This window comes from the organism of the source record quoted next, unplaced genomic scaffold, assembly GCF_019419815.1.
Source record: "Pyrus x bretschneideri cultivar Hongxiangsu unplaced genomic scaffold, Pyrus_bretschneideri_v1 Contig57, whole genome shotgun sequence".
Classification (NCBI taxonomy): domain Eukaryota; kingdom Viridiplantae; phylum Streptophyta; class Magnoliopsida; order Rosales; family Rosaceae; genus Pyrus; species Pyrus x bretschneideri.
Window position 1 is genome coordinate 36,834 of NW_025999795.1, and position 59,831 is coordinate 96,664.

General features: G+C 35.9%; 7 protein-coding genes, 1 long non-coding RNA gene and 1 pseudogene across 11 annotated transcripts; 3 read left to right on the forward strand and 6 right to left on the reverse strand.

Moving 5' to 3' along the window:
- Positions 1 to 1,489: 1,489 nt before the first annotated feature.
- Positions 1,490 to 6,729, reverse strand: LOC103939526 (annotated as a pseudogene).
- Positions 6,730 to 12,656: 5,927 nt separating this feature from the next.
- Positions 12,657 to 17,880, reverse strand: LOC103939527 (MADS-box protein AGL42). 3 transcript variants are annotated; one of them, XM_048571059.1, is made up of 8 exons: positions 17,629 to 17,880; positions 17,031 to 17,225; positions 16,006 to 16,090; positions 13,988 to 14,049; positions 13,797 to 13,896; positions 13,639 to 13,680; positions 13,286 to 13,327; positions 12,657 to 13,109 (listed from the first exon to the last, which is right to left on the reverse strand). In XM_048571059.1, exons 2-8 carry the CDS (start codon positions 17,210 to 17,212, stop codon positions 12,903 to 12,905), a joined length of 720 nt encoding a protein of 239 aa, XP_048427016.1. In that variant the 5' UTR covers positions 17,213 to 17,225; positions 17,629 to 17,880; the 3' UTR covers positions 12,657 to 12,902. The 3 variants fall into 3 exon arrangements, with proteins under 3 accessions (XP_048427016.1, XP_048427014.1, XP_048427015.1); XM_048571057.1 differs by having other exon boundaries at positions 17,387 to 17,879; XM_048571058.1 differs by lacking the exon at positions 17,629 to 17,880 and having other exon boundaries at positions 17,031 to 17,282.
- Positions 17,881 to 19,508: 1,628 nt separating this feature from the next.
- Positions 19,509 to 20,924, reverse strand: LOC125471125. Its single transcript, XR_007253391.1, has 2 exons — positions 20,684 to 20,924; positions 19,509 to 19,790 (listed from the first exon to the last, which is right to left on the reverse strand). It is a non-coding gene; the product is annotated as an uncharacterized LOC125471125 (long non-coding RNA).
- A 7,525-nt stretch (positions 20,925 to 28,449) lies between these two features.
- LOC103933327 lies at positions 28,450 to 29,984 on the forward strand. 2 transcript variants are annotated; one of them, XM_009343019.3, is made up of 4 exons: positions 28,450 to 28,618; positions 28,856 to 29,097; positions 29,378 to 29,594; positions 29,758 to 29,984. In XM_009343019.3, exons 1-4 carry the CDS (start codon positions 28,475 to 28,477, stop codon positions 29,878 to 29,880), a joined length of 726 nt encoding a protein of 241 aa, XP_009341294.1. In that variant the 5' UTR covers positions 28,450 to 28,474; the 3' UTR covers positions 29,881 to 29,984. The 2 variants fall into 2 exon arrangements, with proteins under 2 accessions (XP_009341294.1, XP_009341293.1); XM_009343018.3 differs by having other exon boundaries at positions 28,453 to 28,618; positions 28,850 to 29,097.
- Positions 29,985 to 31,322: 1,338 nt separating this feature from the next.
- On the reverse strand, positions 31,323 to 32,831 carry LOC103933328 (peroxidase 66). The gene is made up of 3 exons (XM_009343020.3): positions 32,535 to 32,831; positions 32,089 to 32,277; positions 31,323 to 32,005 (listed from the first exon to the last, which is right to left on the reverse strand). Exons 1-3 carry the CDS (start codon positions 32,763 to 32,765, stop codon positions 31,442 to 31,444), a joined length of 984 nt encoding a protein of 327 aa, XP_009341295.2. The 5' UTR covers positions 32,766 to 32,831; the 3' UTR covers positions 31,323 to 31,441.
- Positions 32,832 to 34,324: 1,493 nt separating this feature from the next.
- LOC103933326 (transcription factor TCP19-like) lies at positions 34,325 to 36,027 on the forward strand. The gene is made up of 2 exons (XM_048570966.1): positions 34,325 to 34,374; positions 34,700 to 36,027. The coding sequence occupies exon 2, from the start codon at positions 34,729 to 34,731 to the stop codon at positions 35,824 to 35,826; it is 1,098 nt and encodes a 365-aa protein (XP_048426923.1). The 5' UTR covers positions 34,325 to 34,374; positions 34,700 to 34,728; the 3' UTR covers positions 35,827 to 36,027.
- Positions 36,028 to 38,255: 2,228 nt separating this feature from the next.
- Positions 38,256 to 40,986, forward strand: LOC103933324 (pentatricopeptide repeat-containing protein At4g38010-like). Its single transcript, XM_018644013.2, has 2 exons — positions 38,256 to 40,429; positions 40,850 to 40,986. The coding sequence occupies exon 1, from the start codon at positions 38,646 to 38,648 to the stop codon at positions 40,419 to 40,421; it is 1,776 nt and encodes a 591-aa protein (XP_018499529.2). The 5' UTR covers positions 38,256 to 38,645; the 3' UTR covers positions 40,422 to 40,429; positions 40,850 to 40,986.
- Positions 40,594 to 42,806, reverse strand: LOC103933325. Its single transcript, XM_009343014.3, has one exon. It carries the CDS (start codon positions 42,709 to 42,711, stop codon positions 40,789 to 40,791), a length of 1,923 nt encoding a protein of 640 aa, XP_009341289.2. The 5' UTR covers positions 42,712 to 42,806; the 3' UTR covers positions 40,594 to 40,788.
- An 8,945-nt stretch (positions 42,807 to 51,751) lies between these two features.
- Positions 51,752 to 55,199, reverse strand: LOC103933322 (protein HOTHEAD-like). Its single transcript, XM_009343012.3, has 5 exons — positions 54,773 to 55,199; positions 54,036 to 54,680; positions 53,519 to 53,919; positions 52,044 to 52,597; positions 51,752 to 51,942 (listed from the first exon to the last, which is right to left on the reverse strand). The coding sequence occupies exons 1-5, from the start codon at positions 54,846 to 54,848 to the stop codon at positions 51,882 to 51,884; spliced, it is 1,737 nt and encodes a 578-aa protein (XP_009341287.2). The 5' UTR covers positions 54,849 to 55,199; the 3' UTR covers positions 51,752 to 51,881.
- Positions 55,200 to 59,831: the final 4,632 nt, after the last annotated feature.

A 59,831-nucleotide genomic window follows, 5' to 3' on the forward strand; every position in this document is an offset into this window, starting at 1 on the left:
TTTGTTGCCCTGTGCAAATTGAGTTAGTAGCTTTAGGAGACCAGCTTGAGTGAGCAGCTTTCACGATGGCTGCTGGTCTGGCTACCTGTGGGGAAGACATTGAGGTTCCAGAGTGTACATGGTATTGACATTCCTTGTGTCTTTGTTGTGAACTGAAGCTCTATTAACGGGTGATTAGGTACTGGTTTGGTACTGATATGTTTTTGTAAAAGGTTGGTATAAAAAAAAAAGTTGAGCTCAAAAATGTGTTTAGTAAACACTTAAAAACAACTTATTTTCACAGTTTTGGATGAAAAAGAAGCTGAAAATGTGAAGTAGCAAAAATGAGCTTATTCTCACAGCACATCAAAAATAATTTTTTTTTTCAAAGTATAGCAATACCAAACCAACCCTAGGCCTCAAGGATGTTGACACCTAGCGCAATCAGATCAGGCTATTAATTTTATTCAAGAGCTCAAAAATGTGAGAGTAGATAGCAGAAAGATGTCCCTTAGTATTATGGTCTAGTGGTATTCTTCTTCACTGGTAAATGAGAGGTTTTAGGTTTGATTCTCGTCAAAGGTGAATTTGAACCACATTATTGCTAACTCATTGTGAGGCCAACCCCATCCTCTCTCCCTAAGTGTAGATAATATCGTTTTGTTCAAAATAAAAAGATATGTACAAAGAGAAGTTTATAGGGCAAACGAAGCAATCAAGTCGTACAAATTGCAATCTACCGTCAGAATATCAGGCACCATTAGATTAAAGGTCCTTTTTATATATGATCATCAAATTGGATAAGTCTAAGAGACAGAACAAACATCATTAAACATGAATATGTAGGAAAAGAAAATAGGCGTTTGATTATCATTTTCTTACGTATAAATGTTTGTGCAGAAACCAACCGTATAAGAAAAATAAAATCTATTTAATTCTCAAGATAAGATCAAAGTAAATTGGCGATTTAAATTGGGAATAAATTGTAAAAATAAAAATCTTTGGGTAATCGCCCTCTCACTCTGATTATAGTTTACCACACGGTAATTCTGTCTCACTTCACCATCCTCAATCACCCCAAGATTTCCGAGTTTTACGATAGAAGCTGCAAACTCCTTAAAGAATGCACTTTGGCTTTTGACATTTGTTTCTTACCTTCTGAGCAAACACTTTGTTCATGGTTGGGTCGACACCATGAAGCGAACTAAAATTCCGAAGTCAGGATTCGAAGGAAGAACAATGTGAAAACCCTAGAGTGTGACCACCGGATAAAGCAACCAAATCTTCGTGGAAAGTTGGAGGTGGCAAGTTGATGGTCTCATTAGCTCTTGACACTCTTCCGTCTTTCCTCCCTTTTAGCACATTCCACTACGGACATCCGGACTGTCAAAAGTTGTTAAGAATGAATCTCACATTAATAAGAGAAGGAACTTTGCATGAGTTTATAATTAGTTAGGTTACTCCTTGAAAGCAGTAATAGTAATGCATGTAAGGCGAAGATTGTTTTCGGTGGAAATTAACACAACCATTACTCATACATTGAAAGCAAATAATATGGTGCTACAACCTGACGCTTTAAGCATATACATAAAATTATACAACTGGCTCAAAAATCATAGGAAATTATAAATTTCCTTCTGATCTTTTATTGTTTGACCTTATTAATATTATTAATCTAAGAGCACGGCCTACCAAAGACCGGTATCCATTGCATTTCTTGTTTATTTTAATTTTTATGGGATTGTCTTTAGAGATGATTGACAAGCATTATTATTTATCTGATGTATGTTGCTATAGACTGCGATGCGATCAACAGAGCGCATTATTGGCGGTCCAATGAACAATTCGGTCTCCACCTCAGAACTCATGATACTTTGTTTCCAGTAGTTTACAGAAGCAGAAGCTCCTGCTTTTTCACAGCTTACAGAAGCAGAACCTCTTTTTTCTTGAGCTGAATGCTCCATCAACAGCTTCGCACCACTCTGATCATATCATCATAGTGCAGATAGATAAATAAACAAGAAAAGAAAGAAAGACTAGAGAAATTCACAATGATAAGATTCTTATCATGATATAACATCACCTCAAACGTCATTCACAGTACGTAGTTGCTGGTAATTAAATAATGGCAAAAGAGTTCAACAGGACTTAACAAAGTTTACCTCTTCGCGTAATTTTGCGTTCTCTTGTAAGAGGAGCGTCTCCTGATTTTAGAGAGAAAGATGGTGTTAGAACTTGAAACTAGTGGAGCAGTTGATCTATATCTGTAAAAATTACAATTAATAGGTTTTGTAGCACTAAAATTTAAGGAGAAATCAGCCGCAATTGATCGTTTTACAAATCTCAATTGCTAAAATGGTTAATTTCAAGTATGCCATTGACATCTGACCATTATGTCGTAATTATTTTACCATTGTGTTGTCGATATTCGATTGATGTTGTCAATATTTGATTATGATCTATTTAGCAATTGAGATTTGATTTTATGATATTTTAGCAAAAAATAAAATAAATACCTTTGCCTTTAGATTTTCCATCTGCTCCATGAGTAATTGAGCCTGGAATCACTTCAAGTTAGTTAAATTCCAAGTAAAAGAAAAATCCATTTAACAGATACGTGTTGGAGGAAAATGGACTTGTGACCATCAGCTGAAATACATGTACTTATGTACCTCTCTCTCTCTTATGCTGCGTAAACTTCGTTCCAGCTGGCTACTGATCTCCTGGAGTTCTTCAACAACGCAAGAATCCAAATCATTTCCCAAAAGCTTCCTAAACACACAAATTTCAGAGTTTAGGAAAACCTGAAATATCAGTTGAGTGAAAAAGGGCAGGAGAAGATAATCGAACTAAGCCATAAACCGTTGAGAAGCTTCTAGGATCTCTATCTTCTTGGTCATAATAGCTGCTTCATGCTTCAAGTGCTGCATGCATGCAGATTAATTAGCTTTTGACAATTAAAAGTTGTCTCATATGGGGGTTAGGTTAACAAAAGATGAGTGCAGAAAGTTAAAAAGGAGTGCAGATATCACATCTCTGATAAAATTGTCGAAAAACAAACATCATATCATCAGCGGTTCTAACACATGATAACATAAAGAAGTCCCAACGAAAGAGTACAATCATTGCGAGATGTGATCTTTAATCTCTTTAGGTGTGAAAGGAGTTGCTAGAAGTTAACCTAGTCAACGAGTTGAAGCCCCCTACCTCTCCCCCACTTCTCTTTTCTTTCACCCATTTTCATTTGATGAGCATGTATCAAGTGTCAATGTAGTAAAATAGTGATTATAGACAAATTGGAGTAGGATTCTCTCCCCTTCAAACTCCCCTCCCCTCGAGTCGCATCTTATTTGTACGGTCACGATTTAGCCATGTCAACTTCTGGTGTTGACTTCTTTATAAAAAGTGAAAGAGAAAGAGGAAAATGGGAGAGGATTAGAGGGGAGTGTAATGAATTTGGAAGGGAGAGAATCCTACTCCGGAAAAATTCCAAAAAACTTGCCTGCAATTAATATCTTATATAATATATAGACACAATTGTATGCGTACGGTAATGATTTTCACATGGATAGAAGATAACTATAAAGCAAAGTTGGGTTTTTCAAATTTAGTTTAGATGAGTTTGATTCCTATGGTTTGGACAATGTAACATTATTTTTGGATTGGTGTGAGTTTGATAAATTTGAGTCCAATCTATTAATTATGAAACTCAAATGCGTTTTCTTTTCCCTCACTTCATTATTGGTTGTTCTTCTTTCTCTCTCTCAAAACGGTTGGCCCGCTATTAATATGAATCAAACTCATCAAAGCTATACAAGACACTTAACAATAGGACTCATCCTTGTTGAACTCACTTCCTATGCTTGTTTGCTTTTCATCTATTAGAATCCAACTCAAATTTGCTAGTTCACTGTAGAAGTGTGGAAGTCCTGACAATTAGTTCTTGATTTTATTCTATATATACATTGATAAGAAAGGTGCATAACAAAACCAAGTAGGAAGAACAAGAACCATCCCAGCAAGTGATCTCAAAAACACTTCCCAGGAATGTTATAGTGATTAGGCTACTAGACCCCTCACATAAAACACAATAATCCTCTTTCCTTTTCCATAAAGCACCGAGAAATGCCTCCCAGATCAAGTTATGTATGGTGAAAACGAGTTCACCATATAAAATGCAACTATGCAGGGAGTGGTGCTTATTAACCACCATGTACCTCTAGCACAACAGTAAAAACGAAACTTCAATGTCCGCTGATATGAAGAAAATCTAACAAAAACTTCGCAATTAATTTTTTACGTGCACACACATATATGCATATGTATATATCCCAAAAAGTAACAACTATACCTCCAGAAAGGCATGGAAGTTATCCAATCTCTCAACCCTTTACTTCCCTGGTGGAAGGCCCCGTTGCAAACTCCCACCAACCCACCGGAAGCAACTAAAATACTTGCAATTTGTTCAACATATGCCTAAATTTAACAGATTAATTTTACATTTTGTAACGAAAAAGAAATGTAATCTTTTCATATATACTTAACCAGATCACTTGAAAAGAAAGGATTGAGAGTAAAATGCCACAGTTCTCGTTCTTTATTAAATCATGTATAAACTGATCTTCTTTCCACCGAGATTTGATGTAAATTACTACCTTCTTCTCAATATATTAAAGGACGCTGAAACATTTTTTGTGATATAAAAGGCCAAGCACGACTCAAAACTTTAGGTTCGTAACTATAATTAAGCTTCTATCCTGAAATAAATCAAATCAGCTAAAAGAGGTCATAGCCATAAAGAGAAAGCTAAAAGCTGTTTCTTTCCCTAATATAGTTAATCAATAAGTCTACTCTCAATGCACTTGCATACTATCTTCCATCATTTTGAAGATTATGGCCGAAGACTAAATTCATCACACCAAGATTTTTAAAGTTTCATAACAAAATCTGAAATCTAAAAGATTGGATTTTCAAAATCCAAGATAGATCGCCTAACCTGCACCTGTTGTTCCACTTCAACCTTGTTGGTTTGCTCCTCTTTTGCATATTTATGGTATCGTGTTAGAGTCTCTTGCATGCTGAAGCATCCAGAAAAATAAAGGTCAAAAATTCAAATATGATGAAATCATAGAGTACTCCATATTAGTCCCAGTATCTCTTAACAATATGATACTGATGATGTTTTGCAGTGGTTCAAGTTTTCTGAAATCTCATTCAGTTTAGTGGACAAAATCTACATAAATTGTTGCAGAGGACAGAGAATGCACTATAGTTAACAAAAAAGCAAGTTAGCATTTAGACCTACACCTTGTAAATTGTAAAAGGAGTAAGCTACTATCAATGAAATTGTGTTGATCATATCACTGCAATCATTCACAAATTATAATTAAAATACAACTCCATTGTATGTGGATGAATTTTTAATGTTCGAATTGATTTCAGGTAAGTTTAATACAGCTTGGTTCCTCCCGTTTCAAACTCAAACCGGCTGCTGATGTCGCGTTTACGTTAAATATATGCTAATCGAAAGGAAACAGCTAGGATGGATGATAATCGGAGCTGGTGTGTTTAAGTAAAATTGGTCAGTGGAGTATAGGATATGTCTAGTGAACTTCATCTAAGTCAAAAAAGGAAAACAAAAGGCCACAAATATTTTCTAAAAGTTAAAACTTTGAGTACACAAATCTGTCTGTGAGGTAACTGAACAAATACATATTGTATTAATTACAAAGACATATCTGAATGTGCTTTGATTATAATCATAAATTTATAAGGGTAAACATCATGCGTAAGATGTATGGTACAAATTAAACATAAATATATATAGGTTGTCAAGTACTGATTATGACTAGAACTGATAGAAAGCTAGAAATCTGTATTGTATTTTTACATCATATATAGTACACCCTAGCATTAGCACCAGGCACCAAGCATCACAAGTACCCCATACCTTGTTGTTTCATCTAATGAAATTAAGCATATAGAACAAAAGAAGGATGGGGTTTCAAGAATTTATAGAAATTAAAGAATACGTACTCAGAGCTGCAGAACTCATAGAGCTTGTCTTTCTGGGAGAAGATGATGACTGCAACTTCTGCATCGCAAAGAACCGAAAGTTCATAAGCTTTCTTTAACAAGCCGTTTCGACGTTTGGAGAAGGTCACTTGCCGGCTTGTGGCATTCTCAATTCTTTTCATCTCAATCTTCCCTCTCACCATGTCTTAGCTTTGCCTAATTCATCGGTCACCACCATCGTTAATTGCAAAAAAACAGGGAAAAATGTTATAAAATTGGTAAAGATATGCAACATATATAGCTCAAAAGGCTAGCTGTAGAAGGGTTATTTAGAAGCACTATTGAGAAAAAGATTTACAACCTGCACCCAGGAAGGTTTGGAGAAGTACTCCAACACTAGAAAAAAATGTCAGATTTGGGAAGAACGTCCAGTGACAATGAAGGAAACCCAGGAGATAGTCAACTTGAAAAACCCCAAAGAAGTTCTTAAAGAAGCAAATTAGAGATGAACCCAAAAGGATATATAGAAAAAAAAAATTCCGAAAAGCATGTTAAATTAAGTTACTAAAAATAGAACCCAGAGAACAAGTTTTAATTACCAAAAGGACACAGAAAAACACCCCCAACGGTATTGGATTTGGATACAATTATGGAAAATAGAACAGAAACCCTAAAATAATGTTCACAGTGCCGGAAAACTCAGAGAAGGAATATCTGATTGTGAATGTCCAATCTTTTTTTTCTTTTTTTCTTTTTTTAAAGCAGAATTTGAAGGAAAAATTACAGATAAAGTATACTTTTAATACTTAATTTTATATTAAAATAATTTTTTTTTTTTAACATTTTAATGAAAGACAAAAATTAATATATGTGAAATATGACATTATTTACTTTGTTTTCCCTCTAGAATGTAAGTTACAAAAGTACCTTTTATCTTTTGCATTTTTTCACACTTTTTCTCCTGCCCTCTTATCTCTCTTTTTTTTTTCTTTCTCATGCTCCCATCTCTCTCTCTTTCTCCCTCTCCCTCCCTTTATCCTATTTCATCAATAAACAAACAACAAATATTGATCCATCTACCAATAAAATCACAATTTATGCATGTGCATGATCAAGAAAACACGGTATGGTGAAGCACAAGCCATTCTTGACGATTTGTCGCAAGGTCATCTTCAAGAATTTAACAAGCCCAAGTAGAAAAATTTGAACTGAGGAACTATTGCAGAAGCTGGCTAGAGTAATGTTAACCTGTGAGTTTATCTACCAACTCTTTATATTTGAATATAGAAAAAATGCTTTTCTCGAGGAGCTTGACCACTTGGTGAAGCATTGAAATCCTCTAAGGTAAAGGAGACTTCCCATATTTGAAGAGATTTCTTCATTTAGAAATGAGTTAGTTTGCTAATTTTGTAGAGATTTATAGATGTTGAAGTGGATCTTAATTTGTATTCTAGAACAACAGCATTGAAATTCATTTTTCTTTACTTCGATTAAATTATGGGAACAAAAATAGGGTGACATGTTTGTAGTTCTGAACTAACATATATAGTTTTATTTCATTAATTTGTACAAAAGCATGCTTATTTTCTAGTTACTGAGCGTAAAGTGATCACTATAATTTATGTTTTGTTTCTTCTGTTTATTTGCTTTTAGGTTCAATATCTACTAATGAAAGAAATAAAGATTCGTATGTGAGGATTAGTGAAATAGAGCTTACGGTGTGTTGTAATTTTGTTGTATTTTCATTGGGTTGTATAGAGAGATGGGTTAGTAAATGAATCTATTAAATGTGTTTCTTTTGGCCAAAAGAAATAGTCGAAGACGAGTTCAACTGATTCAGCAAAAATGATCGATGACGGGTTGAACTGATTCTACAGACAGGTTGAACTGATTTTGCAAGTGAGTTGAACTAATTTTGCAAAACGAAGACCGGTTGAACTAATTCTGTAAAAATGAGTTCAACAAAAATGGTCAATGACAGGTTGAACTAATTATGGAAAATGGTCGATGATGAGTTGAACTGATTTTGCAAAATAGTCAAGGACGGGTTGAATTGATTATTCAAAAATAGTCGATGACAAGTTGAACTGATTCTGCAATAATGATCGAGAACGGGTTGAACTGATTCTACAAAATAGTCGATGACAAGTTGAACTAATTTGGCATATAGTTTTAAAACTGATTCTGCAAAAATAGTCGATGATGAGCTAAGCTTATAACATATATTAATTTTGTTGGAGTTGCGAGGGCTGAGTTCTATTAACAGCCCTAAAGACTTATGGGTATGACTGGTATTCTAAATCATTGTTTTCATGTTTTTGGGCTAGGCTTTAGTTGTTTTCATGTTTTCGTCTCTTCTTGACATGTTTAAAACTAGTGGAGTTACTTGAAATATAGTGGAACTTTTTTCTCTATATATAAAGCTTCTGAATTTGAACCACATTATTGCTAACTTATTTTGAGGCTTAATCTTTTTTAAAAAAAAAAAATTTAATATTATCGTTTATTTAAAATAAAATAAAAAATCTCTTTATTCTCTTTATTCTCAGGCCACACAACCCTTTTCTTTCCATTTTGATCGACAGCTACTTCCATTATTCCCTTCGTCTTTCTCTCCAAACTTCCTACACACAAAAAAAAAAGAAGGCATAGTTTTAATTAGGACTAACTGTCGATTTAGTTCATAAATTATTACCTCAATGAAAATTAGATCTTTGAATTATTTATTCGGTAAAAAAATCCCTAAAATCATCAAAGACTGCTGATTTTATCCCTAATATTATTTTCAAAATTATTTTATCTGATTTTTCATCAACTTAAGTCATATGACTCATTTTAGAGGGTAATGTCATCATTTTATTGCCTACAAACCCTTAACGGTGTATATTAGTTGCGAATCTAACGTCTTATTTACTTTTTAAAGTTAACTTCATACATTAAAGTTAACGTTTTATTTAGAAGGAATACAAATATGGAAACTAGATCAGAAACCCTAGAAATAGTATTCACATAGAAGGGAAACACAGAGAAGGATCTTTTTATCTGATTGTGGACGCCCACTCCCTTTATCCTCAGGCCACACAATCCTTTTTTCTTTTCATTTTTTTTTTCCCATATTGATCGATAGCTCTACTTATATTATTCCCTTTGTATTTCTCTCAAAACTTCCTAACCCAATAAAAAAAGTATAATTAACTATAAAACTCTCAGTCATAACAAATACATGAATATAAAATAAACAGACATAAGTTTAGTAAATTTAAATATAAGTACCTCGTTGCTTTTCTTAATTGGAAAATATAGAATAATGTTAGGTACACTAATTTTTTTAGACTAATTTGTAAACCATGTGATATTTCACTAATAGAAAATAAGCATATTAATCAACATTTAAATAATAATTCAATCATCAACAATCACATCATAGATTTACTAAGTTTGAATAACTAGTCTCTCCAGTATTACCCGCAAAAATAAGAAACAAAGATGAAAAAGAGAGAGGACGAGCTATATATAAGCAATGGTGTCTTGTAAAAGTGCTTGAGAATCAACTGAAAGAATTTTCATAATGCTAGGTGGACTACATTTTTAAATTAAATTTGTAAACTATATGGTGTGTTATAATAAAAAATAAAACATTAGTTTTTACCAAAGAAATAAAATTAAACATTAGTCAACACTTCTACACCACCTCATATTTTTTTATAATATTTTATAATTTTAACACCAAAATTAATATTAAATTACGAAGTATCAAAGAGTTCATGCTGCGTCTGCTGTCAGCGGCCCATCGTCATTTTCTCGAAGATACGACTGTGTCACGTAGCTAGCCTTGACTGCCGAATCCAAATTATCTTTATATTTTCTTATATTTTTAGAAATAAAGTAAAAATAGTTTGGGTTTAGCAGCGAGACGGGGACGTATTTGTGGGATCCAGAAAGAACCATCAGCCAAAAGCATGGAAATATGATGTTTTGGATCTAGCAAGGTCAGTCACGTCCTTAGATCTCTTAAATAAAGAAGAATACCTAAACATTAAAAATCACAATGATAAAATAAAGATACATCCCAAAATTTAAACTTATCCAATAATAATAGTAAGATAATAAGCATACTCCACTTCTTTTTTTTTTTAACTATTTATACTTCTGCAAGTTAAATAAGTCTAAAAACGGCATAACATGTTAGCCGGGGTAAAATACTAAGTGAGCTTTTACTTGATACATATTACAATCGAAATCTTTAATTTATTTTATTTTTATTTTACCTTTTTTTTGTTTTGTTTGAAGTCAAAGACTGTTTTGAATCCTCTACATTAAATTCATTTAAACTACAAGAAGGTGAAGATTTTGAATCTTGGGCAATAGACACTTGGAGGGATGCATTCGATTGGGATTTTGATGGATTTGAATGGATTTATACATTTATGGATTTGGATAGAGTGTAATTAATTTCTAGAGATTCTATGTAAAATTTTGAGTAATTCCATAGGATGTGAGATTTGTGAATGCTTAAAATAAAGGAACTTTTAGATCCAGGTCCAAAAACATAGATGGTTTTTAGGAGTGAGTCCAATTACCTAATTATATGTATTTATTTTTTTAATGCTCATTTTATATTTTCTAAAAATATTAAAAATCAATTAAAATCTTCTAATATTATGAAATTTCAACCCCAAAAAATATAATTAATATCTTATAACAAAAAAATATATATATTGACATAAATCTATCTACAAATCATTCTACCCTAACTCAAGTAACAAATATAAGAATGTATATCATACCTATAAGTAACATATGAAACTTAACTAAAAGGTAGAAAAAACATAATATATCTATAAGAAAGACACATGAATCTTACTTGATTATAAAAAAGAATTTATCATATAGGTAGATAAATATAATTAACCTGTGATATAGGTTGATTATAAAAATAAAAAATAAAATCTATAAATGGGGTTTAAAACGGGATAAAGAACAAGAAAGAACAAAAAAAAAATAATAATAATCAAAGAGATAATTAGGAAGAAATTTGATTTTTATAATAAATCTTATCATTTAAGAGATAATTATTGATAATAAAATAATAAGATTTAAGGAATTGGACTTATTTTAATAAATTGGACTATTCCTACTATTGGCTCAAAAAATTGGATCTATATCAAGTTTCCCTTTTAATAAATTGGACTATTCCTACTATTGGCTCAAAAAATTGGATCTATATCAAGTTTCCCTTAAAATAACTATCAAATTTCTCAAATTCTCTCAGACTCCCCAACTTTTTAAAATTCTTTAAAATTAATTTATGCTTGAATACATCAAGAATGTTATAACTCTTTTAAAATCTTGATTGAATACGCTAAACTTTCAAATAATCATTTAAAATCATAATTGAATACTCCTAAATTTATAAAGAGAAAGAAATTAAATATCTCAAAATCCCAATCTACCACACTCCCTAAGTTGAAGTAGAATGTCAATTCTACTCCAATAGTCTGAGTAAATGGGCCAGAAACCCTAAAACAGAGCAAGGGAGAAAAACGAAGGCCGAGTCCTCCTGCGCGTATGGCTGAAACGAGAAAAAACAAGCGGAAAATGGGAATCCGTAGAGGAAAGCAGATTCCAAGAAAACAGCATCCAAGTGGCCTCCAATCAAAACCAAACCAAAGCTTCAGATAGCTCCTCTCAAAGATACCATTCTCTTTACTTTAAGAATCCCATTTCACTATCTAAAAAATTTGGTGCATTTGATTGGATTGTGTAGAATTATCTGATTAGATTCGTTAAGAGACGCCGGTATCACTTGCTCTTGGAGAAATGCTTCTATGATTATCGAAAACAAAGGTTTTTGTTGCCCTGCGCAACTTTAGTTAGTAGCTTTAGGAGACCAGCATGAGTGAGCAGCCTTCACGATGGCTGCTGGTCCGGCTACGTGTGAGAAAGACATCGAGGTTCCAGAGTCTACGGGTAACATGAGCGCATTGAGATCAGGCTATTAATTTATCCAAGAGCTCAAAATTGTGAGAGTAGACAGGTAGAAAGAGAAGTTTATAGGGCGAAACGAAGCATTCGAGTCGTACAAATTGCATTATTAGTCTACCTTCAGAATATCAGGCACCATTAGCTTAAGGTCCTTTTTATATATAGCAGTCATCAAATTGAATAAATCTATCAGATGAAATAAACATGATTAAACATGAATGTGTTGAGAAATAAAAAATGCATGTGATTATCAGTTTCGTGCATATAAATGTTTATGCAGAAACCAACTGTATAAGGAAAATAGAATTTATTTAATTCTCAAGACAAGATCAAAGATACATTGGCAATTTAAATCGGGGCAAAAATTGTAAAAAATGAAAACCTTTGGGTAATTGCTCTCTCAGACAGGAATTAGGGTATAGCTATTTAATCTGAAGAAAACGCCATGTCATAGAGATGAGTTCGATTACCGGTCACTCTTCATAATGCGAATTATGGGCTCAAATCGAATACCAAATCCCTTAACTTCAGATGTTTTCCCCACAAACACCAAAAAGAAAAAAAAAAAGAAAAAAAAAATTCCCTTAACTTCGGATTTCCCTAAACCAATTCGTTGACTTACACCCTCGAGTTGCTCCATAATATGTTCCGCTAGTTCTCCTACATCACACACTTACTCTCCTCAACCATTACTCATACATTGATAGCAAATAAAGTGGGGCTAACATATACATAAAATTATACAACAGGCTCAAAAGTCAGGAAATTATAACTTCTTTGATCTTTTATTGTTTGACCTTATTAGTATTATTAATCTGAGAGCACGGCCCACAACAGATGGGTATCCATCGCCTTTTTTTTTTTTTTTGTTTATTTTAATTGTTATGGCATTTTCTTTAGAGATGAGTGACAAACATTGTTATTTATCTGATATATGTTGACCTAGGCTGTGATGCACCAACAGCACGCATTATTGGCGGTCCAATGAACAATTCGGTCTCCACCTCAGAACTCATGCTACCTTGGCTCCTGTAGTTTACAGAAGCAGAAACTCCTGCTTTTTCATAGCTTAAAGAAGTAGAAGCTCCTTTTTCTTGAGCTGAATGCTCCATCCACAGCTTTGCACCACTCTGAGCATATCATCATAGTGCAGATAAATAAACAAGGGAAGAAAGAAAGACTAGAAAAATTCACAATGATCGGTTTAAGATTCTTGTCATGATATAACATCACCTCAAACCTCATTCACAGCACGTAGTTGTTGGTAAACAAATAATGGCAAAAGAGTTCAACCGGACTAGTTTACCTGTTGACGTAATTTTGCATTCTCTTGTAAGAGGAGAGTCTCCTGATTTTAGAAGAGAGAAAGGTGTTAGAACTTGTAACTAGTGAAGCAGTTGGACATATATCTGTAAAAATTCCAATGAATAGGTTTTGTAGCACTAAAATTTAAAGATAAATTGGCCGCAATTGATCATTTTTCAAATCTCAATTGGTGAAATGATCAATTTCAAGCTTGCCATTGATATTTGACCATTACGTCATCAATATTTGACCATTGTGTTGTCGATATTCGATTATATGCTGTCAATATTTGATTATGATCAATTTAGCAATTACAATTTGATTTTATGATCATTTTAGCAAATAAATAAATACCTTTGCCTTTAGTTGTTCCATCTGCTCCATGAATAATTGTGCCTGGAGTCACTTCAAGTTAGTTAAATTCCAATAGAAAAAAAAAATCCATTTAACTGATACGAGTTGGGAGGAAAATGGACTTGTGACCATCAGCTGAAATACATGTACATAAGTACCTTTCTCTCTCTTATGCTACGTAAACTTCGTTCAAGCTGGCTACTCATCTCTTGGAGTTCTTCAACAAGGCAAGAATCCAAATCATTTCCCAAAAGCTTCCTAAGACATACAAATTTCAGAGTTTAGGAAAACCTGAAATGTCAGTTGAGTGAAAAAATGCGGGAGAAGACGATCAAACTAAGCCATAAACCTTTGAGTAGCTTCTAGGATCTCAATCTTCTTGGCCATAATAGCTGATTCATACTTCAAGTGCTGCATGCATGCAGAATAATTAGTTTTCTCAGTTAAAAGTTGTCTCATATGAGGTTAGATTTAACAAAAGATGAAAGCAGAAAGTTAAAAGGGCGTGCGGAAATCACATCTCTAACAAAATTGTCCAAAAAACAAACATCATACCATCAGCGGCCCTCTCCCTAACTTCTCTTTTCTTTCACCCATTTTCATTTGACGATCATGTGTCAATGTAGTAAATTAGAGATGATGAACATATTGGAGAAGGATTATCTCCCCTTCAAATTTCCTTCATCTCCAGTCCCCTCTTATTTAAACGGTCACGATTAAACCATGCCAACATCTTGTGTTGACTTCTTTATAAAGAGAGAAAGACAACGTGGAAAGTGAGAGTGGAGAGAAAAGGAGGGGAATGAATTTGGATGTTAGAGAATCCTACTCCGAACAAATTCAAAAAATCTTGCCAGCAATTAAAATCTTATGGTACTTAACATACAGACACAATTGCGTGTGCATCGTAATGATTTTCACATAGCTAGAAGATAACTATAAAGCAAAGTTGGGGTTTTCATAGTAGTTTAGATAAGTTAGATCCCTGTAGTTCGAACTATGTAACATTATTTTTGGATTGATGTGAGTTTGATGAATGTGAGTCCCATCTATTAATCGTGAAACTCAAATGCATTTTCTTTTCCTTCACTTCATTATTGGTTGTTCTCCTTTCTCTCTCAAAATGGTTAGCCCACTATTATATGAATCAAACTCATGAGAGCTATACATGACACTTAACAATTGGACTCACTCTTGTTAAACTAAAAATTTCCGACTTACTATGCTTGTTTGATTTTTATTTATTAGAATGAAACTCAAATTTGCTGGTTCACTGTAGAGGTGTGGAGTTCCTAACAACTAGTTCTTGATTATCTTCTATATATATTGTTAAGAAAGGTGCATAGCAAAACCAAGTAGGACGAACAAGAACCATCCCAGCAAGTGATCTCAAAAACACTTCCCAGGAATGTTAACTGATTAGGCTAGTAGATCCCTCAAAGGCTTGGTGCTTCTGTCCCCACATAAACCACAATAACCCTCTTTCCCATGCCCACCTTTGGCATTACAAGAGATTCCCAGAGAACCATAAAGCACCCAGAAATGCCTCCTAGGCTCCTACTCAAGTTATGTATGGCAAAAACGAGTTCGCCATTTGAGCATGCAACTAAGCAAGGAGTGGTGCTTATTACTCACCATGTACCTCCAGCACACCAGTAAAAACGAATTTTCAATCTCAGCTGATATGAAGAAAATCTATCAAAAACTTCCCACTTAATTTTTCGCGTGCACACACATATACATATGTATGTATATCCCAAAAAGTTAACAACTATACCTCCAGAAGGCATGTAATTTATCCAATTTCTGAACCCTTTACTTCCCTGGTGGAAGGCGTTGTTGCATACTCCCACCAAGCCACCGGAAGCAACTAAAATACTTGCAATTTGTTCAACAGGCCTAAATTTAACAGATTAATTTTACATTTAGTAATGAAAAAGAAATAAATCTTGTTCATATATACTCAACCAGTTCACTTCAAAAGAAATGATTGAGTAAAATGCTATAGTTCTCGTTCTTTATTAAGTCATGTATAAATTGATCTTCTTTCCACCAAGATTTGATGTAAAGTACTACCTTCTTCTCTATAAATTAAAGGATGCTAAAACAAATAAGCTAAAAGAGGTCATAGCCTTAAAGAGAAAGCTAAAAGTTGTTTTTTTCTTCCCTAATATAGTTATATCAGTAAGACTACTCTAAATGCAATGAAGTCTATACTTTGGACAACATGCACTTGCATACTATCTTCCATCATTTTGAAGATTATGGCCAAAGACTAAATTCATCACATCAAGATTTTTTAAGTTTCCTTACAAAATCTGAAATCTAAAAGATTGGATTTTCAAAATCCAAGATAGAGCTTCTAACCTGCACATGTTGCTCCACTTCAACCTTGTTGGTTTGCTCATGATCTTTTGCATATTTACGGTATCGTGTTAGAGTCTCTCGCATGCTGAAGCATCCAGAAAAATAAAGTCCAAAATATCAGATAATGATGAAATCATTGTACTCTATTCATCCTAGTATCTCTTAACAATATGATATAGATGACATTTTGCAATGATTCAAGTTTTCTGAAATCTCATTCAATTTAGTGGACAAAATCTACATAAATTGTTGCAAAGTACAGAATGCACCATAGTTAACAAAAAAGCCAGCCAGCATTTAGACCTACACACCTGTAAATTGCAAAAGGAGTAGGCTAATATCAATGAACTTGTGTTGATCATATAACTGTAATTCACAAATTATAATTAAAGTACAACTCGATCCATTGTATGCGGATGTGTTTTTAATGTTAGAATTCATTTCAGGTCAGCTTAATACAGCTTGGTTGCTCCCGTTTCAAACTCAAAACGGCTGCTGATGTCCCGTTCACGTTAAATATATGCTAATCGCAAGGAAATAGATACGACGGATGATAACTAGAGCTGGTGAGTTGAAGTAAAATTGGTCAGTGGGGTATAGGATACGTCTAGTGAACTTCATTTAAGTAGAAAAAGCAAAACAAGAGGCCAAAATTATTTTGTAAAAGTTAAAACTTTGAGTACACAAATCTGGCTGGGATGTAGTTGAACAAATACACAGTGTACTAAATATATATCTGAATTGATATGATTATAATTACAAGGGTAAACATCATGTGTAAGATGTATGGTACAAATTAAACATAAATATATATAGGTTGTCAAGTACTGATTATGACTAGAACTAATAGAAAGCTCGAAATCTGTATTGTATTTTTACATCATATATAGTACACCCTAGCATTAGCACCAGGCACCAAGCATCACAAGTACCCCATACCTTGTTGTTTCATTTAATGAAATTAAGCATATAGAACAAAAGAAAGATGGGGTTTCAAGAATTTATAGAAATTAAAGAATACGTACTCAGAGCTGCAGAACTCATAGAGCTTGTCTTTCTGGGAGAAGATGATGACTGCAACTTCTGCATCGCAAAGAACCGAAAGTTCATAAGCTTTCTTTAACAAGCCGTTTCGACGTTTGGAGAAGGTCACTTGCCGGCTTGCGGCATTCTCAATTCTTTTCATCTCAATCTTCCCTCTCACCATGTCGTAGCTTTGCCTAATTCATCATTCACCACCATCGTTAATTGCAAAATAAAAAAATAAAAGCAAAAAAAGCAAAAATCTTATAAAATTGGTAAAGGTAAGAAACATATATAGCTCAAATAGCTATCTATAGAAGGGTTTTTCAGAAGCAGTACTGAGACAAAGATTTACAACCTGCACCCAGGAAGATTTGAAGAAGTACTTTAACACTAGAAAAAAAGTCAGATTTATGAAGAACGTCCGGTGACAACGAAGAAAACCCAGGAGATAGTCAACTTTGAAAACCCCAAAGAAGTTCTGAAGAAAAAGCAAATTATAGATGAACCCCAAAAGGATATATACAAAAAAAATTCCCAAAAACATGATAAATTGAGTTTCTAAAAATAGAACCCAGAGACCCCATAAGTGTTAATTACCAAAAGAACACAGAAATACACCCCCAAAAAAGCAACAAGGACACAACGGTATTGGATCTGAAGGATACAGTTAAGGAAAATTGATCAGAAACCCTAAAAATAATATTCACAGTGCAGGAAACGCAAAGAAGGAATTTTTTATATGATTGTGTCCAAACTCTTTCTTCTCTTTATTCTCAGGCCACACAACCATTTTCCTTCCAAATTGATCGATAGCTACTTCTATTATTCCCCTTGTCTTTCTGTCCAAACTTCCTGCCCACAAAAAATAAAAAGTAAAAAGCATAATTGTAATTATAGAGTTCTCAATTATAGCAAATAAAAAATGAAATAGCTGATATAAGTGTAGTCAAGTTACTTTAACAGTATGCTTTCGTCTGAACTCAAATTTAAATTCTCACTTGTAGTAAAACATAAAAAAGTAATTAAATGATTCACCTCATTTCTTCTCTTATTTCGTAAAATTAAGAGTACAGTCAATTTGGACCTCACAAAATTTTTACGAATTTGTTTTAAACGACCGGTTTTAAAAGGTTTGAATGCTCTACAACTCTACATGAATTTTGGTAAATTATGTGGATTTGTACAAACTTCTTTCATGAATTCTTTAAAATTTATTTAACTTCTGCCAAATAAAATAATTTCTTTTCCTGTTACACAATTTGAAGGGAACATAAACCTTTATAAATTGATATAGAAATACAAATGAATCAAAATTGTCTTTTCATTTCTCATTTAATTGTGACTTTTATTAAAATAAAACTTAACTAACTAAAAAGAGCGACCTTATATTACATCAGTGTGTTTTCATCTGCTATGAATTCTCATTCTCGCAATAATAAATAAAAGAGTAATTAAATGATTCCATAACCTTATTTCTTCTCTCAAAGAAAGAGAAGAGGGAGTGGAATCTTTATAAATTCTTTTAATATAGGTAATCATCGTACAATTACTTGCGGATGAGCCAATAGAAACAGGCCACCGCATAGTCTGATGTCTGCAGACCGTCGTCATTTTTTACAAGATATTACCGTGTCACGTGCCAGCCTTGAGTACCGAGTCCAAACTTATTTTCCTTACATTTCCTAGTTAGGGTTTTAGAGCAGTTTCAGCATGAGAACTCTTTCCCTAGGCATTACACTATGTTATCCATTCAGTAAATAGTAATTGCCCTTAGGTACCGTTTGGTACGCAGACGGGACGGAACGGGACGGGACAGGACGGGACGGAACGGGACGGGACGGGACGGAACAGATGTTCTGTGTTATGTTTGGTACGCGCAGGACGGAACAAGACAGTTGTTCCGTCCTGCGTTTGGTAGCACATGGACGGAACGGAACCAAAAGATTAAAATGACTAAAATACCCATGTTCCGCTGTGTTTGGTACAATTTATGGGCGGAACGGGACATGACTCTTTTTTTTTTTTTTTTTTTTTTTAATTTTAATAAGTTGTTCAAATTTGAACACTATTATCCATTATTTTTTTTTCTTGGTCCAAATTTTAATAGGTATATGTTGTGTTTCACATGCAAACCCCTTTAAAATTTGTAATTTTTCCCGTTTTCTACACCTCCATTCGAATTTGTATTTGGGTTGCCTCCATGATAATTGGGAGGAACATGGTGAGCAGATTAAGGCCTTGATAGAGTGTATTAACAAATTGAAAGAAAGAGAAAAGAAGTTTTAACTAGGTCTCGAATCAAATGGATGCAGGTTGGGATTCTAACTCAAAGTTCTTTCACTAGACCACCATATAGAATAGATGATTTAATACAGTTGAAAAATTGCAAAACATAAAATATCACAACATTTTCTTCAATACACTTAAGTGGATGGAGAAATTCGCAATAAAAGAATGTGTAAAATTAATATAAGCATGCCTCAGCAAAAGCCGTGGGGCTGGATTCAATAACATCATCATCAATAGCCTCAACATCAATCGTATTAGGTGGTATGGGCTGAACTTGCAAAGTCGCTTGATTATTCTGAGGCACTGACTGAGTTGAAGTTCCCTCCTGTTCCCGACTGTCACCAGGTGGGGCACTATTGAGGTCCAAGTTCAACTCATTCTTTCTTCGCCGCCCTCTTGCATGTGGCGCCCTGGCCCCCCGAGTGCTCATGTTATATTAAATCTTGTATCCAAGTTGAAGATTTTAAAACCTACAGTTTTTTTAAGAAATGAAGTAATCTTATTCAAATACATGATTCACTTTGTCGGAAATCAAATGAAGAATTATAAAACAGAAGAAACAATAATAACATACTTCAGTATTTTCAAACCAAAGCAATAAAGGACATGACACTATGCTCTATCAGCCCATTTCCTTTCCTACAATTTTCATATCAAACAAGCCGACAATAAACTGTGCTGAACCATGCCAACGAATGATAAAACAAAAGTTTGATTATGATTCATTGTTTAACTTCGTTAACCTACCAAAAAGACTAGTGCTTCAGTTCCATGCCTCAAACCAGCACGACTAACCAAACTCTCACTACAATGTATTCAGTTCTAAAAGACCTCGGCCAAAGAATCTAGAATCGAAAACCCTAGTGGCAAAACACAGTATGGAAATTGACCGTAACCTGAATGAATTGGAAATCCTAATTGCAATCACACATTTCATCCAACTCTGTGACCAAAAAGTGATCACATTTTCACAACAAACAAAGGGCCTTCTACTAAAGCAGAAATCAAATCATAATCCATCAAGAAAATTGATCATTTGCAACTGAAATTTTCAATTTCCACTTAAAAGTCCCAATTTTTGAGCACCTAACGGCTCAAAAATTGCCGACCCAAGGCTAAAATTTCCGACTTCCATCAAAATCAATTTTTTTTCTAATCCCCAAACAACACGAGATAGGAATGATACAAGCATAAAAAACCATAAAATCGCAGTACAAATAAATAATAAATTCGCAGAAAGGAACCCTAGGAAATTAAGAGGCACACCAGAATCGAGATTCAACAACGAGAAATTGAGAATCTAACCTCCGACTTCTGGAATGCAAACGGGTTCAATAATTCGAAATTAAAATGAAAATCGTACCTTCGATCAGAGATTTTTGAGAGGGGAGGGAGTTACCACCGTCTGCCCCGAGGCACCGGGTCTGCAACCCAAAATGCAAATCCTCCGTACAGAGGAGAGAGAGAGAGAGAGAGAGAGAGAGAGAGAGAGAGATACCTGAGGACCACCAAGTTCGCAGAGCTGCTACACGGAAGAGGACGAGGAGGAAGGTTGCGAAGGGGACGAGGAGGAAGGTTGTGAGGCTGTACAGAAGAAGATGAGCAGGAAGATGTTGCGAAGGGGAAAGGGCTGTAGAGGCGAAGAGAAACGGCTGAGAAGAAGAGATTTTGTTTTTAGGGTTTGTAAACTGATTTTGAAGTTGTAAATTTTGAAAAAGACCAAGGGCATTTTTGTCTAAAAATACTTAATGAACGGTCATCGTCTTTGCATCTCATCGTTGCACTTCAATGGCCCTGGTAATAGGTAATAAAATATTAGTATTTTTTTTATTTATAAAATAATTTTATTGTAATTTCGGATAAGATTTTTAATCGTTCTTGTTGTGCCACATGTCATTATCCGAAAAGTTATAAAATAATACAAAATAATTTTATTTGTAATTTCAGATAAGATTTTTAATCGTTCTCGTTGTGCCACCTGTCATAAAATCCGAAAAGACAATTATTGGTAATGGATTTCCGACAAGATTTTTAATCGTACTTGTTGCGTCATGGGTCATTATCCGAAAATACGATTATTGGTGATAGATTTCCGATAAGATTATTAACCAATCACGTCGCGCCACGTATCATAATCTGTTTACAATCTTTGAGGATAGATTTCCATCAGATTTTTAACGAATGACAGTATGCCACGTGGCATTATCTACAACCTAATCATTTCTGAATCCTCTATATAATCCACCATCCATCCTCACAAATCTCACACCAATTTTCTCAAGATCTCTATCATTATTCATAGTTTCTGCTTCTTTCTTACAATGTCTTCTTCTTCCTCAAGGATGATATGGGAAATTGATCAGCAAGAAGAAGAATTGTTTAACCAATCAGAAGGAATGTTCAATCTCCAGGTGGCCCAAAATAAGAGGGAAGATTATGAGGAGCGTAAAATGAGAGATGAAGAAGAAAGAATGGCAAGAGCCTCACATTCCCGTCGAGTCATCCAATCTGTGGGTCAGATCTGCAGACCCAACCATTCTGGAAACCTTGATAGAAGTAGGCAACGACGAGGTACGAAACTTTTGGACAATTATTTTGTCTGTAATAGTGCATTCCCTGATACGTACTTTAAACGTCATTTTAGAATGGAACGACATTTGTTCAACAAAATTATGATTGCTGTTTGCAACCATGATTCTTACTTTGTGCAAAAGAATGATGTTTTTGGTGCTATGGGTCTCATTCTAGAGCAAAAAATTACTGTTGTCTTACGGATGCTTGCATATGGAGCATTTGCAGACCAAGTGGATGAGATAACGAGGATGAGGAAATCAACCATTCTTAAGCCCCAGATGAGGTTTTGCGGAAGTAATCGATTCTATCTACACTGCAGAGTACCTCCGGAAACCTACTGACATGGACTTGCAAAGGCTTCTGAAGAAGGGCGAGATGCGAGGTTTTCCTGGGATGATTGGAAGCACCGATTGTATGCACTGGATATGGAAAAATTGTCCAAGTGCATGGCAAGGCGCTTTTGGGGACAGAAAATGAGCAAAAAATATCATTTTGGAGGCGGTGACATCTTTTGATACATGGATTTGGCACGCCTTTTTCGGGGTTCTGGGAGCTCAAAATGACCTCAATATCCTTACCCAATCCCCAATGTACAACGATGTCCTGCAGAGAAAGGAACCAAAAGTCACGTACTACATCAACGGACGTATATACGATGGGCCATACTACCTAGCAGATGACATTCACCCAAGGTGGTCAACATTTGTCAAAAAAGTGCCACGTTTGCGAAGTGTAAAGGAAAAATACTTTGCAAGCTGTCAAGAGGGATGCAGGAAGGATGTGGAGTGTTGTTTTAGTATCCTAAGCTCATTGGGCGATCGTCAGGGGTGCTGCCAGATTGTTTGATGTAAAGTCGCTTCGATCCATCATGATGATGTGTATCATTTTTCACAACATGATTGTGGAAGATGAGTACGATTATGATGTCGTTGATGAATATGAGCCAGATACGATGAACAATTCAAGAACACGTATATATTGTGCTCATGATGTCACCGAAGAACCGTTGCAACATGAGCCATTATAAAGAGATGAACGTTCCAATGAATTGATCATTCAACGATATACTGCACTTCAAAGGCCATATATGCACAATGCCCAGCAAATTGATTTAATAGAGCACCAGTGGGAATTGAAACAAGCTCAAGATACTTAAGTTCATTTAGTGTGTTTGTTTTTCTTTTGGTGTGTTTATTTAATTTTATTTGGTGTGTTTCTTTTAGTTCATTTAGTGAGTTTTTTGTTATTTGGTATGTTTATGATTTTATTTGGTGTGTTTAAATGTCTTTTGAATAAAGATTCTCTTAGTAAAAATAAATTACCAAATTAAATAAAGTACTAAAATAAATAAATTGGAAACAACATAAAGTACTTTATTCAATAAATAAGAAATTACAACCCAAAGTGATTAGAAAATTATGGGCTCCGATTACAAAAAGTACTTTATTCATCATCACTTAACCAATTTGTGGTGCTAGGATGATCTTCTTTTGTCGTGCTAGGACCATCTCCTCTTGCTCTCGCTTCTCTTGCACGCCTCCTTCACACCACATCCGCTTTCTCCGACTTCCAAAAATATTTAGAATTTGGAGACTTCCCTTCTAAAGGCGTGTTCATAATATCACGATCTCGTTGAGCCATTCTTACTTCTTCTAACATGTTCTATTTCTTGCCTAAGTAGTTATTTAAGTAGTTATTTTCTCTCTCATTAGCTTGAAATGCTCTCTTAATAGCCTGCAGCATTTGCCTCATCTCTAGCCTTATCAGCCTCAAATTTCGTTATTTCCCGCGCCAAAGTCAATTCACCTTGGCGAGCAAGTTGTTACATATACTTTGCATAATCATTCTTCGAAGTACTCATTTTTCTCTTTGAAGTCTACTTACCTTCAGACCTAATTGAATAACGAGTCGATCTCGACGCTTGTTCAGGGGGGTGTTTCGGGCACTTCTTCTGCTTCATCTTCATGAACATGCGAGCCATGATCAGGTGTAGAGTATAGAGGAGTGTTGTTCATGAAAACTTCTGGACCGACATGCACAACTTTGAATTTAGGACAATCTTTGATAATATTCCAACATTCTCACCGGTTGAATGATTTATTTTTGGTTTTGGTTTTGGCACCATACCAAGCTTGTGCTTGAAGTTGCTACACAATGCGGGATAAGAAATAATTATAATGAAAGTAGGTAACAAAAAAATAATACAAACAAATAATTATAATGAAAGTAGTTAACAAATAAATAATAAAAACAAATAATTATAATGAAAGTGGGTAACAAATAAATAATACAAACAAATAATTATAAAGAAAGTAGTTGACAAATAAATAATACAAACAAATAATTATAAAGAAAGTAGTTGACAAATAAATAATACAAACAAATAATTATAATGAAAGTAGTTAACAAATAAATAATACAAACAAATAGTTATAATGAAAGTGGGTAACAAATAAATAATACAAACAAATAATTATAATGAAAGTAGTTAACAAATAAATAATACAAACAAATAATTATAATGAAAGTAGTTAACAAATAAATAATAGGGTAAAGTACAAAAAACTATCTTAACTATTGGGGTCACAACAGTTTCATACCTCATCTTTTAAAATTGACAATGTCATACCGCATCTTACGAATTTATGACAATGTCATACCTCCGTCAATTTTTCTGTTAGTTTTTCTATTAAATGCTGACGTGGCAAGAGACGGGGACCACTTTCTATTAAAAAATTAATAAAAAATTAATAAAAACTAAAAAAAATATTTAATATTTTTTAAATATTAAAATAATAAATAAAAGTAAATTTTAAAAAAAAGGGTAAAGTACAAAAAACTACCTCAACTATTGGGGTCACGACAGTTTCATACCTCATTTTTTAAAATTGACAACGTCATACCGCATCTTACAAATTTGTGACAATGTCATACCTCCGTCAATTTTTCTGTTAAGTGCTGACGTGGCTTGATTCGGGATATACTTTCTATTAAAAAATTATTAAAAACTAAAAAACAATTATTTAATATTTTTTAAATATTAAAATAATAATAAAAAGCAGAGAAAAAATAAAAACCATCAGTTTGTCCCTCCCCTCCCCCTACCCCTCATCTCTCTTCTCCCCATCTTCATTTTCTTCCCCCCCCCCCCACCTGCAAACCCAAAAAAATAAAAAAATAAAAAAAATTTTGAAAACCCAACAACCCCCCTGCAGAAGAACAAGAAGGAGAAGGAGGAGGAGGAGGAGGAGGAAGAAGAAGAAGAAGAAGAGGAAAAAAAGGAGGAAGGAAAAAAAAAAAATTCCCCCCCTGTCGGCGCGGAAGAAGAAGAAGGGAGAAGGAGAAGGAGGAAGAAGAAGAAGAGGAAGAAAAAATAAAAAAAAATTTGAAAACCCATCAACACCCTCCCCTGCGGAAGAAGAAGAAGGAAAAGGAGAAGGAGAAGGAGGAAGAAGAAGAAGAGGAAAAAAAGGAGGATGGAAATTTTTTTTTTTTTTTTTTTTTTTTTAAACCATCAACTCCCTTGCGGAAGAAGGAGGAAGAAGAGGAAAAAAACAAGGAAAAAAATTTTTTTTTTTTGAAAACCCATCAAACCCCAAATCCACCACTTTCATCCATTCTCCACATCCTCTTCCGCACCCATCCTCCACCTTCTCTGCGCACCCATCTTCCCACCGACGGGATCTAGGTTTTTTTTTTTTTTTTTTTTCTGGGTTGCAGGAGGGAGAAGAGTGTGGGTGTGGGGAAATTGAGTGTGGGTGTGGGGGGAAGACAAATTGGATTTTTTTTTTTTTTTGTTGGGATTTGCAGGTAGGGGAAGAAGATGAAGATGGGGAGAGGAGAGAGGAGAGAGGAGGGAGGAGGGGGGGAAGGGAGGGACGAAATGAGGGTTTTTTTTTTTTTTTTGCTTTTTATTATTATTTTAATATTTAAAAAATATTAAATAATTGTTTTTTAGTTTTTAATAATTTTTTAATAGAAAGTAGGTCATAAATCAAGACACATCAGCACTTAACAGAAAAACTAACAGAAAAATTGACGGAGGTATGACATTGTCACAAATTCGTAAGATGCAGTATGACATTGTCAATTTTAAAAGATGAGGTATGAAACTGTCGTGACCCCAATAGTTAAGGTAGTTTTTTGTACTTTACCTTTTTTTTTTTAAATTTTACTTTTATTTATTATTTTAATATTTAAAAAATATTAAATATTTTATTAATTTTTTAATAGAAAGTGGTCCCCGTCTCTTGCCACGTCAGCATTTAACAGAAAAATTGACAGAGGTATGACATTGTCACAAATTCGTAAGATGCGGTATGACATTATCAATTTTAAAAGATGAGGTATGAAATTGTCGTGACCCTAATAGTTGAGGTAGTTTTTTGTACTTTGCCCTTTATTTTAACTATAAAAACACCTAATAGACTTTATGGCAAATAGACTTCAAATTTATTTGCGATAAAATGCATTTTACATAGGTTTAATTTAAGGAAAACTAATGAAAAGGGGTTTAAAACTTTGAGTTTTAACAATAAGGACAAAATAAAGGGTAAAGTGAATTGTACCAAGATTGTCTTTTTAGTGTAAAAATGTAGTTTTTTGTTAAAGTGAACAGTACCAGAAGTTTTTCGTTAAAATTCTTTTTTTTTTTTTTTTTTACTATAAAAACACTTAATAGACTTCAAACTTATTTGCGATAAAATCTATTAGGTGTTTTCGTATAAAAAAAGTTTGTGACATCATTTTTATTAGTTTTCTATCTTTCATAATTTATTCAATGCAAATACTTAAAAATCACTTCTCATAGTGACTTCGGACGATGAAAAACTCATCATCGATTCTCCATATAACAAAAAAAAAAAAAGAAGATGGATTTTACATTATTTAAGATGAAGAGCACTTTTATTCGTAGTTATATATTCAAAAGGCATATGGAAAGGCGGCTTTCTTTGCTATATTGGTGGAAAAGGAAAGAATAAAGAGGAAGAAAAATATTCCACAGTATCTTGATGAAGTGATTTAGTATTGTTGTCTGATGTTACAGTCTGATTGTGAATGTAATATTCGACAAATCTATAGTGAGATGAGTTTTATTGCTGATCCATTGCCCAACCTGAGTCTCTCTAACAAGCTCAATATTTTTATAAGCAATTATCATTATCTAATATTTATGAAGTCCCTGAACCTCTTGACATTATTTTGTAGGTTCTCTTCGCGCCTTTGTTTAACCAAAAAAACTGTGTACATTATGAGGTACTGGTAGATATCTACAATTTGCAGCAAGATTTCAATCAAGTCCCTTCAATTAATGGTATCGGCGCAAGTAATAATATAAAATGTAGAATTTGCAGCCATTGTACTTGTGCAGGTTAATTAACCAGCTTATTCTCTAGCTAATCCATGGTTTAGATAACCACGTGAAAATAAGGAAGGGGATATTACGAGAAGAACAAGACTTGAAAAGTGTTTGTAGTTCAAGAAGGACTCATTTGAAAGTAGATTCAAATGATTAAAAACGTTTGTGGTAAAGACATTTTTTATACTAATTTTTAGTAAAAAATTCATGTGAATTTTAGGAAAACACAAGTATTTTTTGCAATAAACATATAATTGATGCTTCTAAAGCACTTAAAGTACTTTTGGAATCCAAAATCAATTTTACCAAAATTGTTTTCAATCATTTTAAAAACACTTCAAAACGAGCTCTTAGTTAGCAATCACCCTTGTATTTTAGGTCTCATGTTTTGTGATTGAATACCTCATCCCTCAAAATTGCATGTATAAAAAAGATTATAATACATTAGTTAGGTCCATATAATCGTCATTAAAAAATTTCATTTTTTACAAGAGTATTTTTCTTTTTATTTGTAAAACGTTAGAGCACACGATTAAATTTTAGAGTCTTGTATTCTTATATATAATATGTTAGAGAAATTGTAGCAATAGTCCCTTAATTTAAATCCAATTGGAGTAATAGTTCCTTAACTAAAAATCCACGGTCATTGGTCCCTTAACTCATCAAAACGTGTAGCTATGGTCATTTTCGTTAACTCTGTAAGAATTACGAAAAAATGAGTCATGTTGGAATGACCGTTGCTATAATTGGGTTCAAGTTGAGAGATCATTGCTCCAATTGAATTAAAGTTGATAGACCATTTCTCCAATTAGGTTAAAATTAATGGACCATTGCTGCAATTTTTCTCATTTAATTTTCCATATTAACCTCATGATTCAACTTCATATGCATGACATCTGATTCATTTTGACGAAAGTTCTAACAAAATTGACGAAAAGAACTATAACTGCACGTTTTGATGAGTTAAGAAATCAATATTCATAAATTTTTAGTTAATAAACCTTTAATCTAATTGAGTTAAAATTGAAAGATCATTATTATAATTTTCTCATCACATTATAATAGAATAGGCAAATTCCTTAACAATAAAAATTCCCTTTTCAAAAGAGTACATGATGGCTCAGCCCATAACTAGTAAGGAATCGGTAGGCCTAGACATGAGGAAATGGGCCATAAAACCCATAAAACGGAGGAAGCGAGAAAGCGAAAGAAAGGCATCGAATGGCTGAAACACGAACAACAAACAAGCGGAAAATGGCAGACCGGAGAGGAGAAGCAGATTCCGAGAAGACGTCCAATTGGCCGTCCATTAAACCAAAGAAATATCTTCAGATAACTCCTCTCAAAGATACCCATCTTTTTACTGTAAGAATCCCATTCCATTTTTATTTCAAAAATCTTGCATCTCTATTTTTTTTTTTGAAAAATTCAAATTTTTTTGACATATGGGTTCTTCTCAGATGCATGAACAGTATTTTGGGTTTAATTAATTATTTGAGTAAATATTAAAATTGGGATCAAAATTTGATCTTGGTGAAGATTATGGTGTAATGGTGGTCTGTTAATGGTTAATTGAGTGAGTTAAGGCATTTTCAGGTGCAGAATTTCCTGACTTCTGCAGAATCAAATGCTTTCGTTAAAGCTGCAGAGTCTATTGGATTTGTTCACCAAGGGAGTCTTGGCCCGACGAAAGGCGAAGCGTACAGAGACAATGATAGAATCTCTGTGAATGATACTGTTCTTGCAGATACAATATGGGAGTCTGGTCTTAACAAATTGTTTTCTGACATTAAAATTCGAGGGAGGACCGCTGTTGGATTAAACCCGAATATCAGATTCTATAGGTTGGTGAAGTTCATTTTGTTAATGTTGTTGAACAAGTTTGAAAACTTTTTGTAATTGTGAAGTGTGAACTGACCCCATGTATAGAAAACTCAACCTTTTGATCCTACAAATTGGGTACATTTGATTGGATTGTTGCAAAGAATTATCTGATTCGATTTGTTAAAGAATGCCCTGTCACTTGTTCGTATAGAAATGCTTCTCTATTTTACAAAAGAATGTGCTGTTTTTTGTTGTTCTGTGCACCTGGAAACTTAATTTTCGGTTGCAATGTGTTTTCAGGTACAAGGCTGGTCAGCGCTTTGGAAGGCATATTGATGAAAGTAATGATCTTGGTGACGGAAAACGCACCCATTATACTTTGCTAATATACTTAAGTGGTGGCGGTTTCAAACCAAAAGCTAAAAGTGATACGAGCAGTCTTAAGGATTCTTCCTCAGAGCCTCTGGTTGGAGGAGAAACAGTTTTCTATGGTTCAAGGAATAGTGTTGTGGCAGAGGTGAGTTATGTTTTCGTCATGTACCATATTGCTTTTATTCTCTACTATTCAGTTTCATTTTTATGTTCAACTTGATGTAAAATCTTGTTTCTTTCTTGAATTAGTTTTGCAGTAGTGTTTTTATGGAATATGGCATTGACTGTCAATCCGTGAAATTCTGTAGGTGCCTCCCACTGAAGGAATGGCTCTTCTGCACATTCACGGGGACAAATGCTTGCTGCATGAAGCCCGAAACGTTACAAAGGGTATCAAGTATGTATTTCGTTCGGATGTAGTATTTGCTTGATGTTTTGTTACGTGTATAAGCTGAAAACCTTCTTAAGGTTACTCAACCAAAAACATATAGTAACGGAAATGTGTATTATCTTCGTGACACCGCTTCATTTTTCATCTGAATTTCTTTGTTCTGAAGATATTACTTGGAGTAGACACTTGATACATATCAAAATCTTGTAGCAAAAAGGAAAAAAATGTAAATAAAGGATCCGGATACCCTTTTTTTCCTTAACTGAGTACGTTTTCTACTATAGAAGAAACATTATTGCTGGTTTCTTACTACATTAAGAGATGATAGAACCAGAGCATCATACTTCTAGACTTCTGTGGGGCAACATAGGCACAGTTTTCTTTGCTATTGTTATTTTAGTGAGGTAGGAAAGAACTTCTCTCGCCTGGTGATATATGTGTCCGATGGGTTGATTATCTTTGTTTTCTGAATCGGATTGGTAAAGAATACAGATGGAAGCACATTGTAGATTACTAGTGGAGATCTCACTACATCTTCATTTCTCCATATAATAGAACTTGAGTTATGTGTGGTCCGTTTACCTTCACACACAACGATTTCTTGTCTTTAACATCTGTGAGTGAAAGTACACATGGTTCCACTTTAACATCAGGCATATCAATCCTAACATTGTAGATTGTCTTGGGTTTGCCAGCATATGCAAGTCATGAAATTTTCCCTTGACCTTATGACCATCTTCTATAGCTAGAGCAAAAGAGGGATAGATGAGGTCCATGCCTTACCGGGTTTTGTGGTCCTACAAAAACTTCTGTCACCCGGAATTTTTCTTACTGTGGTTGTGTTGTAGCTTTGCTTGCACAGAAGGTCGATGTAATCTTTCTCAGATGCATCAAAAACTCACTCAGGAACAACTGCCTTGGTTGGGTTGAGAAGAAGTTTTGGAAGTTAGAGAGTAGATTGTTTGACATACCTGTGGTCCGAAGAGCGAATATAATTGCTGTAAGAGACCACCGTGGGTGAGCAGCCTTCACGGTGCATGGCTGGTGCTTCGGTTGCCTGTGGGCAAGACATTGAGATTCCGGAGTCCGCATGGTATTTGACACTCCTTGCGTCCTTGGTGTAAACCGAAGATCTTGAAACGGCTGACCAGGGCCGAAAGGATGTTAACAACCGGCACAATGATATCAAGCTGTTAATTTTATTCCACAGCTCAAAATTGTGGGAGTAGATACTATGAGAATTTGTTCTGGATTGATGAGTGTTGTTGAAAGGGAAGAGAGAAGGCAGGATCGTCAACAGATCGAAAAGGCATTACGACACTGACTCCGTCGTTCGTGACAATGCCAACCCGCCGTTTGATCGGAAAATAAATTGACTTAACAATGCGAAAAAACGGATATGATTAAACACGGCTGTGCAAGGGAAGAAAAAAAAGTGTTGACGTGTTAACGTGTGTGCAGAAACCAACTGTATAAGGAAAATAAATTTTATTCTCAAGACAAGATCAAAGTTACATTAGAGATTTAAATCGGGAACAAATTGTAAACAATAAAAAGGAAAATCTTTGATCAATCACTCTCTCGCGATCAGATTATTCCGATCAATTCACCACACGGCAATTCAGTCTCACTTCACCATCCTCAATCACCCCAACATTTCCGAGATTTACCATTGAAGCTGCAAACTCTTTGAAGAACACACTTTGATCCTTGGCGAACGACTCAACAATCCATCTAGTCCTGTAATCGCTAAACAACGCTTGATCCGATCCAAACACGCCCTTACCTGCCACCAATTGCTTGTAGTAATTGTTATCAAAAGTTGAGGAAGTTGAGTCCAACAACTCTCCGGCTGTGCTATCCCTGTTTGGCTTAGAGCATTTGGTTCTTAGCTTCTGAGCAAGTTCTTTGTTCATGGTTGGGTCGATGTCGTGCACCGGACTAAAATTCCGAAGCCGGGATTCGAATGAAGAACAATGTGAGAACCCTAGAGTGTGGCCGCCAGATAGAGCAACCAAATCTGTAACACCTAAACCTCTCTTAGCAAAGCTTTGAATCAATTGGGACACGTTGAAAGTTGGAGCTGGTAAGTTGATGGTCTCATTAGCTCTCGACACCCTTCCGTCTTTCCTCCCTTTTAGCACATTCCAAAACGGACCTCCGGACTGACAAAAATGATGGTACGTACATCAGTTTCTTCTACGTTAAGCATTTGTATGGCAACGTGAGAACTTAAGTGCATACATACCATGATCAGTACATCTCTTGCAGCAATGCCGACGATATCAGCACAAGAAACTGTATGTGGACATGCGGCTTCTAGATTGGATTTGGCATCGTCAATCACGTAGAATGATCGGACTGAGATATTGGGAGGGCCGTCTTTCTCTGCTTGGTTTCCTGCGGTGGAGTCTAGCAGCAACGACGCATCGCATCCCTAACCAATTAGAAACATAAATTAATTCTACAAAAAATTTAGACGATATATAGACAAGCTTATTAGCGGGGATTTCGCTCTACTGTTCATGGAGGAGAATAACATAGTGCAATAATATTGCATGTATAGTGACCAAGTAATGACCACATAGCTCTACAGGATAAGGGATGTTATGTAGGCAATATAGGGGATAATTTAAGTGTGTGTGTGTGTGTGTGTGTGTGTGTGTGAGAGAGAGAGAGAGAGAGAGACTGTACCCTTATGAAACAATCATGGAAGAACATCCTTAAGATACGAGCTGGCACTTTAGGGTCATGCATGGAAGCATTATACACCGCTTGTAATATAATTTTCTCAGCTTGTGGACACGTTTGATCATAGTACTGAGCACTGAGCGCTGCTTTTGACCGTGAAAACCTTGTTGAAAGCAGTAACAGTAATGCATGGAGGAAGAAGAAGAAGATTGTTTTTGGTGCAAACACAGCCATTTTCTCTGGGACAAATGAGAGGTAGGAATTAGGGTTTAGATATTTTGAAGGTGCTGATAGAAATTTTATATATAGGATCATTATATGTATATATACATTTTCAGCATTTCATGTATATATGTTATATGGATGTTGATCGTACTTTTAAGTTACTCAATAGAGAAACAGCCTGCATTGTAATATAGTGAACGTGAAGTACTAGAACTTTGACCCTGCTTTTGGCCATGTACTGTGCTTTGAAACCAAGCATATCCACCTAAGCTGTTGTTCTTGGTCCTTGGAGGACCAACGTTTTGTTGAATGGATTAAACTTGAAGATTATTCTAAAAGAAGCAAATTTCATATTTGAATATTGTTAAAGTATGATCAGGTTATTGTTGGCTTATATCTATCAGGTTGGTTGTGCTTCAGGTTGGTGAGAAAGTGGGAATAATGTACAACAATTTCGTAGTACTACTGCAAATAAGATAAAGAGGAGGGTGAAGTTACTTCAAATTTATTTGTTTATATCGAACAAAAATTCATAGTTGTAGCCATCCAGACAAGCTGGATGGCTACTCATTTGAACCACTAACCTTATATTTTAGTCCGATTCACCATTATCAGTCACATGATCATATCTCCTTATGTTTTGTACTTTATATATGATTGTACAAATACAATAATCTACCAAGACAAAGACATTAGTTGAGTGGCCTTAAATGAATTTTGGCTTTTTAAGTGACCAAACCACATGTATTCGGACTCTTAGAAAATTGTATTATCTATTTTGATAATTTTATTGGCACTCGATGCGGATAGATTTTGGCATATAGGTTAATTTGTCTCGTATTTCTATCTCATTTTTCACGTGATTTGATTAAATTCTCTTATTTTCAAATTATTTTCTGACCAATTAATTCTTGTGTGATTGTTAAATATTAAGGCAATTCAAAATAGGTTTTTTAGCCAAAATGATTTCTAAGATTGTGAGATGTAATGTTCTCTGAGTTTGTCCACTACCAATCATTTTGGTCATTTTATGAAAAATCTCCATTATATAAGAACAAAATGGCAAAAATACTCTTAATTTTTGTCAAATCATTTTGGTTCATTGTATTTTAAATTAAAAATATTTTTGTCATTTTGGTTCTTATTTAATAGAATTTTTACAGAAAAACCGATTCATTATGGACAATTGATTCAAATGTTAAAAATTAAGGTGGTGAGTTACTCCAATATGAGTACACCATTTTGACTAAAAGCCTTCAAAATATTAAAGGCAAATCAAAACAAAACAAATAAAAAAAAAAAAGTCACAATTTGTTAGGCGTGTGATTTGAGTGTTCTTGATAATTACGTGGCATGTTCTTATTTGTACAAATCGTTTTCATCAAAATGAACGACTCTGCAGGTGGTCATCTCCATGCAATCCCTAATCTGAAGGTACGGAACTCACAAAACAAGGCTCATCAACGTGTCAGCATCTCCGTGGTCCATGATGTGTGCGCAACTCTAAGAACCGTTGATCGGAACCCCTTCCCCTGTAAATAAATAAATCGTTCCGGGAGGGTCCCTAAAGGGAAAAAAAGAGGATAAGTGGGGGCTCTTCTGATTCTATCTCTCTAGGGTTTGTTTCCACTCTCTCTCCCTCTCTTCCCTCTCTTTTTTCTGTTCCTTCTAAGTTTCATAACTGTTCAAATTATTTGATTTTTCTTTCCGTAATTAGTTCATTAATCTTATCTAATCTAATCCTCCGCCGAAGTATGAACAGAGATTCAAAATCCCAGTAAAAAAAATCATCCTTTGTTCTTGCTCTGTTTCAGCAGCTAACCCAGATTTTTCCTGCTTTTAAATTCTTGAAATTTTCTCCTTTTTTTCAGCTTGATTTTGTGTTTTTCCATCTGGGTTTTTCTGGGTTGTTCAATTTTTCTGAGATTCTTGAACTCCGGCAGATTTTTGGGTTAGTTTTTTGGTGAAGAAGATGAAGTCGAATCAAAGGCAGAGCCTTGAAGAAAGCAACGAGCTTGAACGCGGTGCCGACAGTAACAACACCGCCACCTCAGGGTCCAGTCCATCGGTGGCGAATACTCCGGAGCAAAACCTTCCGGCGACGGCGCTGATGATGAAAGAAGAGCTGGCGGACCCAGTGCAACAGTTAGACCAGCAGGGATCTCTGTCCATGGGGATTGTTCCGGTGCCCGTTTCTACGGCACCGAAACCGGCAAGGAGGTCGTCGAAGGACCGCCACACGAAGGTGGAGGGCCGGGGCCGGAGGATCCGAATGCCCGCCACGTGTGCGGCCAGGATTTTTCAACTGACCCGGGAACTCGGCCACAAGTCCGACGGTGAAACCATTAGGTGGCTGCTGGAGCACGCCGAGCCTGCTATCATTCAAGCCACCGGCTCAGGCACCATCCCCGCTATCGCCGTTTCGGTCGGCGGCACTCTAAAGATACCAACAACTTCGCCAGCGAGACCCAACGGTGAAGTTACTGAAATACCTAAGAAGAGAAAGAAGATGAGAGGGTCCCTGGGTGAGTTCGATGACGTGCACGACCAGTCTAGCGGGTTGGCACCCATAGCACCAATGATTTACGGCGGTGGTGGCGGTGGCTTGGTGCCTATGTGGCAAATTGGAGGAACCGGCGCGGCTGGGCCTGTCTTCATGTTTCCGAACTCCGGGACGATTCAGAACCAGCCTCAGCTCTGGGCTATTCCGACGGCGGATTCCACGGCGCCGATTTTCAATTTTCAACCCAGAGCCATGTCCAATTTCGTCTCGGTCTTTCCAGCGGGGGTTCAAGTTGGCAGCGTTGGCGGTGGAGATGGGCAGTTGCAGGCTTCTTCGTGTTCGATTTCGAGCGGCGCAGCCACGGGTGGTGGTGGGAGCTGCTCTTCTAGTTTGGGACACAGTTTGGACTCGGCCCCGGGGACTAGTGCTGCTGCATCCGCCGCCACTGCTCCGCCGAGCGCCACCACTCAGATGCTGAAGGATTTTTCGTTGGAGGTTTATGATAAGAGGGAGCTTCAGTTAATGGGGCAGGCTGCAAATTCACAAACGCCATGCTCAGAATCTTGATTTGGAGTTTTTAGTCAACTAATTTCTAGTTGGGGTATTTTTTTTTCAGACTATTAGAGGGTTTAGGCCCTTTTAGCAATGCACCAAAGAAGCCATTCTGTTTTTGTTTAGACTCAACGGTCCTTCTTGGCTTTTGTTTCTACTTTTGGCCTTAGGTTCAAGTTGCATTTCTTATCAAATTAAATGGAGATTGTTCAATAATTTATACGTAACAAGCAAATTGACGATTACTGTAAAAGAAGAGACTTTTACGAGTGTATCTGAATACGGTTCAGTATACCGAATATTATAAAACAAGTAAAGAGAGGGTTTTTTTGTAAAATTATTTTTTACCACTCGTATAATAACTACTCCGTTGTGGCTGATGGACCTTATTCACAATGAGTCTGTGATGGAAGTTTAAGTTTATGTTGCATGTGAGGCCTCTTTTTTCTTTGTCGAGTATTTTTTTCGAAGGTCATTGTTTGGGTTTTCTTTGTTTACACGCGTGAAGTAGAATAGAAGAGTTTGTCCGTCCGTAAGTAAATACTTTGTAGTAGCCTTGTTAGATCGTACATTTTTCTTGGTACATTCAGATAATAGGTAGGAGTATAAACTGAAATATCCTGATGCTACAATAATAGTTATTAAATTGTCTAAGTATGATTTGGATATTATTAATGAAGTTCTTATTTATCCTAAAAAAATATCTGTTGTAAAAGAAAATAGTTGCATGTGGTTTGAGTTGTATACGTGCAAGTACGATGGGACCACACTAGAAAGTTGAGGTGGGGCGTGGATCAAGCCGAGTGGTTCAGTGTGGGCCATGAAGTGGGGTCATAGGATAGGGCCACGTGTCCATAGGAATGCGGATCCTTCTCGTTCTGTTCTGTTCTAACGCCGACTCATGGTGAAAATTTTTTAATTGTGACGCAAATACAAGTGATGCATCGTTTGTCTTAATAGAAATTGTGAGAAAATTTATTTTTTAAGTTATTAATTTTATAGCATATATATCCTATAATTTATATAATAACATGTAATATATCATTCTGTGTACTAATCACACAGAAAAATCTCTCCGAGATGGTCCCTTCCCATCGTTCTAGGAGTCCAGGCTGTCCCGTCCTTTTTCATTTTTTCATTTCAAAAATTTTAAATTTCAATTAAGAAGAAGGAATATAGTAATGTAAATGAGGTAATAAACGAAATTTTTTTAGTATGTCGAGAACATAAAATTTAAACAAATAAAAAAATATAATGTGTTACTAAGATGTTAAAAATAAGTATTTAAAATATCAAAAGCTTATTGGGTTTAAAAAAATACATAGTTTTCTCTTTGGAGTGTATTTGGACTATTTATGGGATTAAACAAGCGTGCGTTTGACATCGTTGGAAAACTTAAGTAAATAGACACATATAGTATGGTATTGGGAATATAAGAACGAATACTCAAAAGTTCAAAACTTATTGGGTATAAAAAATACATAGTTTTTCCTTTTTGTATTTTATTTGGACTTTTTTCTACATTCATAGTATCAAATAAGTATGTATTTGGTATCCTTTGAATTTCTAACCAATTGAATTATGTCGCTTAATGTACCAGATCATATTCCGGCTTACTGAAAAATCTCTTCTAACAAACAAGGGCTAAACCTTGCATATTAGGCTCTTCTGGTTGTAATATTGTTGGGCTCCTCACCCAATTTATTAGACGAGGTAAACGGGTTGGGTCAGTGCACATCTAAAAGGCCGATTTAAATTTTACCAAACGGGCTCATAAACGTATCAAGTCCATAGCATGCATGATGTATGTGCGCCGGGAAAAGCCTAGAACATGTGTACTCAAAAGGCACTGGTTGGATTTGGAGATTCCATTATTCAAAAGGCTTTTTCAAATTTTTTTTTTATTTTTTACAGTGATATGAAATGAGACTTCTCACTTATAATATGAGAGAAATAATAGTTGATCGTAACTTTTATGATTTGTAATCGATTTTTCAAGGGTAGACTCGTTTTAGCACTTCTACCATAATCCCTTAATCATACCAACCACCCATTTTCGAGCACTTATCACGCTTCTTTGAAGGTGAATGATTGATGTTAGAGTTTTATGCGTAGATAATATTAAGATGAGTTTACTTTTTAAAAGGTGATTAAGTGATCAATTATAACGAAATTAACATCACATATGATATTTGATCAAAACAAAACTAATAGGAGAAATACATGAAAAAAATTGAAAGTGCGGAAAATCACCACCTTAAAACAATATAGACGAAATAGTGAGTTTGGAATAATACATTTACAATTTTTCTTCAAAAGGCCCAAAAAGTCAACGGTATGAAATACATATGATTATGATTGAATTGAAGAAATATAATTTTTTTCTCAACTTGTCAATTTAATAAATAAGAAGTCGAATTATTTAAAAGTCGGAGTATCGATAACAAATCCCATGAAGTAACCTAAAAAGCCAAGGGAAAAACACCACAGTGAGGCGACGTCTACATGGTTCGAATAAGTAGTCGTTTAGACTCCAACCAACTGGTGCCAAATTTAAAGCAAAACAACGAAAGCGGTACTCTGTCGCAAAGCAGGGTCGGCCGATCCCAACTCCGGCGTTTCAAACTCTCTAAAACTACAATAAAGTTGGATACTTCATAGAGTTTATGTCACTCCGCAAATGCCCAGTTCTCCTTCTTCCTTTTTTCTAGTTCTGAAATCGCGCTTTCAAGTCCCGCCTTCACAAAGTCGTAAGCTTGGATATCGGTTTCTGGTTCCGATGGAGCTTCCCGTACTTATCAAAACAAACTTTGTTTAGCTGATTGGATTAGACTATGAATTCTACGAAATGGTTTCTCTTAGATTTGATCAATAAATGCAGTGGCTTCCGGAGTTTCAAGCAAATCCATGCACAGATTTTAGCTTCTGGGCTAGCTTCCAATGACTCGGTTGCAAGCAGCGTCGTTGTATTTCTTGGAAAATCAGTTACTTCTGTTGATTACGCTTGTGATTTTTTGAAACAAGTTGATTGGCGCGAGAGCTCGTTTCCGTTCAACTTGTTGATCTCCGGCTGTGCGAGCGGAGACGCGCCGCGGGCGGCCTATTTGGCATTTAGAAGGATAGTGAGAGATGGGTTTTCACCGGATATGTTTACCGTCCCGGCGGTTATGAAATCTTGTGTGAAGTTTTCCGGGAAGGGAGAGGGCAGGCAGGTTCATGGTGTGGTTCTGAAGATGGGGTTTCAATGTGATCTTTATGTGCAGAATTCGCTTGTGCATTTCTATAGCGTTTGTGGGGATTGTGGTAGTGCGGTCAAGGTGTTTGATGAGATGCCTGAGAGAGATGTGGTGTCTTGGACTGGCTTGATATCTGGGCATGTGAAGTCGGGATTGTTTGATGAGGCTATGTCGTTGTTTTCGAGGATGGATGTGAAGCCGAATGTGGCAACTTTTGTTAGTGTGCTTGTGGCTTGCGGGCGGATGGGGTATTTGAGTGTGGGGAAGGGGATTCATGGATTGATCTTTAAGCGTTCGTTGGGGACAGATTTGGTGGTAGGCAATGCTGTCTTGGATATGTATGTAAAGTGTGAGAGTTTATGCGATGCAAAGAAATTTTTTGATGAGCTTCCTGAAAGGGATATTGTATCTTGGACGAGCATGATAAGTGGATTGGTGCAGTGTAAACGTGCAAGAGAGTCATTAGAGTTGTTCTGCAACATGCAAAGTTTAGGCATCGAGCCTGATAAAATTATACTTGCTAGTGTGCTTTCAGCTTGTGCCAGTCTTGGGGCTCTTGATTATGGAAGATGGGTGCATGAGTATATTGATCGTAAGGGTATCCAGTGGGATGTCCATATCGGAACATCTCTGATAGACATGTATGCGAAATCTGGCTGTATACAGATGGCATTGCAGACTTTCGACGAATTGCATTGTGGGAATGTCTCTACGTGGAACGCATTGTTAGGTGGTTTAGCAATGCACGGACATGGGCACGAAGCGCTGAAAAATTTTGAAGAAATGACTCAGTCTGGACCTAGACCGAATGCAGTGACATTTCTAGCCATTTTGACTGCCTGCTGCCATGCTGGTTTGGTTGATGCAGGCCGTCGGTACTTTTATCAGATGATAAGCCAACCTTACAATCTTTCCCCAAAGTTAGAACACTATGGATGCATGGTTGATCTGCTCTGTAGGGCTGGACTCCTGGGTGAAGCTCGGGAGTTGATAAACACGATGCCCATGCAACCAGATGTGCTGATATGGGGAGCTCTCCTGAGTGCTTGCAAGGCCATAGGTAACGTTGAGCTCTCTCAAGAAATATTAGACCGTCTCCTGAAACTTAAGTCGCAAGATAGTGGGGCTTACGTGCTTCTATCAAACATATATGCCACAAATAGAAGATGGGGGGATGTAACAAGGGTAAGGAAGTTGATGAAGAAGAAAGGAATACAGAAGTCCCCCGGATCAAGTGTTATAGAGGTCGATGGTAAGGCTCATGAATTTGTAGTTGGAGATACCAGCCACCCTCGAAAGGACGATATCCATATACTATTGGATATCCTTGCTAAACAAGTCTATCTTGAAGGGATTTTTCCCATCCATTCCTGATAAGATAGGTATTTACTATCATTTTTCTCTTTCTTTATGTTATAAACTCTGATACTTTAGGAAGTGACCTAGCGGGTATTCGATGATATGAAGAATATTCCTATATAAACTTGAAATTTTGCAAGGATTAGATTTAGGAAGCAAAATATGAGACTACATAACAAGTCAAGTATGAAAGGTTCTGAAACTCTTTTGAAATGGAAAGGTTCTGAAACTCTTTCTGTGAAAGAATGAAACATTTGTTTTCCCCTGACAATTAAAATTCCATATGTACAGAATCTTGTCTGCAATGATGTTTAATATCCTACACTTCAGGACCAATTAGAATAAACAAATGTATAGTTATAGGTACAGATATAGATTTTACTTATACTTCAACTGTTTTCTGATTAAGAGCTGTATATCTCCATCTCTCCTTCTCCACAAAGTCTGCATCCAGGAACTGTGCAATAAAAGTCCAAAGCCTGTATACATCTTCAAAGTTGGCCAAGAATCCGAGTGCAGCTGTAACCACGGTAATTCCTAGATCAGGTTTCGTCCTGGACTTGTTAGCATCCGTTCCCTTCGCTCCGCTTTCTCTTTTCTCCAGGATTCTCCCTTTCTCTTCAGCATACTTATCCGAGAACCAGATGTGGTGTAAGAATCCATAGCTAAGAGAAATATTGTTCCTGTCGGCAAGTTTCTGTACGAGAACAGGCTCGACCTTCTCTCCTTTCCAATCATATACATTGAATGCCAGAGCTGGTCCCCTATCGAATTTGATCTTTGGCCCATAGATTTTTACCAAAGGAATTCCCTCGCTGTTAGGATGCTTAAGCTTTCTCAATGAGCTCACCAGCCAATTGATCAGGTACCTTGCCCTGTTAGTGATCACCATTAGCCCCAGTGAATCCACTTGATCCAGTCCCCTGCATACAACCTCTAGGTTCCCATTACCGCTGCTTCTGGAATTCTCGTCCTTCATTATATTGGCATGTATTTCTGTTCCCTCGAACTCTGAAGATATTTCGATTTCTCCCCAGTTTGCAGCTTCTTCAGCTCTCTCAGACCGTTCTTGCTTCAGTCTTCTTGTCTGTGTCGACTGATTGGATATCAGACCAGAGAAAGAACTTGCCGTGCCTAATGCATCTAGCTGCATGCCAAGTCTGGATATCTGCTCAAGCTCTGTGTCGGTACTGGAAGAATCCCCTGCTATTTGAAGCAATTGCTTTGCCGGGACAAGATTTACAATTCCTGTGCTCGTGGAAACTTCTAGGACCGAAACAGCAGATTTCTTGACAAAGAGGCACGCAAAGCCTGAAGGGTTTTCCCCACAAATCTTGTAGAAGGAAGAAATGAGGAAATCGGGTTGAAAGAGAGAGAGGCCGAAGCTGTCCATATCTTTTGGTCCTAATGCACAAGCATCAACCAAGACGTGCCACCCGTTCTCCTGCGCCATGGTCATCCATATGTAAGGATACCTGGAGCCTGTTATCCTAGAATGTACCGGAAACACGAAAAGCCCCCTTTTCTTCTTCTTCTTCCTCTTGCTTACAACCGTCTTCCTCAACTTGGCCGACTGAATCCTCAGCCGGGGCCATGAAAACTCCGCCGACATGACTTTGGCTCCTCTCTTTTCGGAGCTGTTAATCATCCCTTCCACTGCCTCACTCTCGTAATCATACACCGTCAGCAACTTCCTACAAGTCTTGAACGGGTAAGATTCCGCCACAAGTTTAAAAGCCGATGTTCTGTTGGCAGTGAAAACCATGCTGTAATCATTTTCTGATATGTTAAGAAAATCCATAATCCTGTTTGTCATTGCAGATTCCAGCTCTGATTCCCGGCCGCCATGAAGCAGCTGCGTCTTCAAACTCCCCGTCTTGTACGACAAACTAAAGAAGGGGAAATCCGAACTTACTTGAGAAGAGGATTCGTGATTGTGCAGCTGAGAAGAGGAGAAGAGGCCGATGCCAATGTAATCAAGGCAGGTATGGTTTGACTGTGAGAGATGGTAGTACTCTTTAGCTCGTATCCGATCAACTTCCGCGGTCTCATGGTATTTGGGATAAACATTGGTGAAGTCAGTGAAGGACTCGTGCAAAGACGGGAGAGACTCGTGGTTGGTGAACACCGTGTTTGGGAATATAGATGATGAAGTCGCGGCTGCAAAGTCGCGGCGACAAGCTGCAGATGTGCTTCCGGAATTGGACATGGGGCGGTGGTGATGCGCTGACAGCTTCTGCAAAGGGGTGGGGCAGCAGCCACTGAGGCATACTTCTGTGACCTCTTTCCAGCAAGGTGTCTGCATCTCTCTCCCTCTCTCTCTCTCAACAATTTTGATAAAGTGTGTTTTGCTCCTGTGGTTTCTGTTTTTTGTTCTGATTTAGTCATCTGCTATTGTTTGTATTTATAAGAACTGTTTTTTGGTTGGAAAAAAGTACAGAAGTTTACTTTGTCTTGCATGTTTTAGTTTGAACAGGTCATTACACTTTAAAAACTCTGCTTAACCAGGTGGCTTAGTTGACATTTTCTCTAGTTAATTTCATGCTTAACCAGTTAAACCTTCTTATTAGTTTCGCCGCTCTTGATTCTTGAACTAGCGTGTACTCCGTCACAACGTTCAATTGATTTAGACAATTCATTTTCTTCTTGATACATTGAAGGGATTGAAACCTATATTAATTCTAACCCATTACTCAACTTTTGGTGGTCACCACTTAAACTAACCCTAAGGGATTTGATCTCAACCAGTCACTTTTTTTTCATGTTACATTGGACTGAATTGAATGATGAACCTATCTTAATTCTAATATGTTACCCTAACTTTTACTCACCACTTTGACTAACCCTAACGACTTTATCTGCACCCATCATTTTGTCAACAAGGCGTGCATACGATCATTATGACCCAAGGGATTTGGTCTCAACTGGTCACTTTTTTTTTTTGTTACACTTGACTGAATTGAATACTTAACCTATCTTAATTCTAATTTGTTACTCAACTTTCACTCATCACTTCAACTAACCCTAACGACTTCATATGAACCCGTCATTTAGTCAACAAGGCGTGCATCGGTATGATCATGATGAACAGTAGTAATCATATATCAGTGCATTATAACGAGCCCTCTAAGCGTGCATTATGGTGAGCCTTCTAGAAGTGTAATGTATGTCTTTTTGTGAAAGGCGGACTCGGGCAGAGAAAGCAAGAGGCAAAAGTGGAAGACAAAAGGGCTGTTTTTACCTTTGTGGCCGGCATCATCGGTGTGCCCAACATTGCTTCTGTAATCTCTATGAATTCTTCCAACTTGCTTAAGCCTTAAGTTTGAATAATTCTTTTACTTTCATAGATTGTGCCGATGTCCAAATTTTGGAGAGAGGATCCTCGCCGGATCTTTTTTGTAAGAATTTCGGGATTATTTAATTACATTCGTTCATCGTACATTGTATATCGTGTAGTCATTTTTTGTCAGGTACTGTTTATATTTAATTTTAAATAAAAAATTTACAATAATTTCTGACTGCACAATATATAAGAAACGAAATTTCTAACCCTATAATGTATGAGAAACGAATGTGCCTATAGAATCTTCAAAATGATTCACAAAGATCCTCCTGGCAAATTTTGCATGCCGCAGACTCGGATGTGATTGCATGCCAATTTATTTATTATTTCTTAAAGGCTCCAACTGTCTCAATTTGCTTCTTTCTGTTGATTGTTGCCAGAAATGCAATAGCCGTCTTAATTTTGGAGGTCCAACTGTTTCTTCCTCTTAAAAATTATAATAATTTTTAACTGTTAGATGAAATTTTAAAATTCTGGATCTTTTGATCCGATGATCTTAGTAGAAGAGATTCTATCTTAATTTTTGAAAATAATTGGGGATAAACTTTACATTTAAAAGCTGTTCACTTCAATGTCTTCATCAATTGTGAAGGGTATGATTTTTGTAATTAATAATTTTTTTTTTGGACTTTTTAACCAAAATAGTTTATCACATTGGCCTAACTCTTCATTTTGATCTACGAGATTTAAAATCGATAGAAATGATTCTTGAGATTGTCCACAGTTAATCATTTTAATTATTTTGTTAAAAAATCTTCGTTAAATTGAAAAAACTACTAGTTCAAGGGAAGGGTTTGATTGACAAAAATACCCTCATTTTAAATGAAAATTCTCAAGAAAACAAAAAAATGATTGATGGTGACAATCTCGAGACCATTTTTTTCGATTTTAAATTTCATAGACCAAAATGAGAAGTTATACTGGTTCGGGGATCATTTTGGATAAATTTTTTTTTTCTTTTTTATATGTTATCGATAGTTTGAAATATTGTAATCGGGATTTGAGCTCAAATGCAACTGGACGAGCACATTGTCTTGATCAACTAATCTAAAATACATGTGCAACTAATAAATAATTTGATATTGTTTGTGAATGTGGATAGAAATGAGGAATGAGGACCCTTCACGGATCCTCTTTGTGAGGATTATAGGTATCTTCAAATTATATTCGTTAATTGTACATTATGTGATTAGAAATTATTGTAAATTTTTTTATTATTTAAAATTAAATATAAACAATACCTGACGAAAACTGATCACACAATGTACGATGAACATATTTGATCGGAGGATCCTCACAAAGAGGATTCGGTGAGGATCGTCTTTGTATCCCTTTCCACCTAGTTTGGAAATCTGATCGTTAAAATTTGATCCAACGGCTACAATTATTATACTTTTAAAGAGTTTGCTGTCTGTAGCTATTGAATCAAATTTTAACAATTCAGATCTTGAACTAGGTGGAAAGGGATCCAGAGAGGATCCCTTTCCCGTCTCTTGGGAATGAGGATAAAAAAAATAGAACTTTAACGAAAAGCTCCTGATACTGTTCACTTTAACGAAAAATCATAATTTTACATTAAAAAATCAATCCTGATATTATTTACTTTAATTTTTATTTTATCATTATCGTTAAAAGTTAAAGTTTTCAAATCATTTTAATTAGTATTTTTATAAAAAAAATGTTTTCATAGGAAAGAGATAATATTGGTGTCAGCAATCAACATCATTGTTTCAAGCCACTCTATCTCTATCTAATATCAGCGGTCCAAAACTGAATGGGTACAATGCCACTAATTTTCCAAAAACATCATTTTCAAGCAAGAAATGATTAGAAAAAAACTGACATCTACATAAAGTTTCGAGAGAGAGAGAGAGAAAGTTATTTCATTTAAGAATCATAGCATATCGTAAGCCTCGTTGAGAATTCTTTTTATTTTTACATATCATGTAACAAAAGAGATTGTCGATAGTGAAACTCAAACTTAGACCTTAGTCTACTGAAAAAAATGATTCTTACTAACTTAACAAACTTTAGTTGGCAATTAAGTTAATTTTCTCAATAATGGTTGGAATATTAGATATAATTTTAGGTTTAATTATGGGCTAAAAACTGGAGCATATGAGCCAAGGTATGTCCTTAATACATACAAAGTGAGGAGAAATCCCTAAGAGCAACTCCAGCGTGGGAGCTCTCCTCTCAGGCTATTCACTATTCAATCCACCTAGTGAACAGTAATTGTCCTTAATGAACAGTAACTGCCTTTTGCATCGCCACCGTTGCACTTGAATAGCCTTGGCAATAGGCAATAAAATAATAGTATTTTTTTAATTTAAAAAATAATAGTATTTTTTTATTTAAAAAATAATAGTATTTTTTTATTTATAAAATAATAGTATTTTTTTCACAAAACTTGTCTTAACCGTTGCATCTCCACCGTTGATTTCATTTGCTGCTGCTGCCTTTGTCTCTGTCGAAGCGGGTCGACGGAACCCTTTTGTCCTCCCCCACCGGCTTCCTCCGCCAAGCATGCATCAAATCTCACCCCAATTCCTCCCACCCTTGCAGTGCCGAGCTCTGGAGCTCTGCTTCAGTGTGGCTCTAGAGCGGTTGTCCACTGCCCAAAACATGAGTCCCGACATGGAGCCCCCCATCTCTAATGCTCTCATGGCCGCCTTGAAGCGAGCTCAGGCTCACTAGCGCTGCGGCAACCCCGAACAGCAGCAGCAACCTCTGTGGCCCTCAAAAAGTGTGGAGACGTCGTCCTGACGTCAGCCCACGTCAGATTGCCTTCGGACGCTCGAGCCGACATGAATCGACGGCCCTGGTGCTCGAGCCTGCTCGGGTTCCCTCGCCAGCCAACACTGGACTTCCTCCCTCATGCAATCCAACCCTGTTCCGGAGCCCGTCTCTCGAGCAGGAGCTCCGCTGGAGCTGCTCTAAATTATAAAAAACAGGAAGTCAACAAAGAGAAAATCAGTAGATTGCAGTTGCACTGTACTTGATTGGTGTCTTGGAATGCTGAAAAAGCAAAAGAGAAAAAGATAAAAGTTAAAGATAAAGAAACAACAACCTTTCGATTGATCACATCACACGGTTCACACCCCACACCTGTGTTTGTGTTTGTATTTGTGTGTGTCTCTAGTTTAAGTTAAGCATGCTAGATTTTACTAAATCTCACTTGTTGACTCTGTCACAAAGAAAATCTCATATGTATTTTTTTTTTTTTTGTTCAAAAAAATCTCATATGTAAACAGAAAAAATCATATGCGCTTTGAGTAATTTGTATGTCTCAAAAGAAACAATATTCACACTCTTTCGACCATAGGAAATATAATTTTATACGAAAATAGTGAATATTGTTGATCTCAATTTCAAGTTTAGATAGTTTATTATAAGGATTTACAAATCAATTGGTTAAGAACATTCATTATTGTATTTGAAATAAATTTTAATTTCTATCTCTTCTTCAGTATTATTTGTATATATATATAATCAACGAGTCTAGGTAGCTTGCTAATGCTCAACATTGGGCCACAAGGTATATAAGTATCACTCGAATATTCATTGCTTCTATACATATATAAACATATAAATACGGTTTTAATATATTCGTTGCTTCTAACGTATATAAAAATAAAGTAAGAACATTAATATATTTAGAAAGAAAGCTTTATCCAATTACTATTTGAAATGTTATAAGGATCGTTGGGTAGTTTGCTAATGCATACATACATATTATAAATGTGATCAAGAATATAATAACCTTTATTTAATGGGCTTCCTAATAATTAAAGTATATGGTATATGGTTTTCATCCAATTTTAATATCATACGTCTTTCAATTCTTTTAATTTTTCACATTTTGGTTTTCATTTTTTTTTTGAAACTGAAAATAGTTATCAAACATAATTTTAGTTTACAGTTTAAAAAAAAAAATCATAATTGAAAACTGAAAACGAAATTGCTACGGCCCCTTAATTTTTATTACAAGTTAATGTTCACGCATTTGGATTTATGTTAGTCTATACTATCACCCTGAATTAGGGCAAACGGTTGAGATCATGTGGTTTTCTTGACCTTCTAACATGAGCTTTCATTTTTGATAGCTACACGCCTTAATGTTCATTCATGAAGCTATTGCTTACACTTGACGAATAAGATTTTCTCTAGTCGAACCGAAGCTCGAATTTAGAATCTGTGTTCAATTACTCGTCATCTGCATATAGCTTCTATCAACAAATAAAAAAATTAAGCTCAAACTCATCCAAGCCCATTTGTTATTGCTTGGAACCTATGATTTATGGACTTAAATTCGAATTTTTGAGGGGCAATATTCTCTCTTTACTTTCCCTTGGCTAAATATCCAAAATGGCCTATGAGATTTGCATAATCAATAGAAATGGTCCATGAGATTCAAAATTTAAATGGTCTTTGAGATTGTCTACCATCCATGCCATCTATGATTTTGGTCATTCCGTTAAAAATTCTTTGGACAATTTTTAAAGCTTCGTAATTCAATCGATTCTTAACCAAATTCGACCCATAATATATCAAAATGAAGATAGGAAAGTGTAAAACAAGATTATACATATTTGAAAGCCCAATGATTGCCGTAGATAGCCAAAAAATAGTCTGAAAAGTGACTGGTTCGCGAGAAAACTGAAAAACTCGCACGAAACTGAGTATACTTTAAACGTTCATAACTTCTTCAATAGTCAACGAAATCGAGTGATTCAAAAATGAAAATCATACTTCTCGATGAGACGAAGATAATGGTACTTTTCCTGACGGCTAAATCGCCGTGGTTTGGCTGGAAAATGGCTCTAAAGTGGCTAACTAGAACTTTCAAGCCGTTTTCCAGCCAAACCAAGGCGAGTTAGCCGTCGAGAAAGGCACCATTATCTTCGTCTCATTGAGAAGTGTGATTTTCGTTTTTGAATCACTCAATTTCGTTGAGTATTGAAGAAGTTATGAACGTTTAAAATTTACCCAGTTTCTGATGAGTTTTCCAGTTTTCCCTCGAACCAGTCACCTTTCAGGCTATTTTCCTGTTTCTCAGGCAACCATTGGGCTTCCAAATAGCTATAATCTTGTTCTACACTTTCCTATCTTCATTTTGATATATTATGGATCAAATTTGGTTAAGAATCAATTGAATTACGATGTTTTAATAGTCCAAAAAGTTTTTAACAGAATGATCAAAATGGACAATCTCATGAACTATTTCTATTGATTTTGAATTTCAGGGACCATTTCTATTGATTATGCAAATCTCAGGGAACATTTTGGATATTTAGCCTTTTCCCTTTGGTCGCCTGACTCATACAAGACAGCTCCATAGGCCGAATATGAACAGTCGGACAGCCTAATCATAAGATTTTAGAGCAAAGGGTCTTAACCTCCCTTTGCCATGTGATATCCCATACAGAAAAGCAGTTTTTTTGTTCTTTTGTTTTAAGGTCAGAAGTGGAAGAAAGCAGCTGCAAAAACGTCCTGTCATGTTCTTCACGAGTTCTCTTCTACCAGTTCTTATCTGCAGACTGCAGTGAACATTTATGTATCAATCAATACAGCTTCTACATGATCATTACAGAGAAGTAGGGTTTTGAAAAGATTACAGGACATTAAAAAGCTCAGTACATATTTGAAAAATTGTGAAAAGAACGACCGTAAAGTCTTCGAGAACGACATTTTCGGAAAGATGGAATGGAAGTGGAACATAATATCACAGCTGACAGCCCCATATAACGCTTCCAGGAGTGGGGGTATCCGGCTATGACCAAATATCACCCTAAACTATCAGTTAATTTACCTTCTTTCCTTAAACAACCTTACTTTACCAAAAAAAATAAGCCAAAATTCATTCACTTTGAAAAAGTGTCTTCATTTGTCTAGTAGTACACCTACCTTGGTGCATGTCAGAGTAGCTGTACAAATCTTTTCTACAAAACTGTTTCAGTAGGAAATGTTCATTGCTTGTTTGTATGGCTTCCACCCACAATAATCACACTATTTCAGTACACATGTGCTCTTGCATTGTGCAAAACCCACATGGTAAAAGCAACTTTGCGTGCTTAGTCACAACTCACAAGGTAAAACATTAGGTACATAAAGAAGGGGTGTGATATCCACACACTCTTTTTTACTTATCACACATCTTTTTAATTTTTGATTGTCGGATCAGATGAATTGAAGAAGATAAAATGATAGAAATTAACAAGAGGTGTGTGAGAAATAGAAAGAAGTGTGTGGATAGCACATTAGCACTGTAAAACTTAAGTATGCTGAGGGTTTCACTTCAATTGCATACCCATCAACACTGGGATGCATGTATTTATAATAATCCAAAGTTACAGCATGGGTTTGAAAAACCTAGATACAAGGAAGTTTTGAAAGTTTAAAAATACAAACAGAAAGCTATCTGCGCAGCTTAGATTACAACAGGTATTTAAAAAAAACAAATCCTATAAACTAGGAATGGCTGAAAGGATAAGAGTTTGAACTAAATCAACTCCTCAAGGTGCGGTGATAACATTCACGTTGACTTCGTCTAACAAGCACACCCCATAAATAAATGTATCAACTATATATTTTAAGAGAATTACGATATTCATTAGTATTATGAACAAAATCGTAAAAAAGACGATATGGCTATTATACCTTATAGCATCGTAGTTAGCCCAAAATAAAATCACCATGGCTGTACCAGTTATGTACAAAACACTTACGTATTTCAAATTGTCGATCTTGGCTATTATACCTTATAGCATCGTATGTATTTCATCTCCGCAGCACGATCAGGCTGCAAAATTCATTAAGCTAAAGCAATCGCAGGGCAACTCTCCTTTGGCAGGTCAATGAAAGTGATTGTAGTTTCATCATTCACCAGTGCCTGCCAAGAGGGAGGAGCCCTATGACTGATTTGCTTATTTGACAAGTACTTCTTCTATCACAGATGCTTCTGGGTTTTCAACAACGGCACTGCCGGCACGAGTTATATAAGTTCTTTGATTTGGGGTCAAAGACTCTAACTCAGAGAGATGGAATAAAAGCAGTGAGAAGAAACAGCATATCCAATGGATTATGCTTTGGGAACATCCATCAGGGCTGCTTTTTCTGGATTTTTATTTGGGTTGGGGGTCACTCCCTGCTGCAAGAATTTCTCTACCTTTTCAGAGCCTTGAAAACGCCATATCTTTTCATGTGAGATTCTTCCACTCTCTGAGTCCATGCAATGAAGTTGAAAGCAGGAAAAAAGTAGATGAAAAGAGATGCCTTTATCCTCCCCAATTTCTTATATATAGCATATCCTCATCTTATTCCCCTACTGTCTTTTTGTTTTAAGCGCTGTTTGTTTATGTTTTATGTGTGATTACATTGGAGGGTTTCGAGCCCTGGACCTAACCGACATTTGCAATATATATTGTTAGCATTTTGTGTCTTGAAGACAAATTACCCTCCCCTTTATGTTGAAATTAGATCCAAATTTATTTGACTTTAGTAGTTTGCCACACCTGTGTTCATTTCAGTCTTACTCGTGCCAGTATGTATCTAACTCTTTCTAACCAAGCCATGATTAAGCGCAAGCCAGTCTTTATTTCGTAATAACTTTTCAAATCTTCCTTTTACCAGTCAGTTGTCAAAATGATCACAACTAAAGAAAACAAGCCTAGCTAGCACTAGAAAAAACAACTTTCTTGCAACGGTCCTACATTTATGGTCATGTACTACTCACATGAATCGTGATGTAGCAAATGTGCGATGCCAGTTTCATGCAAAGGATGAAGGAAAAGTTTTCTCGTAGATGACAGACTATATGAAGTATGAGCAGCCCTTTGGATCATCAAGTTCTAGCTGTTGTGTCATCCGCAACTCCTTGTTTCTTCCTATCTAGTCTCTTAAAACAGAATCGGAAATGCTTGCCTTTTGGTCTTAGTGAACTGAATAATCACATGATGTTCCAATCTAACTGGAAATTCTATATTTTGGTAGGAAAATAGAATATGACAACAAAAATATAGATTATTAACTCTTAAGGTTCCAATCTATACAATATTCAATCAAATATCTCAGAGACATCTATTCCAATAATCATTAATCGACTTTATCTTTGGGCAACAAAAGTGATCACATCAATTTTTATTTTTCGATCCACGGAGTAATCTGTCATGCAGAATCCTTTGTCCCATGTACCTGCACCAGATACAAAGCAAACATAAAAAAATGCAGGTTTTATTAATTTTATATAACATTTTATTGAATAACAAGACTATCACACATGTATATATACTTACCTTCCAAGCATCATAACAGTAGCTTGAGGATTAGTACCCGGGGTGCGATAAAACGTCGAGCCATCAACAACCCGAAGAGAATCAATACCAAGAACCCTATATCCTTTATCAACAACCCTTCCAACTTGACAACCTCCATGATAGTGCCATATGGTCATCACAGTGTCTATGCAGAATTGTTCCAAAGAAAATGTAGCGTTGGCATGCTTTCGCCTTCCGTTAACTGGTAAAGTCAGCATCAGGTTAATGAGAGCTTCAACCGGCATGTTTTTGTAACGGAACTTTGAGTAGGCTTTGGAGTTCACAACATCGATAATGGTCCTCATGCCTTCAATGCACTTCCTTAAGTCTTCTGGTTCTTTGAAGTAGTTAAAGGTGACAAATGGATTGTCATCAGGGTTTGTGTTCCTCAGCGCAAGATGGCCTGTGGAGAGTGGACCCATGATTTTTTCAAGTATGACTCCGGCTCTGAGAGTTTTATTGACAATTCCGTTTACAGTATCAGCTGCCCAAGCCATGATTTTTGGTGAAGCTCTAAAAGGATGGTGCTCAGGCTGCAAATGTGAAACCAAATTTGAAATTGTGAATTGGTTCGTTTTTGTTATATCTCTATCTATTAAATCCACGTATCGGGAAATATGTACGTACAGAATCTTTGCAAACATTTTATAAAAAAAATAGAGCTAAAGTATACTAAAGAGATATTAATCTGTAAAAACTATGATTTGAAGCCTGTTTATACGAGAGATTTTTCTGTGTGACTGGAATACGGGGTGGTACACCGTGTATTCTTATACAAATAGTGGGATATGTGTGTCAAAAAGTTAATAACTTAAAAAATATAATTTCTAACTACTTATATAAAAACACGTGGTGTATTACCAGTGTTCCGGTCACAATGTAAATTTTCTCCTATTTATACTATGTTTAGTTATGATCGGTTCTATCTATGTGTCTATAGTTACCAAACTCGTAAGAGCATCTTTAACAGCTCCCACAAATGTAACTTTTCAAATACGAGTTTGTTGCATTATGTGGCAATTTGAAGATTAAACTTTGCTACTTCACAATTTTGTTCTCCAACAGGCTCTATAAATTTTAATATTATAATATCTAATACGAAACAAGGTGGTCTCACGTTGTTTTGTTGTTGTTGAATTAATTAATGGAATATCGTGAGAAAGTACACATTATTGTAATAAAAAAAATGTTTGAAGATTTGGTTAGAAACTCTCTAAACCTAGAGAGTGTAGTACAAATCCTAAATTTGAAGAATGAGTTAGCAACTCTCTTGGAGCAAGGAAATCCTGTATGGCTCTACACATTTAGTTAAAGTGAATTAAGCAACTGTCATGGTGATGCTCTAACCCTACCTATGGTAATTGGGCCTGATGTTGCACAATAATGTAGTTAAAAGCTGAGCCCAAAAATGCATAGGCTGGCAAGACAAGAGAACAGAAGTAAGAAATGGAAACCTGACTCAAGAAGTGCTTAAAGTGATTGGAAAGCCTATGAGCCAAGGGAATGGGAAGGGTCAATCCGCTAGCTCCTTCAATGTAGCTTTCAAACTTTGTGATGCCCACAACTTGAACCAGGGAGACCTCAACTGGTTGAGGTGAGGGAATGAGCAGAAGATTCATTGGATTATCCGCCATTCCCTGGCCGACCATGGGTTGGTCTGCTACCACCTTGATGCCGTGAGCTCGGAGATGGAAGGCGGGCCCCACGCCACTCAGCATCAACAGTTGAGGGCTCCCAATCGCACCGGCTGATAAGATGATTTCATTCTTCTTGGAGTTCATTTTTAGGTATGCATAGTGCCTAATACCGTGTGCATCTCTATAAATCACACCATAAGCTTGCGGTCTTAGTCTTCCTGCATAAAAAAAGTAGTTACACCATGAGCTAACTACTAAATAAAAAAACTATATTTTGCAATTTTTTCGTATAAATATATGATTTTTCTAACATTATTGGTCAATAAACGCTTACCAGGAATGTGTCTAAACAAGATTTTTTGTACACGTGCATTCAAATAAACATTGATCTTTCTAGGGTCTGCATACTGAAGCAAATCTGCAGCTGTGTGTCTATGTCCATCTGCATCAAAAATACTCCCACCAACTTTAGTCCCATACAAATGCTCATAGGTAAACCCATTGTGAGGCAAGACTCCCACTTCAAGCAAACCATCTCTGAAAGCAGTCTCCCACTGCAAAATCTCCGGTTCAAAAGCCACCACTTTCTCAACCCATTCATACGACTGATTGACCATTCTCTGGTTCCAACCTACTTCCTTGATGTAATGTGTGCTGGCACGCGTGTAAAACCCAGCGTTCACTGCTGAGCCGCCACCCAGCACTCGTGCCCGGATGTTAAAGACGCCATCCTCGGAGGTGAACTGCTGGGCTGGGGATGTGGGAGAGATATCCAAAAGAGTGGGGGCAAATTTGTCAATGTTGATTATGTTCGGATTGCCATAAGGCGAGCCGCCTCTTTCCAGGACTAAAACGGTGGCACCGTGAGAGAGAGTGGCCGCTAGCGGACACCCTGCGGTGCCTCCGCCAATGACTATGTAGTCATAGTGAACCACTGCTGGGGCTGATATTGCTTCTCTAACAAATGTATAGTCCGGAGCTGCACACATATTTATAATGGAAAAGAAAAATTAATTAAAATGCTCATTCATTTATTTAATTTGTAACAACTTATGCGTACAATATTCATACCTTTATCGGAATAACAAATGGGAAGCAACAAGAGAATTCCAGCAAGAAGATAAGCTTCAAAAAATGTAGTACACATTGTGACCTCTAATATAATTAACTTTCCCCAGAGATAATAAAATTAATTTTGCAACATATATATGAAGATCTGGGTGTGTTCTTGATTTTAATTACCAAAAACCACACTAGCTACTCACCCTTAAATAAGCCTAAATCCTTAAGGCCCAGTGCCCTAGCAAACGTTCTTTGTGCACAAAAAGAACGACCTAAAGATGTAGATACATTTTTAGTTGAACAACATAAATTTTCACCCACTCATGTAAAGAATCAATGCTCTTCATACGCACCATTTCCATTTTTGATCACTAGCTTAAACCCTAATTAGTCGCTTCCTTGTACACGAAGCACAGTCGTCGAAGTTACAAAATCTCAGACTCATGGCCCCATGCATGCAGAACATTAAGTATTACTGAAATTTGAGGAATATATAAAGTCGTCACGTAAAATGGAAATGTTTATTAATGGTACGAATTTTGGATCCTATATATTGTCTAATATATATTCAACTGCGTGCACCGACCGAGTACTTGTTTTTTTATGCCTTGATCGAAAGTTTTTGGTAGCTAGGTCTAATTAAATGAAATTAACTTTTTTGAAGTAGCTCAACTGCACGGAGAGGTATTGGTTGAATCTAGTTAATTCCAAGATTATCAATGGAGGTCCTTTTGCGTAGTCAATTACCTGAGGACCTGACTTGGTTTCATTTCCAGATGTAAATTCTACTTCTGGATTAAAAAGTGAACAAAGAAGCATTATTTTCCTTTCTCTAGGAGGAAATTTTGTTGGATAGTTCATTCAGTTGTAAATATATGACTAATTGCAATTTTTTTTTCTTCGGAAACTGGAAATGTATTAACCCTGGCAAGGGATGCCAAAGAGTACAACGAAAGCCAAACAACAGACAAACAACCAAAAAACAGATAGGAAGTACAAGGGGGTAGAAAACCCGACACTCGAAGCCAAGCTCAAAGTGTCCCCCCTTGCACCCCGAGCACAAAATTAAGGCGGGTAAGGTAAACCATCATTATTCAGGACATGCACTTGCGAAGATGGGTGTCGATCAACCCAAAACACATCACACATCTCCACACATCTACGCAACACCAAATGGTCAACAGCCAAATTGGCTAATCTTGGAATCCAAGACCAACGAAAGTGCAATGTTAGAATGAATCAATATTATCCTACTCATAGTCAACAATAACTCCGGCACATTCATTACATGGCCTTAGGACGATGCATATCGAGATTATACAAAAAAGTTTTTTTATTTTTTTTTTTAAGTTTATTCCAGAATAAAAAAGGGCTAACAAACCGAACTACACATTAAGACGATTGGACGGAATCTAGCCCCCAATTATCCTATATGCATTAGGAGTACAAACAGCTAAAAAGCATTAACGTAACGTAAAGGATTTGCATATAATCCCTAAATGTTTGGCTTAGAGCTTGTTTTGACGTGATAATATGGGCATGCCACTTTCTATGTTGAGTGTTATGTCACATTAAGAAAAGAAGGGACATTAAATGTGCTTATAAATAATTGTGGTATTTCTTATATTGTCAATTAGTTTTATAGTGAAATCTTAAACTTTTTTTATGGTATCAAAGCAAATTGTTTTGCATATTAAATCCAACGGCTACACGTACTCCACGTTACCCTGTTTGTGTTGTCCATGTGTTAAGCTTGAAAATTCATTACAAGTGTGGAGGGATGTTGAGAGTGTTAATCCACATAGGGAAGAAAAAAGTCATTTTTGCATGTGCTTATAAGTTTCTTTTTTTTTTTTTTTTTAACCTCAACGATACGAGGGGACTTTATTGATATTGAAAAAAAGGGTACACCTAGTCAGGGGAGAAATAAACCTAACCCCTCAAAATACAAGAAAAATTATAAAAAAAAATACATGAAAAGAAGGGGGGACATAAACCTTACCCTTCTTGAAACAAAAACAATAAAGATAAAAGAAAAAGAGGAGGGGGGACATAAAACCTAACCCCTCTAAAGCCGAACTTAAAAGTCTAAACTTGCAAAACAAAACAAGCAACATCACAAGGTTAAGAAAAAAAAAAGATAAGAAAGTGAGACAATATAAGTAATTAAATTACTTTATATATTACAATTAGTTTTATAGTAGAAACTCAACTTTTTATATGTTAAAATAAAAAAGATCACCTGTTCAAAAAAAGAAGAAAAGGTCACCTTATGAAGAAGCTCATTGGAGACGTTCTCCTTGAAAATGACTAGAGATAATAAAATCACCAATCAATAAATCCATGATAGCACTCAAGCTAAAGGTTGAGCTCAAATTGATTGGTTTCAAAGCTACCCCAGATCATATTATAAGCCCAGGGCCCAGTGTTGTTCAGAAATGTCCACTTATGTGATCTGTTTTTTTTGGGAAAGGGATCCAGATCTCTTTCTCCTAATTCACCAAATCAGGAAATTTGTATCATTGAAAGTTATAATAATTTCAACCGTTAGATCAAATTTCAATGACATGAATTCCCTGATTTGGTGGATTAGAAGGAAGAGATCCAGAGATGATCCATTTCCTGTTTTTTGGGACAATATGTTTGTTTATTTAGAGCTTCCCATCGCATTGGGACCTGGATCCTCTTTGAGGCAAACCCTCAGGATCCTGCTGAGCGAGAAACACCGGCCGTTGAATTTCGATCCAACGGCTACAAATAGGGGAGTCCCTTTTAAAGTTATAATAATTATAGCTGTTGGATCAAAATCCAACGACCCATGTTTGTCGCTCAGCAGGATCCTGAGGATTTGCCTCGGAGAGGATCCAGTTCCATCGCATCGAACCTTTTTGAAAAAGAAGTACTTCTCGGTAAAATAACTTGTTAGGAGCTTTAAAACTACAAATATATTTTGTAATTTATTATTATTGTTTAGTAATATTTATTTTTTCCCCTTAGAATATAAATGTATCATCAAATAAAACACTCTTAACTACGTAAAAACATTTTGAACTATTCTAAAAACACTTATGCATAAAGCCTATAACTTCAGGGGAAGTTTGGGTTGAGATCATAACAAACTTATTTTCTCATATTTTTTATTTGATTTGCTTGTTTATTAGTGTATACATTTGGTTATGGTGTGTTGTATTTTTGCTTAAGCCAAGTCAACTTTATCCATACTGTACTTGGATGTTTCAAGTGCACAGCACGTCGCTGGTTTTGTTGAGATTAGGTCATCAAACATGTAACATGATGACCTACCAAAACTAGATAAGATGATTACTGCAAAATCATCCACATTCCACACCCCGACCACCCAAATGAAACGAATTATAGGGTATGCAATATACCCACGAAACAATCCACATTTAACACGTACATACGATAACGTATGCTCAATAGTAAAGAGGGAAGCAATTAGCAAGCAACCAAAGAATATATTTTGCATTATGCATGTAACTGTTATTTCTTTTTCTTCTCTTTTTTTTTCTAAAAAAATTTGAAAAAAAGAATTAGGCGATATTAGCTCGTCAACAGTGCGAGACACTAACTCTCTCCTGAAGGAGAAAAGACCGTTGCACCTAAAAAGCCCCCTCACGGACCCCTTTACTAGATTTTTATTAGAAGTATGAAGAAAAAGAAAAAGTAAACCAAGCGGTCGACTAGCCAATACCCACTAAGAACAACTAACAAAAATGACATGTTCTTGAATTGTTGAACGCTTCGCTAAAGGTATACCTAAGAGATAAACAAGATACGAAAAAGACGTCTAATCGACAGCCAACAAGCGTTTCTTTGCTACGACACCCAAAGTAAAGTGTGACGTACAAAGCAGTCAAGAGGGGAAGAGTTAACTTAACTGGTAATTTTTTTTTCCATAATTATTTCTTTGATGTTTATTACTTTATTTGCAGTTGCCTCTTTTGAATAACTGTGCTTGAAAGTCTCTTATCTATTCTGTGGCGAGCGGCTTGATCTAGCTGGTAGTTTCCAAAGGTATAACTGCTTTGTAGTAAAGATGGTCAACTCTACCATCTAAATGTTGAGGTTTCCATCCATATAACCCAACTAATTTAACGCATTCATGAATAGTATCCATCGTTTTAATCTCTAATTACATAATTAAAAGAGATTCTATAGAAAGAAAATGAAAGAAACATTTTTGCGAAGTGAAATAATCCTGCAATCTGTTCGACGAACATGTCAATTCACAGTTAAGGTTGATCGGATCTATGGCATGCATGTTGAAGCCTATCTGACATCTAATGAAGTTAAATATCTTTTTAGATAGAAAAGTGCCAGTATTGCTTGTATCTAGACATGGTATACCAAAATAAAAAAATTTGGTTACCAATGTAGAGTTGCATTAACATGTGGCACAATAAGGAGCCGGCCGATATGAGCTAGGGAGTGTGTTGAAGCATGTTTCACATCGAAAACCTTATGAAATAAAATCCTCTTATAGCGAATGGTTCTATTAGTAATTAAGACCTTATTATCCGTCAAAAGAAACATTATTGATTTGGATTAGTAATGAAGGGTGTATCTTAAATTTTGTCCATGCAAACCAAAATACAGTTATGGCTCTATTTCAAAATCCAAAAACATACTGCAATGTAATTATAAACACGTAAAAATATTTTGTTATTTTTAAAAAGTACGCACCTAGTCAGGTAGAGAAAAAAGCTTATGGTTGCTATTGAGAGTGTTAATTCTTCAAGAAAAAAAAAAAAATCTTATATGTGCTTATAAGTAAGTTGATATTAGAACTTTGCTCTCGTCTTACCCAACTGCATGCCATATTTTTTTCGGCGTTACCTTACTCACCAAACAATTTTAAAATCTTTTAATTGTTTAAATTATTATTTTCTTATTCATAAAATTTGTTTTTTCTTCAGCGCAAGTACTCAAGGACCTGTCGTCCCAATCAGAAATAGCCAAAGACACAGAAACTAACAGGAAGAAAACAAAAGGTCGTCAATTGATGCATATTAATAATTAAAATTAATCCAATTTTTTGAACAAA

Bases quoted from the DNA above. Each gene is read 5' to 3' on its own strand.
- LOC103939527 (XM_048571059.1), bottom strand. From the start codon at position 17,212: ATGGTGAGAGGGAAGATTGAGATGAAAAGAATTGAGAATGCCGCAAGC. The intron at 14,050-16,005 runs GTTAGAAGCTCT...GCATGCATGCAG, and splicing joins AAGTGGAGCAACATGTGCAG to CACTTGAAGTATGAATCAGC. The intron at 13,897-13,987 runs GTTTATGGCTTA...TGTATGTCTTAG, and splicing joins ATCCTAGAAGCTACTCAAAG to GAAGCTTTTGGGAAATGATT.
- LOC103933327 (XM_009343018.3), top strand. From the start codon at position 28,475: ATGGCTGAAACACGAACAACAAACAAGCGGAAAATGGCAGACCGGAGA. The intron at 28,619-28,849 runs GTAAGAATCCCA...AGGCATTTTCAG, and splicing joins AAGATACCCATCTTTTTACT to GTGCAGAATTTCCTGACTTC. The intron at 29,595-29,757 runs GTGAGTTATGTT...GAAATTCTGTAG, and splicing joins GGAATAGTGTTGTGGCAGAG to GTGCCTCCCACTGAAGGAAT.
- LOC103933328 (XM_009343020.3), bottom strand. From the start codon at position 32,765: ATGGCTGTGTTTGCACCAAAAACAATCTTCTTCTTCTTCCTCCATGCA. The intron at 32,278-32,534 runs GTACAGTCTCTC...CTAATTGGTTAG, and splicing joins TCCATGATTGTTTCATAAGG to GGATGCGATGCGTCGTTGCT. The intron at 32,006-32,088 runs GTATGTATGCAC...CATTTTTGTCAG, and splicing joins CAAGAGATGTACTGATCATG to TCCGGAGGTCCGTTTTGGAA.
- LOC103933326 (XM_048570966.1), top strand. From the start codon at position 34,729: ATGAAGTCGAATCAAAGGCAGAGCCTTGAAGAAAGCAACGAGCTTGAA.
- LOC103933324 (XM_018644013.2), top strand. From the start codon at position 38,646: ATGAATTCTACGAAATGGTTTCTCTTAGATTTGATCAATAAATGCAGT.
- LOC103933325 (XM_009343014.3), bottom strand. From the start codon at position 42,711: ATGCAGACACCTTGCTGGAAAGAGGTCACAGAAGTATGCCTCAGTGGC.
- LOC103933322 (XM_009343012.3), bottom strand. From the start codon at position 54,848: ATGTGTACTACATTTTTTGAAGCTTATCTTCTTGCTGGAATTCTCTTG. The intron at 52,598-53,518 runs GTTTCCATTTCT...TCACATTTGCAG, and splicing joins TTAAGCACTTCTTGAGTCAG to CCTGAGCACCATCCTTTTAG. The intron at 51,943-52,043 runs GTAAGTATATAT...TATCTGGTGCAG, and splicing joins ACTGTTATGATGCTTGGAAG to GTACATGGGACAAAGGATTC.